Source organism: Neodiprion pinetum, chromosome 6, assembly GCF_021155775.2.
Source record: "Neodiprion pinetum isolate iyNeoPine1 chromosome 6, iyNeoPine1.2, whole genome shotgun sequence".
NCBI classification, from domain to species: Eukaryota; Metazoa; Arthropoda; class Insecta; order Hymenoptera; family Diprionidae; genus Neodiprion; species Neodiprion pinetum.
Genome location: NC_060237.1, coordinates 11513194 through 11566569, shown reverse-complemented (window position 1 = coordinate 11566569; position 53376 = coordinate 11513194). Strand labels below are relative to the sequence as shown.

At 36.8% G+C, this 53376-nt stretch overlaps 5 protein-coding genes across 9 annotated transcripts; 1 reads left to right on the top strand and 4 right to left on the bottom strand.

The window, feature by feature from the left end:
- Window positions 1–5862: 5862 nt before the first annotated feature.
- On the bottom strand, window positions 5863–20876 carry LOC124221551 (zinc finger protein 346). Its single transcript, XM_046631670.2, has 9 exons — window positions 20819–20876; window positions 20144–20670; window positions 12706–13092; window positions 11864–11937; window positions 11613–11768; window positions 11440–11534; window positions 10916–11250; window positions 10729–10797; window positions 5863–10630 (listed from the first exon to the last, which is right to left on the bottom strand). Exons 2-9 carry the CDS (start codon window positions 20187–20189, stop codon window positions 10476–10478), a joined length of 1317 nt encoding a protein of 438 aa, XP_046487626.1. The 5' UTR covers window positions 20190–20670; window positions 20819–20876; the 3' UTR covers window positions 5863–10475.
- Window positions 20877–21568: 692 nt separating this feature from the next.
- Window positions 21569–26500, top strand: LOC124221287 (UPF0415 protein C7orf25 homolog). Of its 2 annotated transcripts, XR_006883784.2 has the most exons (4): window positions 21569–21840; window positions 22300–23310; window positions 23540–23691; window positions 25155–26500. XR_006883784.2 is itself a non-coding variant. In XM_046631155.2 (3 exons), exons 1-3 carry the CDS (start codon window positions 21691–21693, stop codon window positions 23624–23626), a joined length of 1248 nt encoding a protein of 415 aa, XP_046487111.1. In that variant the 5' UTR covers window positions 21569–21690; the 3' UTR covers window positions 23627–23765. The 2 variants fall into 2 exon arrangements, 1 of the variants encoding a protein (XP_046487111.1); XM_046631155.2 differs by lacking the exon at window positions 25155–26500 and having other exon boundaries at window positions 23540–23765.
- Window positions 23683–28659, bottom strand: LOC124221288 (tetratricopeptide repeat protein 12). Its single transcript, XM_046631156.2, has 4 exons — window positions 28153–28659; window positions 27823–28020; window positions 26136–26528; window positions 23683–23921 (listed from the first exon to the last, which is right to left on the bottom strand). The coding sequence occupies exons 1-4, from the start codon at window positions 28247–28249 to the stop codon at window positions 23857–23859; spliced, it is 753 nt and encodes a 250-aa protein (XP_046487112.1). The 5' UTR covers window positions 28250–28659; the 3' UTR covers window positions 23683–23856.
- Window positions 28660–29762: 1103 nt separating this feature from the next.
- Window positions 29763–36522, bottom strand: LOC124221286 (protein tramtrack, alpha isoform). Its single transcript, XM_046631154.2, has 4 exons — window positions 34862–36522; window positions 31563–31798; window positions 31297–31459; window positions 29763–31207 (listed from the first exon to the last, which is right to left on the bottom strand). The coding sequence occupies exons 1-4, from the start codon at window positions 36066–36068 to the stop codon at window positions 30957–30959; spliced, it is 1857 nt and encodes a 618-aa protein (XP_046487110.1). The 5' UTR covers window positions 36069–36522; the 3' UTR covers window positions 29763–30956.
- Window positions 36523–43286: 6764 nt separating this feature from the next.
- Window positions 43287–52808, bottom strand: LOC124221358 (uncharacterized). 4 transcript variants are annotated; one of them, XM_046631293.2, is made up of 6 exons: window positions 49927–52808; window positions 49756–49782; window positions 46610–46734; window positions 46014–46250; window positions 45525–45755; window positions 43287–44526 (listed from the first exon to the last, which is right to left on the bottom strand). In XM_046631293.2, the coding sequence occupies exons 1-6, from the start codon at window positions 51447–51449 to the stop codon at window positions 44432–44434; spliced, it is 2238 nt and encodes a 745-aa protein (XP_046487249.1). In that variant the 5' UTR covers window positions 51450–52808; the 3' UTR covers window positions 43287–44431. The 4 variants fall into 4 exon arrangements, with proteins under 4 accessions (XP_046487249.1, XP_046487251.1, XP_046487252.1 ...); XM_046631295.2 differs by having other exon boundaries at window positions 45529–45755; XM_046631296.2 differs by lacking the exon at window positions 46014–46250.
- Between the last annotated feature and the right edge of the window lie 568 nt (window positions 52809–53376).

Genomic DNA, 53376 nt, shown 5'->3' with positions numbered 1-53376 from the left:
AAAATATTTTAATATCAGCTGCGCGTACAACTATTTGGACGATCGTTCGAGTCGAATTTTTTCAATAGTTACAGGCTACAAAGCGATTAAAAGTAGTTTAAATCGCGACTCCTTGAACAATACAGTGCATATTTAGAATTACTGATACAACCAAACGGCGTCTGTATTTTCATACGAAATGTAAACAAAGAGTAATAGCGCAATCGTCATCAATTCAGGAGTGAAAGCAATTCATTTTGTCAGAATCTCATCATCGTTACAGGTCGTCCATATTATTTGAAATTCAGGAAGACTTTCTAAAGAATCGTTCAGAATATTGAAGACAATAATCGATACTTTTTGATGATTTTTTTACGAGGTGTAGTCGCACATTGAGGACTTATCAAGTTCAAATATTATATATTTGTAAGCTGCGAAGATTTTCTGGAAAATGCGAGCAGAAAAAATACAACAAGTATAAATTATACAACCTACCCTCACGGAAAAAAACCCTCGACTCGAGTGTAAATTCGTACCCTCATCTTTTTTTTTTACGGGGATTTAGCATTATCTATGAGTTGAGGGTACGAATTTACACCAAAGTTGAGGGTTTTTTCCGTGAGGGTAGATATCAACTTTTCATTTCAAATCACTTGAAAATGGTTAAAAATTTATTAGATTCGTTCGAATTCATTACACGACGGCTTATTTTGTCGGAAAGATTATTCTCTACAATCCCAAGATACTTTTTATATCGTCGTTAGTAACGGTAAATAATCAGTTTTTCAAGATTGCAATGATATTAATTTTGATTGGCAAACAGTAGCTAATGTTGAATTTAATGTTGACACAGAAATCTGCTTAAGCGAATTTGTGAATAGCAGTTTCCTTAAAAAAATTAGCAGCCGTGGATTAAAATCGAACGAGTCCACTAGATTTTCAAAATAACAAATTTACTCAAGCGCTTGCTTACAATTTTGATATTTATTTTTCTTCAATTTCCAGGAAAATCATTGCAGCTAAGTACATATTGCATAATTTTGATAAATTCTCGATGTTCGACTATCTCGAAATCAAATTAATAAGAAGTTAAGTTTTGGCTCACCAATCTCCTTAACCCGAGTATACAGTTACCGGCTATTAAGAGTATACATTGCCTCAATTTTCATCTCTGCTTCTAGGACGTCGCAGTTTCAGTATATTTATACAGCTTACAATTAGTGACAGACAAACACGGTGGCAGTAACGTAATAAAATAAACTGAGAATCGATGATTTGAATGCCTGAAATAAATTCCAACTCGTCAATTGAAAATACTAATTTTCCTTCCATAACGCCGTTCGAAGAATAACATAAAAATTCAGTCCCATTCGAGATCCACGACTTGCATAAGCATAAGTTACGCGTATCCGGATACATGGTATGTATATCCTCTCGTGAATCTATCACGTGGACGGGTTGTTGCGGAATGGATGTTCTTTTATCGAAAGAAGTGGGTGTGTGTAGGAATCCAGCCTAAACGTACAAAAGCCGGGTCTATCTATGCGGGTTTATCTTCACCGGAGGCATTTTCAAAGGATCGGCATCGCCTTGTGTGCAGCGATAACGCGGACCCCGGATCCAGAAAAGGATGAGGGAAACCACGCAGCGCTGCTTCTCTGCATCGCCGAGTGACGACGAGTCGTTCCGCGCCTGCTGCAGCCGCTGCATCATCGGCGTCCCGCATGGTCCATGGACGGCACGTGGTGTTAATCATATCGACACGTGGACGGGCCGAGGCTTATTGTCTTCGATTGCAAAATTATTGTCGAGACGGTAGCTCCTGAGTAAGATAGAAACGTCTAGATCGCTGGTCGGATTTCCCGCAATTAATTATTGGATCTAGAGCGCATGCGTACAAGCAAAGTGGCGCATAAACGGCCGGCTTGAATTCTTCAGCCCAAGAAACACGCGGCGCGTATCGCTTGCTGGTCAAAACTTTTCACGGTGAGCGAATACGCGAGTCGACGACTAGTTGGGCAGCCTCAATAAGGCCAAAGCTTTCAGATCTAGCGGGGGGACAATAGTTCATCTTACACTCTTAACCGTTTCGCGTACGTGTATATACGAAAACAATTGTCGATCTCGCTCCCCTGTGCACAACGGAAGGATTTATACGCGATTTGATCTCTATTTGCAGCAGGGTAAACGCTGCCCGGACCTTCTTGCAATATTTTCATTCGCAATATGTGGCTCAAGTGTGCGTACATTTATCTATATATGCCACGGGAGGGTGAAATCTTCCCCAATTATATATATATATATATATGGGGCATTCCATGGCATCTCGATCTACGTCGATGTCTCTGACCGGCTTTAAAATTTTTTGTACGAAATTACGTGACGAAAAACGCGATCGTGATTTTTTCAGAATTTTTTGACCCAGCGTATCCCAAGTATGATTTAAGAACTTGAAAAAAAAGTCCACTTTCTAAGATCTGAAAAAAATCAGAAAAATCTTATAAAATATATAAAAATCTTGACACCTATTGGAAGATGGAGATTTCATACCTTCAAAGGATAAATAAGAAGAATTTAAAAAAAAGTTATTATTATTCGATTGCATTTTGGATATAAGAATGAAAATAAAAACTCATTATAATATGCGCCGAAAAATGTGTATTCAGAAAGATATTGTAATGAAGTTTTATGTTCATTCTTATGTCAAAAATGCAATCCAGTAATAATAATTTAATTATTTTTTTATTTTCCTTATTTATCTGTTGAAGTTATCAAATCGCCATCTTTTAATAGGTGTCAAAAACTTTGTTATATTTTAGAAGATTTTTATGATTTTTTTCAGGTTTTAGAAAGTGGGTTTTTTCAAGTTTTTGAATCATACTTCAGATACGCTGGGTAGAAAAATTCTGAAAAAATTACGATTGCGTTTATCGTCATCTACTTTCATACAAAAAATTTTAAAGCTAACCTGAGATATAGACGTAGAATCTCGATCGAGATACCATGGAATGCCCCATATATTTGTGGGTGTGTGTGTGTGACGCGTTACACAGCATACCGTGAAAATTCGAGAACAGTTACTCTCCGATATTGGCTACGTGATTAAGATATTTAATCGCCGTTGCGTGGGACAGGGACATCAAAAAAACGAGCGTCGCATATTGTGTATCGATTGAAAGGGGGGCCCGGTATTTGAATGACTCCGAACAATAGCCTTGTTTTTATTGACAATGAGACGCGTTTCGTCCAATTCACTTTGGTAATTTAGAAATTCTATTTTCTCACTGTAATTTAATTTTTCGTTAATTATAATTACCTACACTAGTTAGAATATATAATAATACTGCGGTATACAATAAAAATTATTTTCACAAAACCTTGTGGAATTTTTTTTCTTTTAAATTCTATAATTGTGCTAAAAAATCTTGTCGACTTTTGTCTCGAGAACCTCGGAACTTTTTTGCGACTTTGCAAAAACCTGATAGACAAAATTAGAATTTGATCAAACGAAAAGCAGTAAAGAAAAAATTAATGAAACCCGCAAATTTCCTCATTCGCATAATTCAACTACAACTTACTTAGCGTAATTGCATCTAGTAAACTCTCTAGGATAAATAAATGTGGAATAGACTCGATTAAATGCGTTTTCTCGTCGACAAGAATAACTTGAAATTCATACGTCAAGTATTAGAATACTTTTAACGAACAAAATCTAAACAAATCCTTCGTATAAATCGTAGTACGCAGGATTTTTGAATGGTATATGAAAATTTGATATTGTAGGAAATGAGATAAAAGAAGTAAATAAGATAAAGATAATATATTTTAGACTAAAAATAGATGACTCTGAGAAACGTAATAAAGTGAATAAAAATCAATAATCTCGAATCGATGCTCATCTAAATGAAGTCGCAGATACTAAAACAAGCAATGAACAGAAGTTATTGAATATTGAAATTTGTATAAATGAAATGAAATTATTATACCTCCCAGTTCCCTGTACTTGAAGAATTTACGTTATTGGTTTATATTCAATTATCCTGAATAAATTTCATTTAGCCTGAACTTTTATGCATGCGCATCGCTGGTTTTTTCGTGAATACATCGAGGTGTATTTTCTAGAAAGATATACGGATACGTAACTGGGTATCTGTCCCCTGACGCGAAATGGTGATATAGTTAACTCCTGTAGTACTTATATCAGGCCATCTGGACGCTAACAGATGCACATGTACAAAGGAGTATATTTTTCCCCCAAATACTCAATGCTTCGTGTTCGGCAGCCGTGAAATCATATTAACTCTGTAATATTTTGGCATCATAAGAATGGTTGCGTGGCAGAAGTTTCATTGCACGTGACGTCATTGCTTGTGTCGCAGTTCGTCTCGCAGTTTTTTGCGCAATATTTGTAGAACATTTCTTTTCATAATTCCGGCCTACGATTAGGAATTGAATATCGAAATTATTTCATCCGCATTGACATTTAGATCTGGAGCTTTACTGCTACGCCAGTAGGTACAATTTCCAAAGATATCTTTTCAGTGCCTGTCTCAAGATACTCGTTGTCGGAGCAAACTCTCGTACGCTTCAGGATTACAGGCCATAACAAATGCGCGTTTTCCTCTGCATTTTGTTGCTATCGGTTACGAAAGTAGACAACGGAATTACCGTGATGATGACATTGATTGGATGAGTTAGCGTTAATTTAAGGTGTATAAACTAAGCAGATATTTAAATTGAGTGGAGGCATTATACATGTTTCAGCATGGTACGTATATAGCACAGCCTTTCCTGAACTCACTCCTTTATTATTGTACTCGTAGCGGGCGAGAAAAGCTCGCTGCCGCTTTATTTAATTGAAGAACTTCTCAGAAGCGTTGGATTAAACGCGAACCGGCTAACTCTGAATAAAATATTGGAGAAAAAAATTAACATTCCTTTCAACGCCCCATTCCGCTCAATATTTCAAGTACCTACTCGTTTGCCAATTTTGACACACCCCTGCCGGCTAAATTACACCCGTATTTTTACCTCTTTTGCGGGTTTTATATTACAATATGCATATAATATCGTTGATACCATTAATTAATGTATTATGGCGAGGTCACAAGAAAGTATATTATCTACTGTCCACTGAAAATTATATATATATATTATTGAAAATAATACGCTCAAGAGCTTCGTGACTACTTTGTTGTCCACGGGTGCCTACGGGATTAATTGAATAAGACGTGTTTCATATCAAGTAATATAGCGTTCAAATTCCATTTGAAAAAATTCTACGGAATTAAAAGCAAACACTAGAAAAACCCTCAGACATCAATTTTTATTCAACCGGAATAGATGTTGAAATATCACTACTGGAATTTTGAGTCCCATATTTTTAATTTCTCAAATTTTAACCTCCGGTTTTGATTCAGTGACGCCAAAAATCTCACGACACTAATTTTCGCGTACCATCCAGCTCGATTTTTCAAAAAAATCACCTGCGTTTTGAATTTCAGGATTTATAATTTAGATTTGGAATAAGAATCGGGCCCTAAGATCGTATAGGTATCAACGTCAAATTCAACCAACTTTAGCTCGATGTTTTTCAGATGTTTACGACAAGTGCTAATCAAGATAATGTGTGGCCTTTGAGCGTTGAATCAATCCCGTCAACGAGGTATTCTGCAGATACGAGATAATACACATCGAGTATTTGCACCTTGTTCAAAAGCGTGGAACGTTTGGTCAAGGTCGGGGATGGAGACCGAACGAGGTTCTCTTGCGAAACATGTGAATATAATCCAATCAGATCGAGTATTTCTCTATTTCACTGACACGTCTGAATAAGTTTGATTGTATAATTTGAGATTTCGCCTGGTAACAAAATATTTTACATATAAGTAAAACCATTGCTTTTAAATGTACTACAGGGTTCTTACTACTTTTAATTGGTAAAATTCTCCGATTTTTACAAGTTCTCCACATTCAGGATTATAATTTTGCGATACTTTTTGCCTCTTTTAAAATTAAATTGATGGACGGCGAAATATGATCAATCGTTACGTATTATTTTCTATTTGTTTCAAAGACTTCGCATTTCATTTACACTTAAATTTTTCATTCGAACCTGAATCACGCACGAAATTCCTAAACTTTACCATGATTCAACCAGGTAAGAAAAAATCGTTGTCTATTCTCAGGTTTTTCAGATAAAGTGGCAGCCTTGCAGTTCAGTGATATAGTAAAACAATTCTCATCAACCTATTTATATGCCGTTATACAGTCCAATAATTTGGTTTCTATTATTCAGGCATAGAGAATGTTATATTTCTTTGTATATTTTTATAACAATACATGGTGAAAAGTGTAATTAACAACCATGAATACGGGGTCAAAGCAAACAAGGAAAACCTGTTCCCGGAAAAATTCATTTCACTGGTTATGTCCAGTAAAAGTTTCCTACTGACGCTGTAGAGCTGAATCAATTTGTTTCATCATTTCAAGTGTCCTATTTTACGAATAATAATTGACAGAAATTTAATCGGACGGAATTTCAATTATCCAATGTAATCTGACAGCATTGGTAGTAGTCAAGTCGTTTCAAAAAAGTGAGAAAAGTGACAGATCAGAATTAATAATTGCACAGTAATTAAACGAAAAGTGTTACTACAGCGTTATTAATCTCGTAAAAATAGCCCTATTTTCAGTTATGTCACTGTATATGTACAGGCTTTTCTTGTTTTTCACATTTTCTTACTACACGTAATTCATTTTTCAGTAAAAATATTTTGGAAAACCAATAAACGTCACGTTATAAGGATTTTCCTAAAGTCTTGAGAAAAAAAATAATAATTTGATGAGGCACTACTTCATATTGGCTTACATTCCTCGGGTTTCGCGCGAGCTCTTCTTCACTATAAAGCAACAAGAGAAATAAAGAACAGGGAAATGTTTTATTATTTGAAAGTCGAAAACATTAGTTTTTACGAATTTCAACGTAGATTTTTCGATACTAAAGAAAAATTCCACGTATCTAAGGTTTTACAAAAACTTTTGTTTCGTCATTCAAAATATAGCCAACGGTGGATTTAAGATATTTTCATTTTGAAATTCCCGAAAATAGCCTCTTTTCGAAATGTCAACGTCGTTGAGGCATTAATAAAAAATTTACTTCAGCCCAGCCCTTTTACGTGAGCTATTTTTTAGTGAAAACGTGCAAAAATCTCGGAAAAGAGCGAAATCTAAAAAAGGCTCTTTCTGAACCGCCCTGCTGTATACGATAAACGCTGTAAATGAGTTACAAGTGAATAATAATTCTGATTTACGAACTTATTATCCTTTCGAGCAAAATATTTCGATACAGAAATAATGAACCAAATGGCCATAGTTGATTTTCCGAAAATAAACTGAAGCCAAGTTTTCTGCTGAAAATACTATAATACTTAACAAACAGGATCTTGTCTAGTGGAAAAAAAATTGTGCAGCCAAATTTTTTCTGCACGAAACTCAATTACGACCGAAAAAGTATCGTTAAAGAGTATTTCTTGGAAAAAGTAACAAAGAGTGACTGCGTTAAGAAAAAAGTGACCAAAAGTGAGAAAAGTGACTGACTACCAGTTCAGTTAATTCGTGTTCACCTGGATCATTTTCTTCATTACGTAATTTGTTACAATTTCAGATGTATATACCTTTGAAAGACAGAACCGAAGGTTTCGTATTGTCTTTTTGTTCAAAATTCCGTTGCAAATTGAAAAGTTTTCAATGAAAGCACTGCATACACAGGAAAGACGGTAGGTTTATGAATTTATGTTATTTATCACATGGATATCAGTAAAGCAATCATCGGTGGTTGATTACCACAGTTTTGTACTCCGACAAGTATATTGTCACGGTTATTTTCACGCATGAAACAAATCGATCGCTCTTCAATGTCAAAGGCGCAAACACCAGTTCCTTCCTTGTGCGTCGGAGGTGAAAGAATTTGAATTACTATAGTCCCAATTTTTACTTCGTTCTGATCAATTTGTAACGGCAAAGTTCAAATTGCTCCCAATAGAATTTATACACAACGATAATATTCTATCAAGTGCTAATTTTATTGACATTGCACGATTATATTCTGGACTATCAACGATAGATTAATTTAAGTTATAATTTTGAACTGTACTCCAGCACGAGCTTGTCTATTCAAAATACGCATTTCTGAGAGAAACTGTGAACTACTGATGGGTAGATTGATTAAATTCAAAATTCCATGAAAATGAAGGTTCCAACTAATCGTATGGCAAAAATTATTGCTCCGGCTGGTCATTGGAGGTAGCGTAATCTATTGGTGATTGAACGAAGTGAATACGCACAAGCGGCGACGTTTTTCCGCCTTTGGATAACGTTGAAATTGAAATCGTGCTCTGCCGATAAATAATCAGTAATAACACTAATAATAATAATAATAACAATAACAATAAACATTATTTCGAACGCTCCTCAATCCAATAATAGTATAATATTTTAAACAATTCGGATGCCGCACCGGCATTTTGATATAGGATTTAACATAACTTGATTTGTAAACAATTTTGAATGTAGAGCGCGTGACAAAAAGCATGCACTAGAATGTGAATGTGGCATGAAAAAGAAAATTAACTTTGAAAAGAGCATCGACTTGACCCATACATTCGAAAAACAAAAATTGAAAATAGAAAAGGAAGCTGCTGATTATTTTTTTCAAACTGTTTTTTTATTTAGTGAGAAATTTGATGGTGAAACAGACCTGAAATTTCTGTTAGATTTAAATACACGTTTGAGAAATACAGCTACGGTATTAAAATTTATCTCAACCTCTGTGCAAATATTGAGAATTTAAATGATATCTAGATAAAATTTATTATTGAAAACACGGGATTTTTTTATTGTACAGTAGTGATTTTCGAGTCTTACTACACGTATATAGCTATAAGCAATTCAGATCCTCGAAGTGAAGGTCTAGGTAGGCTATAAACTGTTTTTAAGACTTACACTAGTAAATTTTGTTAAATTATAAATAACACAAGTAACTTAGTATGTATCATACTTTGTCATGAGATTGAAAAATAATTAGCTATTATATTACATCACCGTTGCAACGGCTTCAACGATTTTTTTCAACTTTTTATTGAACACTTATTTATTAACTTTTATCGTTCTCGTTTCATCACCATTGATAGTTGTCGTTTGTTTCTACTACTCGTAGATAATAAACCGCAACGATCCAATCCGCACGAAAGCTATTGCACAGGTGTTTACAATGTGAGTGGTAACTCAGCTTGCCGACTAATTACAATAGATCTCAACTAATCATAAATATAAGCCAACTGCATAATATATGAATAACGTAATAGTTTTTCATAAAAATAGTTAGAGATACGAGTGACGTCCAAACAAAATGCGCAGCATTCATGACTGAAACAATATATCTTTTGAAAACTATATTTTGTTGAACGAGTAGTTACAACGGTATGAAATACATCAATTGATTATTAGTTACGCTAATTCGGAGTGACTACCGAGAAAATATCGGAAGCTATAGTTGCCATAATCAACGAGTGACGAAAAGTCAATTGAAATTAAGGTCCCCGACATTTCCCCAACTTTGTAGGTAAAAAAATTCAGCTTTTCCATGAAAATGAAGGTAACAGCTTCACGCTTTAACAGCCAAACATGCAGTATTGATTAAAATAAGACAGTGAGGCTTATATTTACGCTACTGTATTTACACGTTTATATGACATTAGTGTGTTTCAAAAAAAACGACTATTTTTTTTTTTTTCGAAGAACATTGAAAAATCTTCCGAGTGTCCCTCAAAAATGACCTCGGTAAAATATGAGCTCTAAATATTGTTATTTAGAGGTGGCGATTCTCAATTTACTATTTCCCATTTAAATAACATGGGAAAAAATTTTTCAAAAATTTAGAATTTTATTGCTCGAAAACGAATCAGTGTGAAGATATAAACAAAACATATTCTTGTAGGAAATTTTACGCTCTACAAAAAAGATCTGAATAAAGATTTGCGTAAGGTAAGTCGTTTCGGAGTTATCAGGCCTCAAACGTCGAACCGTTTGAAATAATGATGTTATTAATTTACAAATGCTACAAAACTGACTCATATCACTTAAATACACAATACTATTGATTTTAAAATTAAAACTATAGACTTCCAATGAAATGTTAATTAATAAATTTCATTAATCAACGATATGAGTCAGTTTTGTATTTCTATTCAACCATTGAAGTCTGCCACCCAATTTTGGTAATATACTTTTCGCTGCCCGTATTTATTGCGTAACTCCGCAAAATACCTTTGGACTATAGTCTGTCAATGGAGATTTTGCTAAGAAAATTCCCGCAGATATTGAGCGGTCTGCAGCAAAAATGTGCACCGCGTGCATCAAATATAAATCATTTCAGGATGCATAAACTAAGAAAATAAAATGTGGCTATATTAACGATTAAAACGAATGGAAAAGGACTACTTTTTTTTAAACCTTGTTTTTTTTGCAGTATTGGCAGCAGTGGACGGTGATTTTGGGTTTAGCTGGTTCTTGTGCTTTTTACTTTCGACATGTTGTGCAAAACTGCTCTCTGAGTTTAGAGAAACGTTGCAAGGTGCACAGTAGTATTGCCCTGATGGATAAAAGTGGAGGATTACATCTTGGCTCTGAATAAGTACTTATACTTCTAAAAGGACCTTAACGTGAAAATGTTCTCAACTTAAAACTTACCCGATGGGGTTCTATAAATTGAATAATCTAGCGGTCCACTAACAACAGGGACCACTTCAGCTTCAGGTACTGCAAAATAACAAAGTCACCGAGAGATGTAAAAAATTAAAGTCAAAGTCTGTATGACTAGAGTAACGAGTCCATTACAAAAAGACAAATTACTGTTTCTGAAATTGACAGATCTTACCTGTGTCAGGTACTGGAAGCCCATTCATTCTGAGCATCCTGAGATGCCTTGCACCTCGACGATGTGTTTCTAATTGGTCTTTTCGATTTGCCGAAACACCGCAAAGGTCACAGCGCAATAGTGTTTGATAAGATGGAGCCGTATAGAGAGGCGTACTGACTGGTACTGCTGCAGCAATCGTCGGTATCGGTACAGGAGATACAACAGGTACAACGATGGCAGCTTCTGCCGGAATTATTACTGGGGCTGGTGGTTCAGCTTGAAAACCTATCCCTATGCCAAACCGTCCACTCGGATCTATCGGGGCTTGATTCTGATTCTGCTTTTTTGATGTCCTTTAAAAAAATGGTATAATAAGATTACTTTAACATCAAAACTGTGCCTCCACTACGTATGGTATTACATAATATTACAGACATACTATTATTCTCTCTTGTTCAACTGACATTACTCGTATTATGGTTTTTTGAATCACTTGTAAGTGGAAGTGTTTAATTGATTTTTGATGTCGGCTTGTTACTCACCTAACACGTGGGCCACCATTAGCTGCCCTAAGATGTTTCTTGCCAGCATAATGTTGTGTCGCATCGGTTTGCGAGGTGAACCAAGTCTTGCAGATCTGTGAATTACAGTGGCAAATGCTTTATGATTCGTTTTAAGTATTGATACAAGACCTGATTAGGTTCTGGAAATTTACCTCGCAGTAGGTATTCCAATCCGCTTCGGTTGTACTGGAAACTTGACCACTGTCTTCAGTTTTCAATTTTTTCACGCTCTGATTTAGGAACATAGATACCTTCTTTTGATGGGGTTTGCCATCGTAATGTAACTTTGCTTGCAACGTAGAGTTCATCTGTAATTTGATACAGTAATATTAAGTAGGATTCGTAAATGAACCTCTCACAAAGTTGATTATCAAAAATATATTGTAACAATATTTATTCTTACAACTGCATTGCACAAGTCACATTTTAGCGGTTTCATTAGAGCGGAAAGTTCCCTTTGAGCACTTGCAACTTTCTCTGGAATAAGAAGAAAGATGAATTTATCAACATGAATTATCAAATTGCGACAATATTTTCGAAATATGCAACGGTTCTTTCATTCTTTAAGGAGAATAAAAATTTTCTAATTATCCGATTCCTTGACATTCGTAAAATTCCGCGCCTTTCCCTTTTCATCACAAAGATAAAATTCTAGTTGTGGTTGTAATACAGTCCTTAACTATATTAATTTTTTACTATAACTAAAACATATAGTTCTTCATACAAAATGAAAGTCAATTTTGTAGATGGAACCAGAAAATCTAGTATACGTATTCTTTCTGATTATGGTCACTCGTACTATATTTTCTTGTAATTGTTGCAATAATTTGATGATGGTGCAACAATTAATTGTACTGAGACCTTATTTAAGTGTAAAAATATTGTAAACTATACAACCAGATTCCACATTGCAATAACCATAAAATGTAGTACTGAGAACTATAATCGCATCAAATAGTCACTTGTACCACATTTTCTTGTGATTCCAACAATATTTAAACTGTTATTTCCACGATACCCATTTGACAAGAATTTTCTAGTAACTATAACAAACGAAATATTTCTCAGCGTAGCTGCGGCCATCTTGAATTTCCCTAGTGCTGCAAAATAGTCGAGGTGCAATAAAGAAAAACTTTGAGAACATTTGGCTGGTTATCGGACAGTTCGGATGAGTTTGAAAAGAAAATAGGTACATATATATACAATACAAAAGAGTAATAAAATCTAACGAGCGATGTAATTTACCTGCATCTTGAGCGGGGTCAATGAATTCACTCTTGCGTTTGTAATACTTGGATTTAGCTTTGCCGGAAAGGTTAGCTGGAAGAGGAACTTTGTAAGTTGCTTCGTACCATTGCGCGTATTGCGAGTCGTAAAGTTCCGAGGAATCTGCTTCCGTTGGCACCCACCATGGGGTGGGAGAACTTTGCGTTTGCATCGGGGGATGGATATAATAAGGAGAAGTGGCGGCAGTTGGAAATTGACTCGGCGCCAGCACCGTGCCGGTTGTTGCTGAAGCATTTTCTTCGGTTTGCTGAGGAAGCTTGATTTGCGTCGTTACAACGCTCGCTTCTGTCGACGATAACGACCCAGGGAGCGGGGGTGGCCGAGGTGGTAGCAAACATTCTAATCCTGTACAATAATAAAGATGTTCATTAACATTCACAGAAATTAACTTGCTGTCTCTTAATATTCATTTTATACCTGTAGCAATGCTACATCTAACAGCTGCGTCGAATGTGCTTAACGATCAGATAACGTCCGCCAATTTGGGTAATTACGCACTATTCAAAGTGAAATTAACTCGAATTTATTATAGCTGTGATAGAATTGAAGTAACCGAAATAGTTATTTTCGTGGCTAGTGCGCATAAAATACGGATTTCTTGACGAGCGTAAAGTGCCGCACGAGCCGAAGGTGAGCGCGAAACTCACACGAGTCAAGAATTTCTTACATCCACACATAACACAAATAATTTTTCTGCGATACCGCCGTTAATAATCCGACCACTTTGTAGTTTTTATGAGCACTAAGGTTTAAAAGTCGAATTTTAAGCACTAGTGCTTATAAAAACTGCACAGTATTCTCGTTTTTGACACGAGGTAGCACAGAAAATAGAATTTCATACCGCGTAAGAATGCATGCGGATGTAATAAGTATAAACGTTGGATTCACTCCACGATGTCTAGAAGCCACGCGATATACACGGGGAAAGGATTCGTTGAATCTATCAAATATGGCGATGAAATATGGCGAATGGAATATATTTTTGGGTCGAGAGACCGTCATTTGATTCAAGTACAAAGAGATGAAAAAAGTAATTGGAGTTATATATATATCTGGTGGAATGAAAAAAACGTTTCTTTTGCCATATTTAGCAAATTTAACGTTTTTTATGTTTGTTGTACTTAATATGTGAATGACAATGCTTACTGACATCGTAAATGCTTTTCTTGGAAAATAACCTGAATTATCTAGGATGGTTTTATCTTATCAGAGGACGATAAAAACTTCTATAAATCATTGGTGATGGATGATGGTTATAAAATAAGGATACCTGTATTTTGGTGTGCAGATCTAAAGGCCTTAGTTTTTTGCCGACAAGAAAGTCGTTCGAAAAAAAATTCTATAAATTAGATGGAGAGGCAGTCCACCACGGGATGTTGCTTGAACATTTGTATATATAACACTACGCTGTTGAGAATTTTTTCAGATTTTTAAATTGCCTCAATCCAATGTTCGTTGTTAAAAGTTGCAAATAATTAATTACTTTAGAATAATCTAAAAAATATGAAAAATATGATCTGACATATGAAAATTAATGTTTAAGCAGCCACCCATAGTAAACTGACTCATCGATCTAATTCTTTTTTGTGTTTCTTTTGAGAAAATTTCGAAAAAAATAAAAAGGGAACGTCAGACGACTTTGGCTCAAGGCTTGACAATTTTGATATCTGACACATGGTTTTTTAGATTTATTTCAGATTTTTAAATCCTGTTGATCAATATTATCGTTTCAAAAATTGTAACTGATTGACATCGATTCAAAAAATTTCGGAAAATATTAATATTTTCCGGTGTCGAAACAATCACATAAAAGATCGCGAGCCAAATCAGAGAGGTCAAGGATTAGAGACCCAGATCCAGTTGGTATGGAATGCCTCATATATATGATAGTGAAGGGTTGAGGCATAGCGATGATTGGTGTATCCTAAGTAATTATCATCATTATCTTCATTAGAAATCGCATTCGAAAGAAGAGTGTTCCATTGTATTGAAAGTCCCATGCATACGTACACATCTGAAATACTCAAACGACCTGATTTGAAAGCATACGACGTGGAATACTAAAGATACGATCTGAGAGGATGATTAATGATCTCGGAAGGCGTTTTATATTGCAGTAACAGGTGCGATGGGTGCAGCAGTCTATCGCTATAGCCAATCAAACAGTGTTTCAAGCAAATAATTCCACCCGCTTGAAATTTTCTGATGGCTTAAACATCCACTTTTTGCTCATTCCTATCAGATTCTATCGCTTTTTGTACGAAAAAAAGTGTTCCATCGACAAGCAATAGTTGGATCGGTGGATTCTCTATCGGAAACACCTTACAGAAGCGATGATAGCATGAATATATTAACGGATTCATGATTTGTTGCAAAAGGTTATGCACACAGTATTGACATTCTAAATAACTCGACATGAAATTTCAACAATTAAAAATCTATTAAACACCAATATATGATCGTCTATGGCCCGCTTACATGCAACATTATTGAAGTATCTGAAACTTAACTCTTCTCGCGTCGTGTAAAGGTAAATACGAATGTGTTCACACGCATATAAGAGAGGAAAAGGAGATGCTTTGCTGAGCAAGGATTACGGTCAGCTAGTCAGTCGATCATAAAACGTTCTAAAGTAAAGTCTGTAGCTGTCACTCTTGGCCAAGTAATGTATAGAATTGTTACAATACCATTATTCTCATATTCATAATTTTTATATTCAATTCAACTATTGACGAACCCTACTGAAAATCTTAGATATAAATAGAATGTGGCCGACTCAACTACGATACGTCTTGAGCAAAGAAGAGTCCTCAATTTGATTGAGTTGATTTCGATGTAAAAGAATTCTCCTCTGCAATGTGTATCAGGATATATTCAACAGTTGGAAGTTTCATTAATAGTTCATAAGTATTCATTACTTTAGTAAATTAATAAGTTCATTACAGTGGAATAGTCCAAAAATGTACATTAGTACGTTCAAAGAAAGATTTATTGACATACCAATTGCAACGATAAACATGGTTTCAAGTAACAAATACGACTCAATCAATTTCGATTATAATGTTAGGAGTTAAAAATTTCCAAATTCCCAGGTTACAAATATTTAAATTTTATAAAAATCAAACTGTAAAGAACTTACATGTTTGAACATTTTTCGATCGATTGCCGATCAATTGACTGTGACAACAAAATTCGCGTACTGACTATGGCATAGTTATTTAAAAAATTAAGACTGTGCGATTAATCGATTAATCGTAAACTTCGATTCTTTGTTTTTATAATTAATCGATTTTTCACCCTTTTCAATTATTGTTTTTCCATCGAACGTCAAAGGATTCAAAGGAGATTAACAGGTCAATCAGTCGTACATTATTGATTCGATTTACAAGTTTCCAGTCAGTCAAGTAAAGCTTACAAGAATTACCAATAATTCACTAGATTTTATTTAACAAGTCAATAACAATTAATAAATCGAATAATAGTGGTTCGCGGGATTTTCCAATTTTCGGAAGAATAAAATCAAACGATAGCTTTTAATAAAAGATGATAGTTAGCAGAGAAAATTAGACACAGGTCGGTACAAGCGATATAATACAAAAATCTACTTAGAACTATACGTCACTGAGCGACATGATTTTACCCACTTTTCCAAGAACGACGCTACGGTAATTATTAGTCTATTGATTTGCAATAAGAAAGTACGGACTTTAATAGAAATCGGAAGTTGTTGAAATTGACGATAGCCCGGAACGCTCGTGAGTAGTGACAAAAGAATTAGACGTAATTTGCGGTAGATGGTAACTGGCAAGAGACATTGACGTTAATTAATAAGCCTTAAAAATCGGTAGCTTAGATGAGAAATCATCAAATGAAGTAAATTGTGGGGGCCAAGTGACGAAAAAATTATCGATAGATAATTGAACTGATAATTTAAAAATTCAAGAGATAATTCACAGAGTTTTTACATATAATTTACGAAAAATTACAAAACTTGGACAGATGTTGAGAGATTACTAGGGAATACACTGAATACACCTTATTGCGCCAAAATCAAAGATAATAAATGAGACTTGAAGTAACAAAAAAAATATGAAAAATGTGGCGGGTAATAATTAATAAAGGATCATTAACAAGAAAATGGCAAAAGGTACAGTAATATTTAGCGGCTTAATCACGACGCTGAAGTTAGTAACGTTACCGTAACGAAACGTAACAAAAAAGTGTATTAATGTACAAACTTAGGATGACTCTCAAGGAGTTGGCTTTACAAACCGTGAGCATGTTTAGTTTTTTTACGGTTTACTAAAGTTTAGACAGTCCTAAAGTTGCGAAGAAACGATTTTTTCTCAACATGTATGGTTGCAGTAACGTTACTAACTTCAACCTCGTGCTTAATCTTCACTTAGATGTACTCCAACCAACTCGACTTACTCGACAAATTCATGCACAATAGCAAATAAAATACAATAAGCTGTACGGTAAATTAAATATAATAAGCACTACCAGTACAGAAATGAAGAACAAAGAAGGATAAGAGATAGCTCAAAAAAGTACGATAGAAATTACAGAAGCAGTCTAAGAGAAAATTACAAGAACATCAGGGAAATTCAAATATACGGGAGAATTCTTATTCGATAGTTACGAGGTCGCTCAACGATACCAAATTAATTAATCAACGAAATCATGCAGTCACTCGATCGCTCAAAGCACTTCAGATGCATGGACCACTATTCACAACGATACTGGCATCACACAATGCAACGAAAAAAATAAGTAAAATACGAGAAAAGAGAAGGTACGAACAACTTCGTAACGATACGATACTTAACGGCAGAAGCCTTACCTTAGCCGGTGACTCAAGCACACAGACACTGAATTTAATTAAAAATAAACTTGACGGTAGCAAAGAAGGTAAGAAAAAAATGTGAGGGGAAAAGAAAATAAAAAGAAATTTAACGATAATGCAAACGGTAGTAAGAGAAATGTTAGCGATAAAGAAACGTTAGCAAGAAAGAAAAAGGAAAGTAGAATTTAACGAAGGAAATCTCTAGTTGTATCGAGTAGGAACGTGCGGTCGCCTGGCGGGTTGAGCGTAGAATAAACGGAGGTCGGAGGTCGATTCTTTTTTCCTCGCTTCTTTTTGTTGATTCGTCGTTTGTTCCCAATCATAATTGGGTCATCCCATTCGCGTCGAATATCAGTTGTGAATACGCGACGCGTTTACGGAGATTACCGGTAGATGCTGAGTAACGTTCGTCCTGTGACTTCTTCGATTACACTTGCTCGTGCGGAATTACAGCCGAGGCACATTACGACCAGCTGGTTGCCTATCGTTGGGGACCCTCTGGCGAAGATACGCCGAGGAAATTTTCTCCAGGCCAAAGTTTTTCGCCTGGAGAGCGACGGCATAACGCACCTCAGGGCAATGTACATCTGCCCACGATGTAATCGTGATCCTTGCCGACAGGAACGCTGTATCGAGTCCTCTGGATACTCTTGACGGCGATGACAACCAGCGGAACGGTAGTTATTAAGAATCGCTTCAGCGCCTGGCTGAGAAGTTGTAAATGCGCTTCTCGGGCGACCCTGAACTCTCATCTTCACGGCATCCGGGAAAACGGGCGGCTGACTTCTTCGGGAAAAGTGGTGACTTTGCTGTCGGGAGGACTTTTGAATGCTCCTCATAGATGCTTATACGCCGGCAGTCGAAGGGTTTGCACGTCGGGTAGTCGGTAGATGAGGTCATCGGGAGAATGATTCGGAATCATCAGGGATGATGTTGATTCCTCGATGGTCGGGATCGTTCCCGTACTAGTAACTTGTTCGCTTGCGCTGAACCGCGAAATACAGAGTATACAATGAAAAAATTGGTTACTAGTAGTTTATCGTCTAATTTGTATCGAGTTCGCTCGGAGTACCCCGCCAGGGACGCGTTTTTTGGGAATTACAGTCAGTTGTGTGCCCTTGTGACGGGCCGTTCTAAATCGCCACGGTACAATACATGATACGCATACAGGCTGCGCCGTGTATGAATTTGTGACATATAACATGATTGTAGATGCAAACATCAAATTCTGACATTTTTGCATGCGTTATGTATAATGTGCAGAGTATTATATTGTGTTTATAACGGCAATTTACGGTTTCGCAAAAAGTCTCGTACAAATGCGTAGGAGCGGGTAAAAAATCAGAGAAACCCAAGATCGGAATGGTCAGAATTCCGAACACAAATATATCGAAAACTCACAATCACGAAAGAACAAAGTGGTGAATCTGCATTAAGCCAGAAATAATGGAAATAGAATACAAAAGTATCGAAATTTGAAGTCATCAAATTTAGAATACACAACTGATGAAAATTCCGAAAGGCCATTAGCAGAATGAGTCAAATGCGGTTGCTCACAAACACAAATAAATAACCTGCAGATGGATCATAAAGTAGACTTTTTATCTATTCGAATTCATAAATGTGAAGGATCAAGAATCAGAACAGTTAGAACTCCTGGTAGTAATCTTATAGAAGGCTCAGAATATAAGTATATCAGAATCGTCAGAATGAACAATCGCAATATATCAGAAGACAGGCACATCGTTGGCCACACTCTAAAGGGCTATATAACTTAACAGTTTTAATAACTCAAAATTGTCCACTTGCATTGCGTTCTTTCTTCTTTATTAAGTATTGAGTAAAGAATTTCTTTGATTCTGTATATAAAAGATTTTACAAGTCAAAATAGATTAGTTGGATAGACTCGGAATGTGAAATTCTGGTGGTAAGCCATCTATACGGTTACTTTCTTAATACTGATCTTTCTGAATTGTACGATTCTAAATAATGACCGTTAGACATTCTGGATATCTGTTTTCCGCTGTTTCTAGATGATGAAGTTCTAACTTTTATTTTTATAATATTTGGACATTTGAGAATATGAAACTTTCAACAAATTCATTCTCTGGAATATTGACTCTATACATTATTAAATTCTGCATCTCTGAATTCTTGGATTAATGTTTTCTGAAGTAAGTGGGTTCGGATAATAGAGTCCTCTACTAAATACATTTTAGGTAAACTGCAGCTTTTTATCGGGCACCATTCGGGGCGTAATATTTCTGACAGTATCTGTTCGCTCATATTTGTTATTCGAGTTTATTAAATTCGGAATTCTGGCCATTCTGATTTCTTACCCCCACCCCAAATGCGTACGTTTGTGTTTTACGGATACACTTAATAACGCACGCAGCGTAACAGCGAACGCCTAACTATATACAATACTCAACTCAATGCGAAGCTCTTTACCGAGTCGATTAATGCCGGGTACTCAGCTGCCGCTGTGTAGATATCGTTTACAAACTTGTTATGCATACAGCAGGCTTAATTAATTGCGTCACGACTTACCGGGAACTTCTGGATTTTCAATGGTCTTCGTCACTGGCCCTGACATTAGTGCAAAAACGTTTCACATCCAATAACTGAGGGATCGTTTAGCCTTCTGCAGGTACACTGAAAATCCAAGGGTCTTTAATTCAACAACCCCATACTGAATCGGCGGTATATTCCAATCGCTGGAATATCTTCACACGTTTCGTTTTGCCAATTGCTTCATCTAACCCTCTTGAATTTCACGCAGATTTGCGGAGAGTCTCGAGTGATTACCGTCGTCTCGGTGATAGCCCGGCGTCTACTGTTTATCTCTATCAAAAATATTGAGCTGTATGATAGGTTAACAGTGTTTGACAAGCGGCCTGCCGACCGACAGTATCGACTTTAATTGCAAAATGGCCGACCGTTGTTGTTCGACTAGGGTCCCTTTAAATCGGGGCGAGCCAAATTTGAGAGCCAATCAGGTGCCATGAGCCATATAACAAAATCCACCATGTTAAGGCGCGCGACTTTTCAAACGTCAGCTACTGTAACCGCTTGAACTGAAAGATTTTTAAAGTATGATATTATTTAATAACGTCATGTCACGGAATGAAACCTTACATTATAAGACCTAAAGTTTTCGTTAATTCTCATTTCACCCTGAGGTTGTGATTTAAATTAGCATTAAAAAGGATGTTGAATAATTACTCCAGTTTCCAGTGGAAGACTTCGGTCGTTAGAAATGAAGATACAGATCATCTTCATATATCTTCAGTTAATGCAATTATAAACTTATTGATATACTGATTTTTGTTTTTCTTCTCACTCCGGATGAAGTCTACGTAAAAATTCCGTTGTTACCAAACAATTCTCAGCTCGTCAATGAATAGTCAGTGAAGATTTTCACTTTCTTCTTTTCCGTACAAGTTTTTGACCGGCTTAGCCAGTCCATATCTTCGGGGCTGAAATAACATTTATCGTAAAATTTTCTAATTATTTGCACTGAAGATAATTGGTCGAGCCAGTCGAAACATTGTACAGAAAAAAAGAAAGTGAAAATCTTCTATCATTTTTTTTTTGCTCGTAGTTGAATATCTATATGTAACTTATAATCTTTCCAAGAATAAAAAATACAAAAATAAACTATAGAGTTTTGAACATGGGCGAATGTTTTGAATTTTCGACCTATCAAAGTAACGTCGCATGTATTGAGTTATGATATAATTATTACAAACGGAACTTATATGATGTATATTAATATTAATAGAAGTTTCATGGAATATGACTCAAATGACGATAATTTTTTTAACGTTGACACTTCCTCGACATGACTGCTATGTGACATATTTGAAGAACGGAAGTATCCCACGAATAACTGCGACCAATCCGCATAGCGGATCCACTAAACCTATCGGCGAGTCCCGTACTCTTTTTACAAACTACTACGTGCATCGGTACTTGTCTCGATAATTGTTCAGTAGTGAATAGTTGTAACAGTAAACACATGATTATAATCACACTATGCCAAGGTTTTCCCGAACTCTGTCAAAATAGTCCATGCGGATGTGCTGTGTTCTGTCATGGATGAGAATACAGAGTTGCTAAAACAACTTGGAGAAAGAATTCAAGGCGGCAAGCAAATGATAGAAGGTTTGAAGTTACTGGAACATGTCGAAGGGGTTGACAAGTTTGCCAGAAAAATTAATCAGGAAATCCGATTTTTAAAAAAAGTGAGTTTACGCGACTTCGATTTATTACTTTCAGATTTGAAGGTCGGTTTTGTTGCAAAAAAAGCCGCAGTTCCTATTTGATTACAAGAGCTAGATGTACAGTCGGTAATGTAGAACGCTCAGATCGCGCGATTTTTAAACGAGTCAGAGATATGAGTTTCACGTAGTTTGAATGAGAGCAATTTATTGTGTGTATTACTTCTGATTTTTATGAGGTTTCACGTTGGGTCACATGCTTTCAAAAATAAAGCGATCAAACATCTAATAATCTACGCACGGCTATCTTATAGTTCATTCAGAATAGTTCTTCTTAATCTAAGTAACAACCACGAGTCTTGAAAGTATTGAGTGAATTTGGAATTATAGTTACTCTTTAAAGTAGATTTATAAACATAGAAGGAGTTCTTTCTTTTCGCAATGATTGCTCAGGCGTAACAATTTTTATCCGGTTTGAAAAAGGTACAATCGACCGGGAATGTGAAGAAGGATCATTTGCAAAGTACAAATTTAATCCATCTTAGCGCCTTGGTAGATCGTCTACATGCCTCTAAGAATCCGGTGAGTGTTATCAAACCATTCAAGTTTGAACAGTCTCGACTGGAGGTCGACATCGTCGATAACAATGGATCAACCTGGGTAAAAGTCATAGCAAGAAATGCACGAGCTTTGACGCTAATATCCCTTGGCAATGGGGAATATGGACAAAAGTCTGTCCTGCATCAAGCGGCAGCCTATCTGAAATGTGCTGCCCTCCATCCACACATGTACAAAATACCAGAGGTCATTTTTCATTTTGCCTATGGGATAGAAACCCCATTAGCTATCAGATTGAAACATCTAGGAGTTTTGGTCGAGGGGGAAAATATTTCCTGCTCAGAAGTTCCGTCCCTGGATAATTCTTTCTTGATGGACCATACACAACAACTTGATTTCTCAGCTTTAGATATGTATGACTCAGACTGTGAAAATGATCAGGGAGAGCTGAAGGAGGTGGCAATGCTTGACCCAATTAATTCGGTGCACACGAACGAAATAGAGGAGATCAGAATTCTCAATTTGGACGTTTCTACTCTATTGGCGTATGTTACGAACATGGTGAATGGGCATACGCATTTTAAGTATCGTGAACCTCTGTTGACCATGCAAGCAGAGTGGGAAAGAAGCCGTCCTGTAAAACCGATTCTTGATCAAATTTTCCAGGGCAAGACATTAATCGTCTGCCGCACTGCCTATGATAATTTTACAAACATAATTCGTGTTATTGGAGGCCCTAATGAATCTCGGAGAAGTAAGGAATTCATGAGGAAGGTGACGATCGTTCCTGACGATCCTTGTGACAGGATTATGAAGGCGTTACCCCTTGGTGGTAGAATCAAGGATCGGTCAAGGCTCGTTTTTGCAACTGGTGAAAATATGAAGAGTATCACTGTGTCGGCTAATGAAGGGTTCGTCAGAGCAGCCAGGATGCAGGTAATATATCTGGAATTATGCATAGACTTCTCTGTCAAAGGAGCTAAATTTAAAACGCACCTGCTGCTCGATTTTTTATTGAACAGTAGGGGTTATTTTCAAAGCCTAAATAATTTTTTAAGCATAACAACCACGTTTCCACACTTTTTTTTAATGCTAACTTTACTTATGACTGCTTTCTATTAAAATTAGGAAATTCTGAGATATAACTATGCCATTCTGCTTTCAGGGAATTGAATGCTCAGTTTTTCTACATGAACCAAGATCGTTATCTGAAATGAAAGAAATTAATGCCCAGAGATTAAATCTATCGTGACATCCCACATCAACCAGATTGATTAAAATGGGTGCCAATAAAAACAACTCGCAATATTTATACACGTACGTAATTCGTTATTGCATTGTAAAAAATTGTGACATAATAAGTATTTTTGTTACAAATAAATTGTACTATATTTATTGACCACCAAAACTCCAATTAATGCCTTGTGTAATCTCGTTGTTCAGTTGAAACATCGGACATTATTCATCACTTCTGTACAAATATTATTCGTAGCCCACCTCTTGTCTCAGTGGAGCTTTTATCTCATTATCCAAGTTTTCCACGAATTCTGTGAACAAAACCAACATCAGAATTTTCGTAACAAAATACGAAACTGTTGTCGAAAAAAATCATTCTTCCTACCAGTCTTTTATAAACGCTATTGGGAAAGGAAAGGTAAATATCGAGATGCGAGGTTCAACATTGTACTAGTCAGGAAAATACCCACGTATGTGTACATAATTTTCGTGCAAGACGAAAATTTTCTGCATTTTGAGTGTCAGGTTTGAGTGAAAAATAGCTTTCTAGTTACCGTTTCCAATGTCAAACTACATGTCATTGTTTTTTTTTTTTTTTTGCACTTATAGATTTTGACGGATGAATAACCAAAAATTTTTAAGATTACCCATTGCCAGCTTACGAAATTTTATCTCTCAAAAATAACTCGCTTTCGGAAAAAAATTGCAGTCGTATAATGTTAACTTTTACTCGAAAATATCGTCGAATTCCCATGATAAAAATAATTATGGGAGATTTTCGAATTCAAACGCAAAATTGGAGATTTCTGTAATAGGCCATTTTTAATTTTTATCATTTTTCGAAAAAAAGTGAAAGTGACCAAAAACTTTTCACCCTTAAGTCCGCATAGGATAATTTTTCGTGATTTGTTATTCATTTTTTAAGTAATACTTTCTAAGATGAAACTGACTATTTCATACAGAATTTCCCAATGTGGCAGTTGAATTTGCTTTCGTCGATTTGAATTGCACTGTCTGTACTAAATTCAAAAACAATTTTTAAAAAGTTGAAATAAAAATTAATTTAAAAAAATTTATTCCCATTTTTTACTATGTTTGTAAATTTTAGTCCAATTTAGTACAGGTTACAATCAGTGAAAATCAATTTAACTAACATATTTGGAAATTCTGTATGCAATAGTCAGTTTCATTTCATATGGTTATAATAAAAAAATGAATAACAAATCAAAAAATATTTACTCCGTGTTAAGTCAGGAAAACAGTGAAATTGCTCATTTTTGAATTTTCTTCTTCTAAAAACATACATCAAATTCAATATATTATGGAAATTTTCAATTTTTTAAAATTTTTGGTAATTGTTTAGTCAAACTCACTAAGTGAAACAGAAAAAAAATCGCTTTGGGGATATAGTTCAACTTTACAAAAAATAGCTCGAAAAAATGTTTGGGTCAAATCTAAGAATAAAAATTCAGAACCCTTTCTACTTGAGGAAGAATTATTGATATGCACACATATCAAATAAATCAGGATACTTTTGATTTCAGATATGACCATTTGCAAGCCTGAAGGTTAGGCACCACTGCCACAAAAGCACACTGGAATTTTAAATTACGGGGTTACCCTACTGTGAAATTATCAAAATAAAATGATTTATTTTTTCACTTTAAAAAAGGCAGAAGCGTCGAACAAAATCTAGGTTTTTCTTTTGTCATTAAAGAGTAAAAAAGCTTTGCAGCCGATAGCCAATAGAATGTAGTTAACAAGCATTTTTTTTTTTTTGCGTTAGACCAACGATACTTGCGATATCATGCACACCGAGGGATCGTGCACGAAAATCATCGAAACACGCGAAGCGACGTATCTTTCGTCAAATTTTAATTTTTCCGATAAAAATTTTTGAATACGCTTCGTAACGGGTACATGTGTTGATATCAATAAAATATTAATATTGCATGAGTAATTTTTCCGAAATTAATTCCTGAAAATTAGCGTATTTTGTCGTTTGTCACAGTAGGGTATCCCTTAACTCAACGTTTTCGTGCCTTTCTGGTTGGCAGATGTCTGCAAAAATCAATCAGTATCCAAATTCATCATGTTCTTTTATATACCTGGTGACCCAGGATTGTTGTCCCTATAAGCTATCAATGTATTTCTTGTGAAAATCTTCAACAGCAACGTTTCTGATTTCTGATAGAAAATTTATTGTTGGCGACTTACAGCAGTTTGAAAATGAACAATACGGTAGCGTCCGATGGCTCAGGATAGCTGCCAAGTACATGATGGTCAAATGACGATTTGCCCTGTTCTCGTTCTGTTCTGAGTCATCAAATATTAACAGATTGGCCAATTTCAAACGGCTGTGTTTCGCTAAAGACAAATTTCCCATCGAACATAAAAAACGTTCGTTTTAGATTTTCATCAGGAACATATTGATGACTTAAAGCGACACTCCTGGATATATTTTATATTATTCTACTCTTAAGCCATCAATTCGTGATATTATATTCTTAGTCAAAATTTTTTACCATCAATAAAGTCAATCAGATCAGGATTTGATTCTTTAGCTCTGTGAATAAATTCGTCAAATTTTTTGTATTGCCTCAAAAACTTGTAGCACTTGGCGCCATTCAGAAGTGCTTTGATGTTATATTCGTTTACTTTTAGAGCCCAGTCACAGTCGTGCAGAGCTTTTTCATACAGACCCAATTTCATGTAAGAAAGAGCTCTGTTATTCCAAAGCATAGCGGAGTCTTTCTTCTGTTCTACAGCCTTGGTGTAGTAAGTAATAGCCTTTTCATAATTCTGCTCCTTAAATGCTTTGTTGGCGATCCTCTTAAACGTATCTGCTCGTTCATTTCTGATTTTCCTATCCTCTGCCCTTTGTTTTGCATCCTTTTCTACACTCTTCATAAACGCCTCTGAAAATGATAATGGCCTTAAATGTAATTTGCATTTCTTTATGTCACTTGTAATTTTATGATTAATGTATTTAACATAATCAACTGTGAGGTAATAATTTTTAAATTTACCTCAGTAAAAAAAAAGAAGCTAAAAATGCTATACGATTAGATACATTGAAAAATTGAAATATAATATTTTAAATAATAGGTAATAGTGCAGCCTTGAAATGTTGTCGACTTGGGCAGTCATTAAAGATAAACAAAAGGTTAAATTGCAAAACATAGTCATTTTCACCTTTAAATATACGTATATGTAAATATATATCTTGTGTGCGTCGGAAAAACAAATTTTTTTTTGGCCAACATCAAGTAGTACAGTTCAGAAACAGACACAGTAACTTTTTGAATTTCTGGACTCGTATTTTGGGAATACCATGTTTTTCTTAATTCACTAGAAATTATTTTCCAGTGCTCTTACGTGAATACCTCACTAACGATTTTATTTACGTTGAAGCTAGTCGTCCGGGAGCGAGTCGTAATAGTAGCGAAATACTATGTTTCTATCAGAACAGGTGTTCCGACAGAACAGCCTGCGGTTCACAAAAAAGTTCATGTGAGGCACTGCGGAATTTTTGATATTCGTGGTGTCGAAAAAATGAGACTTTTTTCAAAAAACTGCCCCAAGATTTTTGCGATTTTTTCTACGACAAAGAACGATTACACGAGTAACAAAGTTCGTAAGGGTTACCATATTCCTTCAAATCCTGCAATTTCGATATCACGCATCGAACCTTCCGCAGCCTCAGGGTCTCCTATGACAAAATAAACTGTTGAAACGTAAGGAAAAAAATACTACCCAATCCACTATGCGAAGTAAGTCGTTACTTGCTGATTAATTTCGTTTTATTATGCATGAAAAACATTCAATGACAAGAATACCTGGAAAAATAGTTCACTGTTGGTCCTCCAGGTACCCGGCCGACTAGCTAGGTCGATTAAAACCAGTACGGATTGCGATGCATATTTGCATTGTGTTTTTCATAACTGTAACTAGGTGATGAAAAAAATGGTTGATTCTAGTAAGTATACTGAATATTTACTTCAAAAAAGATTCAGTCCGTCGGTAGAAGGAGCCAAAATATTCACAGGATCGCGAGATTGTAATTAGTTTAAAGAACTAAAAAAATATATCTTCACCGCACTCTCACTCTTTACAATCATTTACCAAGAACCAAATTGAACCATAAAATTTACGCTGAATTGCATTAACACATGCGGAGTATGTTACATTGCCCATGAAAAATTTCCACACCTTGTGACATTTTGTTTGGGTCTGATTCCTGTTCGGTCAGCGGTATTTTGTTAATGACCGTTCGGCTGCTCTTGATTTTCAACTCTCCAACATCAGAAATTTCCGTCGTCACTTTCGGGTCCAAGATTTCGTCAGCGAGCATCGTGCCCAACTTCTGTTCCTGAGGATTGTCTGACGCAAGTTTCTTCACGATTTTCTCTGAAATGACAGAATATTATACTTGGCAAAAATGCGGAATACATACAACATAAATATTGATACTTAATCTTATTATGTGAATATGACCAATCTGTAGAATGCCCATGTAAGTGCATGGTTGAAATCACTCACCAACCTGATGTACACGGTGCATGAAATTTTGAAATTCCTCTTCCGTCGCACTCGAATCCCGTATGACACTCTTCACAGATTCCTCATCGACTTCCATTCTATGTTCCTGTCACGGTTTCTGTTTTCGAAAATTAGCTGGAACTTTTGAATATTCGCTTCTTCTTTTGCAACGCAGTAGGTGCAGGTCGCAATATGTTCAGTAAACAACCCTCTTGATCTCCACGGCAACCGATGCTCACTGATCAAAGGCGTTCATCCAGGACACGCTTATGGTTAGAATGACTTCTTATATCTTCGCCGTGGTAGCACGGAAATTTTTTATACATATAAATATAAGTCGACATTGTCGAGTGATCTACGAGTTACGTAAATAATTGCCTATGCACTACAGACATACATATGTAATATAGTATATTCACAAATTTGATTTGGTGATGTTATTACCGCCGTTAACGAGTTAGGAACTTTTTACACGCGTTAGGGCTCACTATAAGCGAGGGCGTTCAGAAATGAGCCTGTTTTCTGTGAATCAGCATGTCGTACTTCGTGTAAAAATAAGCGCCACAACCGCAAACGTGTGTTCCCGCCGAGTGCATCGTGAAGGTATGTTGTCGTAGAGTTGCCGCATCCCTATAAACCCGGTTGCAGATGTCACATGGCCTCGGTTCGTGAAAAGCCAGCTTCCGGTGTTGGCTCTTCACCAAGGTTTTTGCAAAATTCTGATCCGGTAATGCCCCAAGAAAACTGCTGCAAGCACTCTCGGTCAAGGCGCTTTCAGCTGCTGCAACAAAAGTCAATTTTATTTCGAATAAATATAACAAGGTGTAGCAAAGTATTACCTTTGTTTGAGTATTTTGATCCAACATTAAAGATGCAAACAATATTAATAAGCAATATTTTGCCGAAAAGTAAATCGACTCAGCTAAACATCGCAGTTTCAGCTGAATTTTATGAACAGCAATAAGATATAAAATTTCGAGGAAAATATAATTTTTTTACTTCGTATATCAGTAGGATCGCAACGCGTAGATCGATTGGCAATGATGGCTGATTAAACTTTAATTAGAATTTGAAGGTTTAGTTGATAATGTAATTGAGCTTAATTATAAAAATACAATTTCGACTTGACGACTTATAATTAAATCGAAGTCGAATGCAAATTGTGACTGTAATTTGTATTATGTCATTACTCATACGCCTAAGTCTGTTCGGGATTCCTTGATCTTCGTCTGGAAGGATGTAAGAAATCGGTAAGTACAAAAATGACAACCAACAAATTTTGTGATTGGATGTGCAAAATTGTGCAACTTTGAAATACGTCATGTCATTTTTTCTTCTTAACTGAAGCAATAAATTTATAACTCAATGATGTCAATTGTATTGTAAATAATAATAAATAATGATATGGTTCTCCTGCCATGCATGCGATCGCGAGCAGTAAACTGAACATAAAACTGTAAATTAGAATTGAAATAATAAATTTGCAGTATATGGCAACACTTTGAAAAATCCACCGAATCCCAATGAAAACGTTTATTGACCATAATTTTACCGAGCAGGCTTGAGAAGGAATGTGAAAAATAGTAAATAACAAATCCACAGGAAGGAAGTTGAGTGAGGATCAAATCGTATTTAATCGAATCAGAGTCACAATATTAAAGCAACGATGCGGAATTGTCAATACAACGAGAATCACTTAAAAAAGAAACATGTATAATATATGTACATACATTACAGATAAAAAGATAGAACAATGTTACAGAATATGTACAGTTTTATACATACTATCAACTATTTGTGCATAAAAATGTTGTATTTTACAGGGCTTTCGCGTAATGCAATCGTCTATAATTATGTCCGATGGGTATATTGGAAGATCGCAATATAAACATGAACCAAAAATTTGTTCTTCAATTTTATTTCAGGGTAATAATTTGGATTCAGAAAAATCAGATTTCACCAATACTCAAGGATACTTGTTAAATTACTCCTTTAAGGTCTGGGGTATTGCGATCATTGGAGCGTGTCATTGTGATTTTATGAACATATACTAATCCTACGTAACATATATAGTCAGTATATATATAAATATATATATAATTTTTATATTATATTATAATTGATACTTACAAATGGGGCAGAATCAGCAAAATTATGCGCAAATGCATATAATATGTACTTTTGTGTGTTTGTGTGATGGAAAATAATACCTCCATTTCTACAGTGAACCCCATACTTTGTCAAAATTTGTACATGCCTATCATTCGCTAGTACTGAGAATACTTATCTAGTACTATTATTCCTTACAAGTTACAATTTAGAATAATTTCTTCCAAAATTAGTCTGTCTAGGATCAAGTCTCCACGTAAATTCATCTCCGATCTCGTATTGGATTAGTCATTAAAGACGCAAACTTCTCTCTTCCACGTGCTTGTCGATACTTTGATTGTAATCGTAGGCTCAGATCAACCTTCATTGCTTCATATTTTCAGTTATAATTAGTGATGTAAGATCAAATGATTCTGTGAAAAAATGATCCAAATTTGCTACATAATTAGTGAACAGAAAAGTCATGTTTCATAGTAATCTAATCAAATGTAAACTAGGTAATTTGTCTCTCGAGTAAGAGATGCTAAAATATTTGATAATAGACATTCTTTAGTGAACAGACAGTGATCTTCATTGAATTAAAATGTAGTGATGTCACAACATGATAAAAATAAAATGCATTATAAAACGTGAAAGTACGATTTCCAGTAACTTTCACACCCTATATTTTCAGTCTTGAAAATCTAATTTTACTCTTAATCATGTTCAGCATTTCTACTGTCCTGATCACCGAATTCATCAACTTTGGCACCACTTCCCAAATCAATTCTCCCATCGTCTCTATCTCCATTTCCTGTCCGACGAAGTGCAGCACTCTGGTTTTTACGAGCTGAGCGAAATCCATGCCAATCCTTGGCATTGCTTAGACAGCTGGAGAGTGCTTGGTAGTATTCCTTTTCAGTTAGAGGTTCATTTCTTTCTCTGCGATGGTATTGGCAAATGAGAGCTGTAATGAATAAAAATTATGGACTTCTGATTACTATACGGCGGATTTTTGATGGTTTGATTATGAAAGGTAATGACGAAGGATATTACCGAAGAGACAATCGTTAAATTTGGTGCCTTTGAATATCATCTTATCATTTGATCGTCTTATTGCAGTGCAGGATGTTGCCAAGTCTCTACTGACGTAACTTTTCAATATTGATGTTATACTCTTTTGTATTTCTTTTTCAAGAAGGTGTTCCAATGTGGATACCTGTGATCGAAAGTTTTGACAGGGAAGCATTTTGTTACACAGTATATAAATCAATTTTTTCATATACTGGAAATTATTCTGGTAATCATACCGTGGAACTTACAAACTTTGCACAAAAATCACCATCATTTTTTAATCGTAGATCAAAGTCTTTGAACTCTTCAACTGTTTGTAACTGTAAAGATATTCCATACTCCTCGGCGAAACTTCTAACGGTAATTGTGTCGATTTTCAAAAATCCACGACTCTGCAGACAATTACGAAGTTCTTGAATTTCGTAGCTTTGACGCTGCACTTCAAATGTCAGCTCTCTAATTGCGGTGAACAGCTTTTTGGAATCTGCAACAGAAATAAAAAAAACCAGATAGATATTGTGATATAATTTTTTTTAAGTTTTTAAAATAACAAATTGACCATTGATTTATGTACTTTCTATGAGATAATTATTAGATACATCCCTTGGTTTGTTAAATTTATTCCTCCTCTTGTTCATGCCAAGTATTGCATTATGATTGATTTCCAATTATATTAGTCAGTTATGGAGCGCATTTAATACCATGCAAAGTAGGTATCGTACGCAAAGCTGGCGCATTAGATAGATGTAGTACAGTGTATCTGTAATTAATTAGAAGATCGCAAAAAATCTAGTGTTGGAAATTTAAACTACTATAATTTTGTCACTGATACGAATTTAGAAATAGATTTCTAATGATTCTTCATTTACTATTATTTAAACAAATAGATTTTCATAGATTAGTTTATATTTGGAAAGAACAGTGGTATTGGGGGGATTTTCGTTAGCTTGTAAATGAATTTGCACATTTCAATAAGGTAATATAAATTTATTGGAAAAAAATGAATACTCGTAGTGTACGTAAACGAAATCATTTTGAGATTCGAATTTTAAATTTAATAAATTATTCTAAAATTGGTTTTAAGATTCAGGATGACAACTTTACAAGTCTTGAAACTCGTGTTCAGAAGGTTAAGAGTGTTACTCGCAATATTTGATATTTATATTTACTGTAACAGGAAGAAATGATTATGAGAATAGAAAAAAAAAAACAATGAAAAACCAATGTCCAGTATTATTCAATGACACGAATTAGATTTTATTGTTCTTTACTCTTACTTTATTATTTACATTGGCAATACTCGGAATTAGATGTATAGAAAAAGCATATTCGTGAATGTTATCAACAATCATTTTTGTGTTATTTCAATAAAAATAATTTTCTATTCCATTTTTCTCAAGGATCCTCGATTTCAAAATACCTGGGTCAGAAATAAAAATAGTGAATTTCAATTTTACCGCTAAACAACATAGAGTAGATAAAATTGATTGAAGTTGTTTATGGTCAAAATGTACGTTTCCTGGATAGTCAGATTGTCATGAGTTTCATCTGCACTCTATAATTCAAAATTAAATCTATAAGACAGAAAAAAAATGTGGCACACCTGAATCTTTGCTGATCGTAAGTTAATAGTGAACCCCAAATCATACAATAAGATCTTTTTGCCAGTCAGAAATTGATATGTAATCAACTAATACCACGGACTGATTAAACATGTCTGAGAAACTTATTGAAACATATTTTTTTAGATCATTCATTATTCAAAGCATCGTGGCGTCAGTGATTGGATAAACTGTTCTGAAGGGATTTCAATATATCATTCTTGCAGAAATTCTTAATTTTTATTACAACAAAATTACATGGATTTCATTTATTGAATCTGGAGTTTCTATCGATTAAGCTTGATCGTGAAATCATCTTTTCACTTATTCTCAGTTCTCATAATAAATAAATATACGCCAGCATAATATTCATCCTTGAGTTTACCATTTTGTGCTTTTAGATTGCCTAACAAGTTTTATTTACTCTTTGAGATCTTATTATTAAAGTTTTCGGTCAAGCTTGATCAATCGAAATTTCGATACGTTTATTTACTGCTTGATTACGTATGTCCTACTTACTTTTACTGTACTTAGGGCTGATTATTATACTACACTTCCAGCGTGATGATTAGCACTTAGAACTCAGAACTTTGGTACTTGGTAACACTAAAGAACACAGTTATCGCGGAATGAGCGCTAATGCAGGTACGTGCACAAAGCGCTATTTGAATAAAGTGCATTAGCATTTTATTGTATAATAGTAGATTTGGGCAGCAAGGAGGAAAAGTATATAATACGACGAGTATTGGAAATACGAGAGGCGAGGCGAAAAAAAATTTGCGTCCATGGTGCACGCGACATTTTATACAACAAGACTAGGTTTACAATTTTCTTTTTTTAAGCGGATTATAAAAAGAGCAGTTTTAAGTACCATCACGTAAGAGTTCACTTTTACGAACTCTGGTCGTTTTTTTTTGTACTGTCGCTAAAACAATTACATTACGTACAAAACGCCCGCTAACAAAGGAACATACTAGCGTAACATAAAATATACTGTACATAACTTATGCATCTTGTCTTGCCTGTGTTCCGTACTTAAAGTAATCGTTTTGCGACAATATACAAAAAAAGAGCACATTTACATTCTAGTACTGGAAAGTGCTATTTGTTGTACCCCGCGATAAAAGAAAAACTTGTAAACCAAACTTTTGTTACCTAAAGTATCATGCGCTTATTTCTAAAATTCGTCCTTAGCTCTCTCGCCTACGACTCATATTACAAACTTGCGTTTGGCGTAGAAGGACCTGGTTTGCGTCTTTGATGCACAATCTACTACGCTTTACGAGTGTATTTTGGTGACGAACCTATACTAGCTCCTAGAAGTGAAGTTTGATTCTTACATGGTTGCTTCAGACAGGAAAGGAAACATTACTAATTCCACAATTTATGTTGGATTTGGCTTTGATTGGAAACACATTAAAATTATTTCTATTTGAAAATGGTTTTTACTTCTCAACATTAACAGTCTATGCAATGATGCATATTTAATTCGATCATTTCTATTCAAGATTTCTCTACAATTTATCATCAATTAAATCTCAACCTTTATTCTCGGATGATGATCCTAAAATTGGAAATCATCTCAGAATCAGATAAGTAGGATGAGATCGAAGTTTGTAACGTTAACTTGACAAAACGCGCACTACCGATTCAGATACTTTAATAATCAAAGGCTTCGAGGATGGCAAAAAAAAAAATTAATAAATGGCTACTAAAATGAACAAATTGAGTGGGAATTTTTTTTATTCTGTAAATTGTCGATGGTTGCAGTAGTGGCTAAATATTTCCCGTATATATTTATTCCCTCAAAATAAAAATTTTAAGAGCATTATCCTTATAGACAAAGCACTACTACTCCAACTATACTCTGCATACTATCATATGATGCTCGCTCTTCAGTCACAGCTAAGATGAAAAAATGTGTACACTGTACATACGTTACTCACCTTTCCTTTTATTCGCAACAGCCTTAAGCAGCTCTGCAGCCAGCATGCTTGACCCAAAACGATCAGTGTTGTTTACGAGCAAGTTGTCTGCTGGTGAATTATCCAGATCGACATCTGATGCTGTACTGCAATCGGTGGCAACATCAACTTCATCTTTTATAAAGACACAGTTTTGCAAAAGGTCTTCGGCATCAGCTGAGCGACCTGGAAGGGTTTCTCGCACTGTGGACAGTCGCCCGGCTATTTCAGCCTTCGGTTCTAGCTCTGAAGTATTCAGAGTATTAGGTGTCATATTAGATTTTTTAGCCGGAGGTTCGGTGACACCGTTGTCAAAATCCAACGATCTCTTTTGACCCTCCCAAGCTTCTTTGGATGCTTCCGACGACTTGTGATGATTCACATTTTCTAACAGTTTGGCCATTTCCTGAAGTTTCTGACTTGAACTTTTGAATTCCAATCTATCCAAATCTCTGTTCTGAGATATTTTTACTTTCTTATTATCGCAGTCACTTGGTATTTCCTGTATCCTTGTCCCATTACCGTTTTGCGCCTGCTGTAAGAACGACCAGCTTCCGACGCTCCTTGAACATTTCTCAAACTTCTGTGCCATCTCTTGCAATTTTTTACTTGAACTTTCGAACGGTTGAAGAGAAGATTCTGAATTGTTTTTCTGACCAAGGCTAGAGACATATTTAAGAAGATTTGACGCAGGCTTGCCACTCGAACTATTTAGATTACCTTCGTAGTCCATATTGCTTTTAGAAGCTTCAGTTCGATTGATCTCAGCATTTGAACCAAGATAATTTTTTACACCGAAGCGAACGGCAGGACTATCCAGTTCTTGAATTTGCTGTAATCCCGTGATTTCTAAAGTATCAGCTATTTCTAACAGTTTTTTGAGATCGTTTTGAAATACTTGAACCTCCCCGCAGTACATAAAAGTCATCAAACTCCTGAGATCGTCAGCGTCAATGTTATGCAAGACGATCATTGGGTGTGGATGTTCATTTTCAGTCAACAAACGTCGAAAAAACTTGCTAGTGTTGGCGAGTATCATTTTGTGACCTTTAATCACCTCCCCATCCTTGCATACCAACGATACATCCACAAACTGTTGGGACTCGTAACAAGAGTCGAAGGAAAGCGCCAAGTGAGATGAAAAGTTGTCCCACTTCAGGTTCAGCTGAACCTCTTCCGTTTCATTCATCTTTTCGATGAATCTTTATTAAACGCCAATGTGAGGCCACAATAGCAGTAGAATTGTTTTTTGTTTTGTACTCCAAAAAGACCTCGAAAGCTACAAAATACTGGATGTTTTCTTTTGACGCTCGTTGCGTCTGACGGGCGGCGCTAGCTGTCACAGAACTGTCACTTTTGCCAAATGTAACGCAGTCACCATAATCGTGGTAAGTTACAAGGGTTCGAAGTGATTAGTCGTGTGTTCACCACTTGCATAGTTGCATCGAATATCGATACAGTTGAAAATTACATTTCAACGCGCGTATGCATTCACATGTCGCACACAGAGTGCATTTCGATTTACACTTATTGCTTCGGTTATTCACCGTACCGAAAATTTTTTCCTATTTCGCCGAAATTTAGGCACCGCGACAATCGTTTAGCAGCAAATGAAGTACAAGCAAGTATCTTGCTCGTTTACCTTGCCGGCCCGAGGATTGAATCGTGGTTAAACTAGCACCACCCGTCGTTGACCCCTTAACCTCTTGACTTTTTTTGGTTCGGCTTTGGCCTCGTTTTGCGGCGATCGGACGAGGCGAACGCCAGCGAAGTACACACATCATACATCATACCATAGCTATCATACAAGCTTACAAGTCGATAGCATTTCCGAAAATCCGTCGATAGATGGCTGCACGTGTCGACGATGTGCGAGGAACCATAGTTACGATTAAAAACAGTTGCACAAATTCAGTTATAATTGAAATTTCGAGAGAAAAGAAGGCAGATTACTAAAAGTTCTGTTATTGTCTATTATTGCTTAGTGTTGTTCATTTAACTTGAAACCCAGCACGAATTAAAGCTGCAGACGTAAATACACTTCCCGCTTTTTCGTCCACTGATCCGAAGACTGGTTAGTGTGCGTAGGGTAGTCTATGATAAGGCACCCGCCGATATGATGTCTTGCAATGTTTTCGTAGTATGATGCATTCTCAGAAGGTACCTATCGGGGAATTTGAATATGCGAATACCCTCTGTTATTAGCATATTGCTTTTCTACTGATGTGCAAACAACATGGCCACAATAACTTATAAATCTGTCAAGTCTGGCACAAAGCTAGTATTGAACTAAAATACCACCGTTAAATGTTTAAAATGAATTGATTGGTCGGATCGTTGATTATTTTTTTCATCACTTGGAATATTCCACGAGATTCGTTTCATGATGAAACAAATTTGGGATATTCTTTTTTTAACTAATTCACAAAATTTTGAAATGACAAACCGATGGTTAACCTAACCTGAAATGATCACAGCACACAATGAAATTATTTAGAACTTTTAAGAAATTTAGAGAAAGTGGAATTTCGAGAATATTTAAACATTGAAAACTTCAAAACTAGTAGATGAAAAAATTAGATAAAAATAACTTAGGGATTCTAGAGATGCTATTCACAGCTGAAAAAGTTTCAACAAAATTGAGAATAGTGAAGATCAATATTAGATGATTTGGCATGAAATGCTCTATAATAAATACTAATTGTATGGAAATAGAATTGGCATGGTCGAATCTATGAATAATTGATCGGAACTAGTAGATCTTAATTAGATTTAATTTTCATCCGATAGCATTCTAATACATGTTCAGATACCCTGTACACAGTATCGAATGTTTCAAAAAATATTTGAACTCAAATGTGTTGAAGAACATTAAAACAATATGTTATTGGAAATGAGTGTTTTCCAATGGTTTACGCCAATTAAATTTTTGTTTCCAATTTACAGTCCAGATTGCAATTTTTATCACAAACTGTCTACAAGACGTGGTGTAGATTCATCTTAGATACGAAAAGAATTTAGCTCATTATTAGGTGTTACATAAAATTATCGAAGAATTCGGAATCGTAGGTGCCTGAGATCACAGTTTCTTAAACGTATCCTGAAACATAACTAACTTCGATTAGTCACAAATAATAAAATCTTTCGCCTCGCAATAACTACCCCGTATATATGACATTGAGACCTAGGTATGCCTATAGGTATTTGGCCGAGCTGATACGACTATATGTCACGGAATACATACCTAAATAGATATATCTCTTCCCTTGGTTATTTATAGTATTCGAATATTGAGATTAGCCAGAAGTCGAGTACCTTCAAAGTTACTCTATACTTATACATTTCCCGACAAAGTCAAGTGTCTACCTATCCGGTAAATGACTTATGCATGAGACAAAGATATCCTTGTGGCTCCACGTGCCAAGTAAACACGTCTACAGCGCAGGTACGCGTATTATATTTACCATCGTTCGTACACCTATTCAGTTTCCGTCCTTCTGCGTTTCACACTATTCGCCTGATCCCATACGACGCAAAATATTTCAAAAACATTGAGAGGATGCTTTTATATTGCGCTCACATACCCAATATTTCAGATGGATCATCACAGGAACATCGTCATTAGTATAAATATGGTATCGTAACATTTCGTGACTATAACATTATTACAATACTGTTGCAGTATACCGGTGATAATAACCGATCAACGTTTAGCGTCGAACAAAATCTTGCTGATATATATCCCACAATATAATTTCCATTTTGTGAATTACAAGGTAAAGCTATACTTCTAAAACATTTTTGCAACATTATTGTATCATGCGGGATATTAAATATATTACATCTTAGTAAATATATATTATACCTCTTGCTGTGTTATAAAGAGAAATATACACGCGTGTCTAATATCTCACAATTTAAGGACAACTCCCAGTTACCCGCATGAAAAACATTTAGATTACTCCAATATGCCTTTTTGAAATACAACAAGATGTCTAACCGTCGACTATAAGTTCTGTCGAAAAGTCATCTCCGAACTACCCTACAGGCAAGAAAAAGGCAACATATAGATGGACATTCTTCGACTTTACATTGCCTACAAGTTGTCGATTTGGCTCGCAAAATGGCAACTATCGTCTACGACTGTCATCTGACAGACAACCACCTGATGACATCGCGTTTACTGGGAGCTTTTTCGCCAGAAAGTGCAATCTCCATAAAGTGGACGAAAGTGTTCTCGTACATCTTGAGATAGCGCTGCACCGCTTGCTGGAACTAATTATTTTGCGTCATAGTAGGCCGAGAACGGGATTTTACGCCCGCGCTCGGATCGTAAAATTCTATTTATTCCCGACTCAAACTTAAAGTTAATTTTATTGACCTCAAAAGCGGGACGAATGTGGCATGTTTTTCCCGCAGATCCAAATCAGCGGGAAATATGAGCCCAATTTAAAAGCCCTAATTTTCAAATAAATATTGAGGCCAGAGTTGAGTTGGAAATAAAGTCCCATATGTAACACAGGAATAAAAGTCGACTTTATTCCCTTGTTACATGATGTACTATTTACGTCTACGTAGGACGAAGAGATAGCCACGTTCGCCCGCTTCGGAATTGGCCTGAAACACCCTACTTTGCGTTTGCTTTACATGTATGAAATCACGCGTCATCAAAGGGGTCTGGCATAAAGCATTTACGACTAATTTTGAACGTAAGTATGACAGAAATTCCGCTAATGTTGCCAATGTACCTAGTTTGAAAATATGCATGGAATCCTCTTGAATAGGAAGTATGACGATGAGATTTTTATTTGTACCTCTTCATTGGAAAAGGTTAATAAATATAGTGATTATTACATTTGAAAAACTGTGACTGAAAATTGATTATGAGCGAGCTGTCAGACGATTACACCTGTATATACCAATCGTATCATAGTGTAACTGGTGTAATTATTCCATTTTAACGCCGATTAATTTAGAATTATCCCGAAATAGTGCTTTTAGACACTGATACCAATATTTATCGTTGAATAGCACGCTAGTTAAAATAATTTAAAGCAAAAACTTATTATATTGAAACCAAAAAAATTTTCGAGCATCCCCCCAAAATTAGGTGTATACTAGAGAGCTCACAACTTGCTCATAATTGGATAATATATGTGAAAGCATCTCACACATTGTGAATTGTCTGAATAATATAAGGTGGATACATGATTAATTTGTTTAGGATTTTTCACTCGCGAATTCGTCCCACCACAACTTTGTTAATACACATTTTTCCAACCAAAACTTCAACAAAGCAAAATATGTCACTACCGTTGCACTGTTTTGATATAAAATTTATTTTCCTGCAATGTTTATCATTGTACATACATTGCTCCAAAACATGACGCATTTGTCAAAATTCAAGTGAAATATTTCATGAGTTTCATTACATCTCTAGAACTATGCGCTAATTTAAAAAAAAAAAAAACCATTGACTGGGATGTAGAGAATTGGATTCCCAACAGCAAAATTAATTTAAAACTTTATTATACGTCGACGTATATTTACAGAACCAGAAAAATCGTAAACCATTGAATACTTTCAGGAATTCAATCAATTATCTTGATCAGTTTAGACTGATTTCCCATGATTTTTCCCAAAAGAAAGGATTACATTGGAAAAATTCAGGGTTCATTCATTTGTCACGTATTTCAATGAGCAGACAGACTCAGATACTAATTAGTACGCGATGAAATTAAAAATGTGGTACTTAATAAGAATAGCACTATATAAGATAAAAGTTTTGTATCGTCTATTCCCGCCAACAGATAATTCGAAACTTCGGAACGGCTAAAGAGTGCAAATGAAACTCGTAACGTTATTCCATTACGAGTTATATTCAAATTACTAATTAAATTAGCTTCGGTAATCTTTAGAACAGGTCTCCGAGTTTTTAAGAAAATTTTAGCGTTTGGCGACGAGACAGACCGCAAAAAAATAACTCGCTTATTAACCTGTCGGTGGTGATAGCTGACGTCACCATTTTCTTCACTGACAAGCAACTAATAATTAAACGCCGAAGACTTTGGGCTTTCGAAAAATTTCCAACTTTCAGTGTACCTCGTTTTTGGACAGAGATATCGAGTCCTAAAGCAACGCTCCTAAACGTGAGTGACCACGATAAGGTGGCCACTCCCTGCCAGCAGTCAGTCACGAGGTGTTTTAAAAAAGTTTTAGCATGATTTTGAAGTGAAATGCGATGAACTTTTCAGTAGCGATGATGTATTTTGTTTCAAAGCAACCGGTTTTTCGCGGGGAATTTTTTTTTTCGATTTTGTGGTTTAAAATACGTTTCAAAATTTACTTCTAAAAATTCGAAACTTATCGAGTTCGGATACTTAAAATATTCAGAGATTCGTTGAACAGATCACACCAACATGAATCTCAAGATTCGAATTAATCGCTGAAAATTTAGCATTGATTGGCACAATAGATTGAACTGGAACATTTGAGAAGGAAACAGCGCCAACTTCACTCGATGACATGTTAAAAAACGGATGTATAAATACAATGCTCAATGGGTTTAGTTGAGCTGACTTTCTCACTTTGCAAGTACCTAGATAATAGCAAGATTAGGAGCTACACAATTGTGACAAAAGTTACAAATCCAATAATAAGAGTAACAAAAACAGTAGTAAGAGTCGCAATTGATATATATTTGACTACAAATAAGTGCTGTCCGTATATGAGGCATTCTCCACCAATTCAGCCATTTTTTTTTTATCCTCTGGATATGTTCCATAATTGGTTATACAGTAGTACTACTTAAAGTTACTTTCTGTGAATTTTTTAGATTTTTTAATTTACTCGTTACGGAAATATATTTTTTTAACCCCGTGTATCATGGAAGATTAAACTATTTAATGCCATATATGTTATATTTTGATCAAAATTATCTGAATTAATGTTTTCCATGAACTATGTAATGCGATATATGTTATATTTTGAACAAAATTATAATATATATCGTATTAAATAGTTGATGGAAAAACACGACATTTTGTGTTAAAATTAATTTATTTTATTAAAGAAATCTGAAAAAATTCACAGAGAGTATCCTTAAGTAGTAATACTATATAGTCAATTATGGAACAGATCCGAGAGGATGAAAAAAAAGTGGCTGAGTTGGTGGAGAACGCCTTATTTACCACAGGAGATGTAAAATCTACATTACATTAATATCGGTGTAGCTGTAAAGTCCTAACAAAAATGTCCGTATTCCTATCGGAAGCTCTTGAATTTTTGAAGCGACAAACGTGCTCCTCGCCTCATATTTCAATATTCTTTTCCCTAATATCCTGTATCTAAAAATGGGAAACATTTTTTCCCGGCTATAGAGCTAGCTTACGTTTGTACCTTTGAAAATTTTTCAGAATGCGGTACGCTTGTTTGGAATCGAATAGCTATGAGACGGCAACCCCGCCCTCCGTGTGTTTTTACGCCCAACAAACATTCACTATGGAAAATAATCATTAATTCAACCCATTCTGTTAAAGCGCAACTTTATCGATCGAGGCATTTCACTCTTATTTTACATAAAAACTGCGAAAAAATAAGAAAATTAATATAATCGCCCCAAATTACGACGGTGAATTGCTGGTTCATCGCAAAGCCCGAGAAAATTATTTACATTCAGAAAACGGCAAAATAAATTTGTTTCCAACAACGTGTAATTATTTTCGTATTTATTGTTAGTTGTACGCACGCCATGCCTCAGCGGGCTCGATATGCAGATATTTTCGAGTTATAACTAATCTTGCTGTGGAGTGAGAAAGTCAAAACAATTAAACTCATTAAGCATTTTATTTACATATTAGCTTCCTCAAAACGGGTACTCGGCTGAAATTGATGCTGATCAGTTTTTAGATATTTCAATTCCACCTTTTCCAGTATTAAATTTTCGATGGATGGATTGAACTTTAAGATTTAGTTTTGCGTGATTGGTTTGACGAATCTCTGGCAATTTTACGTATTTGATCTCAGGAAATTTTTAATTATCGACAAAAAATATTGGAACCTATTGTGAACATGAATTCTAAAATTAAATCCCTACACAAAACCGGTTGTCTTGAGAAAAAAATCCGACTTCGTTATTGAAAAATTACTCGCACTTCATTTTAATATCATACAAAAAGTTTTTTCAAAAATCGCGTGACCGCCTTGTCGTGTTTACCCTTGATATATAATATCTAAAGTCTGAAATACACTGCAATATTTTTTAATTACAAAGAAATAAAAATGGTAACCCTGAAAATCTGCTTGATAATTGTCGGAATTACCGCATGTCGAAAATGAACACAACCTGATACGTAATGAGACATAGATTGGATACATTGCATGTCGCAATTAAATTTATCCGCATAAATATTGGTAAAATATTTATTGATAGGCACAAATAAAAATATACATTATATACAATGATTCATCTGAGCTGTGTATACTTTCAAAAAGTGACTTCTGTCATTTCTTCGTTTTCCTTACGTTTTTCAGATTCAATTTAACGGTAATTATAAATAGTTGTTTAAGAATTTGGGCACAAGGCTATAAAAATAGCGTTGTAATCGTAAGCGTATAGTAATTATTAAGGCCTTATGTCTCTGACGATTAAAATTAACGATACATGTGTTTATAATATTATTGAAAATAAGTAATAAAGTACATAAAAGTTGTATTTCATATGCGATTAACTAAGTATTCGTGTACCTATGTAAAGAAATCGGGATCCTAATCTAAATTTTTAAGGTGAAAACATAACGATAATAGTCGCGATGACAGTAAACATATCAACGTTAACACTGCCATAGTAATAGTCATGACAATGTTATTAATAGTAAAAATCGTAATGGTAATATACATTCAGTAATAACGACAATAATATTTTCACTACGTTGAAACTACATGTATGTTGCTACCGCTATATGTACAATATTCGGAACCACCGTCACGTCTGTTCTAAAATTAGAATGTAAAATTAAATAAGTAATATACATATCGTGTGTGTGTGTGTGTGTGTGCGTCTGTGTGTGTATGTACGCACGCCGCGCACGCGTGTATGTAATATGAAATCTATAATCTATAGTCTAAATCTAGACACTGTTAATTTTTTTAAACACATTTTTATAATTAAGTTATTGTTAATAACAGTCTGTACGTTGCACCAACTGAATCTATACGAAGCACGTACGTATTCATATATTATTATTCGATATTTCTTCTTTGAGCTACAGCGAAGGATATTATTTTTACATTGCTAAGATTTTTAAGAGATTCTTTCCCCGATGATTTGCGCTGATAATTCGCTCTTCACTTCGTCGTTTATGTTCACAATACGTGTGATATATATATATATACTATACTATATATATATACTATATATACTATATATATATATATATATATAGTTGGTCCGTAATTTCCTTGACGTGAATTCATAAGAAATGCTTAAATTTGGCTGTTTCATCCTTAGTACTGTATGACCATCTCCTCATTTGACGGTTCGCTGTCGTTGTATTACGGACCAAAATCTTCGTAGGTGACAATCTCGCCGTCTACGAAACGAACGTAACGAGTACAGGCTGCAACGAAGAGTGCAGGGACTCGTTGATCTGTTTCAAAATGAGAAAAATCAAATATTGAACATTTGTTGTATCAGGAATTGATTTGAACAGACAATTCGAGAAACTGTTATAGGTATATTGAAATGTAGGTGTTAAAATAAATTATCACACTTTTAGTAATATGTGAAATTATTATATATTATGATGTCAGTAACGTGTGAGTATGCGTGGTAGTCGTAAAAATTACACAGCAAACTGAATAATACCAGCACTTAAACTTCCCTGGGGAAACTTTTTCATGCAAAACTCCTTTTGTCGAAAATTGATCGAAGATTACAAAACTATTCGGACTAGTTGGATTGATTTCTCTTGCAGTTTCTCTGCTTTCGTTGAAAATTCTTACAATTTACAATATTTTCTGCTAGTTTTTTTTTCTATGATTTTCTTTAAAAATTGAAAAATTTACTTCAAATAATTTTTACACGCAGTTCATTGATAAAATGTCGGGTTTGTAAATTTATCCAAAATTTTGTTTAGTCGACAGTAAAAATACTGAGTATACTCTACAAATTTATGAATTTCTTGCGAATCTCTCCCAATTTTTAAACGAACAAACAAAGCATTTAATTGATTCCAGAAATCTTCTGCAATGGAAGGAAGCTCGAGTCAAATCTATTCAATTCATTTGGACGAATTTATTCCGTATGGACTCGGTTAGTTATTTTCTTCCGCGGACAAAAATAACTGTAGGTCAGCCTCGGACTACCTTGAATATTTTGAATGGTAGATAAAAATAAATTATAGCCGTTCGGGAAATTTTGCAGCTTGGAAATTTAAAAACCCATGGAAACTTTGCTGATTCGTTTGAAAGTAAAAATCGAGTTATTTTGAGAAATGCAGAGTAATGAAGGCGTTTTTTTTTTTTTTTGCAAGAATGAAATACACCGCTCATTGGAGCAATCCGGAAATTCGCAGAGAATTTCTTTGCAGTTCCCGCGACTGGCTGGACGATACCGACAGTTAGTATTGTTAGGTCACACACTCACATGCCTTATCATCTTGCTGGTTCGAATCCGTCGAGTTTTGGCAATTCGGTGTTTCTATGTAGCGGCTCGGCTGCAGTGGGCGTCCATCCTGGTCCTCGACCTGGACGAGAATTCCGTGGTTGTGTGAGCTGTGACTGCGCCAAAATCTCAATCCCTGTTTAGCGTCTAGAGCTAGATGTTCCCCGGTCGCCGTCAGCGAAATCATCTTCGAATCCATCAAAACTTTCTTGGCTGGAAATTCGGTAAAATAAGATCAAACTTTCAGTATAACCGAACAAAATATGAACTTCGGTCCACTGTACACAGCAATGACCAAACGGAGCCTTTAGCTAAAATATTTTACAGTTATACCATCCATTTTCATAACGAATATAACTAAATTATAATTTCAGCCCGTTCTACAATAAAAACGGGTGTGGCAAATTTTTTCAATGATACAACTTGAATGACGCGCAGGGCAACGAAGTAGGAAATGTGAGCGATACTAACAGCGATGTTTTTTCAGGGATCTCGTGTAGTAAAAGACCGATATTCTGATCTTCTTCTCGTCATCTTCGGCGCCGTCGAGGCTCGTCGCTGCTGTAGTTACGTTGACTTGGGGCAATTTAAAGAGTCGCAATTTAGCCGCCACGACATGCTGGTCCGTTGTCAGGTTCAAATGGAACTCCATGTTTATGGAGTACGGGTCTCGCCACGTCTCGACATCGGTGTTGTGAGGTACTTGACCTGGGAAAATCCAGTGCAAATTTACGAGATGTTATCCAAAGAAATGTGGCCATATCTCAAGAAGTTTTTCTTTTCTGGCGTTGGGTCGGAAATAGTTGTATCGGGATGAAGATGGTTTGCTCATCTCTTTTTGGATCGCCAGTATATAACTGTGACTGAAACTTCTTGATCCAACCGCGTTATAACCGCATTAAAAGTTAATCTTTTTGTTAATGGGGCTCGATTGCAATTGTTTAGTAAAGCACTTATTTTACTTTATACGGAAAATATGTGGACATACATTGAGCTGAGAAACCACACAATCGTGTACGGTGTAAATCGTGACAACTGATGAGGAGATACGTGAAGGATTTACTCACAAGTAGGAGAGAACATTGCCATCTTTGCTTTCCGCGGTCGAGCAGTTCCCATCTCCGTGGCATTCTGACGTCCAGTGATCCACAAGACTCTCTTTATAATTTCTTCTATGGTTTTTTGCTTCTGGCTGTAAAGAACACGACGCAAATCTTCAATTTTTCATCTTGGAATCACTTACGATTAGTTTAAGCTCAGCGTTAGCTGTTAAGCTATTCACACTCTGCTGTGTAAGACGTGAAAATTAACATTCGAAATTTCGTGCAATGTTTACCACACAGGATAGTCAGGATGATATTTTGGTCAATACTGGTTCAAGATTTCATTAGAAAACACTTCGAAACGAAATTTCCTTGTTTCTTTTTTTTTTTTTTTTTATGTAATAACAAGATGGTTCTCCGAAAATTTATACCTCAAGTTATTTCTGTCAAATTCGGTTCCCAGACAAAAATAAGCCTGCACGAACATATTACCATCTAAATTTATGATATTGTTCACGGAACTTTTTTACCGCTGAAAAAAATATTTCTTATTATCCAAGCACGATTGAAAAGTTTTTTCCAAAAACTTTCGAAGTATACATATAATTGAAACAGCAGAAAAACTGTCAATCAAATTACTGTTAAAGACAAGTTAAATTCACTTGAAACCGTGAAGCGGAAATCAACACCTTTTGATCGCAACTATGAGAAACGAAAAAAAGCATTAAGAAAAGATAATTGCAATTCGGATTAAAACTAATCCTAACTTAAGCTGGCATGCCGAAAATGCGTTGCAATTAAACTGCTGCCAAATATCGGCGGATGGAAAGAAGAATCTGGTGTATACGTGCGGGTGGGCTAACGTATCCTGGCTGATACGTTACATAGTTCCAACACATCGCAGGCGTGTTACATCAGCGAGTGAACGTGCCGCACGACGGGGATCACGTATAATGTTTTACATACTGGTAATTGGTAAAATGTCGCAGAGTTCGCATGCAGGGCGTTCAGACGATATGACCATTCGTCGTGCATGCGATTATAACGACGTAATACGTGCGTTACGTGTCAGGCGAGGCGGAAGAGGTCTCAGGGAGGATCTGCTCACGGTTTGATACGCATCGTTCGACAGATTGATTAGCATAATTGATTGCGGACCGTCTACCCGAACGAACGGCCGTCTCTCGCCCGCTGTTGAGGGAAGTAACCCCGCACACCTTTCTCTCTTGCCTAGCATTTAACAGATTATTGTACCGGCATTTCCCCCCTGTCTAGCAAGCGTCTGGGGCAAACAGCTGCCCCCTACTACCTCTCAAGGCATGAGATTGGAGTCACTGACCACAGCCGGCGCGTCGCGTCGCCCGTAAGCCAAGGTGAGTTGCCTCTTTTACCTAACTATCTTGCCGGAGTAAGACATACTTGCGTGGCGTGAAGCCGGTCGGAGAGGAGGAGAGGCCGCGATTTCTTTAAATTTCAACCACCCGAGTACAATTCTAGACATGTCTCTCTGCGCCTAGGTGCGCCCAACTCACGTTCCTAGACGCTTCTTACCTGTTCACGTCTCCTCTTCTCCTCTCTCACACACACGCACACACACACACGTTTTCTGTTTGCCCGTCTGTCTGATCGCTCCAGGAAAGTGTGCCTGCAGGTAACGTACGATTGGCGTCATTGTAACATGATCAGAGTATACGCACTGCACTCGAGGTGTACGACAGTGTGCGAAAGAATGTTCAGATATGTCGCCGAACGCGTAATTGCGGATTTGATTTAAATTTTTCTTTGAAGCCCTCTGAATTTTCATTTCACGATCCGATTCCCATACCCTTTCCATACTTCGAGTCAAGTGTCGTATACGTGCACCTACGTTACCATGTGTCGTATGCATATAGGAAGACGCGTAGACAAGGTCGGAGCGTTTGATTAAAATGTATTACATAACCAGATACAATATCGGGCTAACCGCACTCGGCGACTAGACACTGGTCATTACAGGGGTGGTCAACATTTATTGTCAGTTGATTGCTCAGCTGTGTTTGATAGAGACCGGGGAGCGCGGAGGCGAGGAGCGAATATACAGCTGCGCCGGGGATAATCGCTGAGCCCTGGAACCTCTGGTATTATTCAAATACTACGCCTATGCGCATCAGAGCGACTCGAATGCATATAGTACACAAACGTCTAGACTTAATAAAATAAAAGAAATTGCTACCGTTGCCACGAGGCGATGGGGGATTATTTGAAAAAAAAAAACACACACACACTCACGCGCGCACACGCACGCACACACACGCTCCTACACACAAGTTACGTTCACTCGCAGAGCGACACACGGATGGTTCCCGGCGATCATCGCGCCTCAAACTTGTGAGCGTGCACGTGTACCCGAACCACCTTTGCCACGTGTGTACCGTGTGTTGCCCACTAACGCATAATACGTTGTGCGTAAAATAATGTAGTAATTATAGCTGGTTGGAAAATAAAAGTGAGAATACAAAAAGACCGGGTGTCGATCGGACGTGGAACCGTTTTTCCCGGCACGAATCCGTGTCCCGTTTGACAGTCGTTATCACGGTGGTTTGACTGCGACGTGCAAAACGGAGAAGCGGTATAACCAGGTACGAAGAAAAGGCTTGTACTTGGCGAGTAAAGATAGGGGTGATCGCGATTCTGGGAATTGGTTGCAAGATTTTAGACTTTCCGCACACCGCGTTATACCAGGAATACGATTCGTGGTTGGAACCGCGGAACACGTATATACGCGGAATTGTTTTTGGCAAGCATGCCTCTCCTCGAGTTATAGCATGCAGAGGAGAGGAGCGTTGGTTTATAATCAACGCCCGGAGAGATCGAGACGCGGTGTGCGATGCGAAGCGTGCACGAAAATATATCCCCGAGTAAAATATAACCGGGGTAATAACTCGAGCATACATAGGTATTAAATTTATAGGTTTTAAATTGTGGGTGTAATATTTATATATATGTGTGTGCGTAAGATGAGCACTGTGCGTGCAGCATATTTTATATCTAAGTTTAAAAAAAACCACTCGCGTGCTCTCAAACGGTTAACAAACTCATGCACATATCAACGCCTCGAATTCCGTTCTCACATACAATATGAGCTTACCAATTATTGGTACATGTCATCTCGATCGAAGGAGTAGGCTTACCTGTCGATGGAGGCCGACATATTTCCACTGGAATAATTAAACAGCTGAATACAGGACGGATCGATTTGCTACGGGATCGAGAATGTCGAGGCAGTAAGAAGGGTGGATCATTTTTAGGCAGAGTTCAGGGGGAGAGACGCAGAAATACATTAACAACAAACATATGCTTACGCTTGGCGTTCGGTCAGGGTTCTCGGCCGCTCGGAGGACAAATTTTCCAAGTTCTGCGTCAAGCCGTTGGATTCGGATCCGACGAGGTGCACGGACTCGGTCGCGTCGTTTTCCATGCCTTCGTCCGTGCTCGTCTGGTTCTTCGAGGCGGGTTCGTCGAGGTTCTGGTAGACTGCGTCTTCGATAGGCGCGGTCGAAGTCTCGTTTTCCGCGTTCTCCGACTCAGCGAAGTCGATGTACTCGGGAATCACTTGATACACGTCGTCCTGGATCCACTTCAGGCCCTTGTAAATACGATGACTCCCGTTCGAAGCTGCGGTACGATTTTCGTTCGAACCGCTCGTCGCAGCTTCCGGGGTACTAATTGTCATTTCGGTAGTCGAGGTGAGGGCTGGAACGTCGAACGAGGCGTTTCGGTTTCGTAAATCGGTAGCACTCTCGTTACGGAAAATTGGATCGGGCAGGTGAAGACGGTCGAGCGGCGCCTCGAGAGCTTTTGTCTGGTTCCTTGACGGGACAACGTGCTGTTTGTCAACCTCGTTGTTCTCCTCCGGTGCCCGTGTGCTGCTGAAATAATTGGTCGTGAAGTTGTAGAGCTCCCTGCTCGTATATATCTGATAGTCTACAGGAGCAGAAGAAGAGTTAACGGAAGTAACAGCTGTGGGAAAGTTATTTCCGGTCCCGTTTATCGTCGTCTGACGATTTACCTCGCGAGACGGCATCGGGTTCTCTTCGGGACGCGGGTCGAACGCGGAGTCGTTGTAACGCAATCTGAATACGACCCGCGGTTCCGTTATCGAGTGCCCGTTGTATTCGTCTGACTTTGTTTCGGTGCTGCTCTTCGTTTCGTCTTCGTAGTCGGTCAGGGAATCGTTCCTTCTGATCAACGCTTCGTTAAAGGAAGCCGAATTCTCATACTCGTCGACCGCTTGATTGTTGTACGCGTCGTAATCGATTCTCGGCACCCCCAACGAATCTTCCTCCTTCTCCAGCTTCTCGATGTCAGCGTCGATGCGATTCCGTAGATTTCTCTTCTCGTCGATCGCCCCCACGTCATTTTCCCTCTTCTTGAACTCCTCTTCCCTTATTTTGCGTACCATTTCCGCGTCGTAGTTCAAGCTCTTCAGCAGCATCATGTCGGCAGTGGTGAGTTCGCCCATGATTATCTTTAAGATCGCTTGTTGCAAGATTGTCCCGATCTTTTGGGCGCTCATCGGCTGTTTCAACTTGCGTTCGTCGTCGGGCACCGCGGTTGTTCTGCCTTCGGTTTTCACGTCGACGGAAGCGGGTTTGTTCTCCCGAAGCACCTTTTCCAGTGGAAAATCAGTCGCCGCATTCGCCTTTTTCTGCGTTTCCATTCCCCCGCCGCTGCCTGCACCGTCCCGAGTCCCAACTTTCTCCGTGTTCTTGAAATTCGAAAACTGATCCTGAGCAACATCCCTTAGATCCTGGCGGTAAATGCGACGGCACAATACACTGCTCGAAGAGATCAGGAGGACCAACAGTATTCCCAGTAAATTCATTTTGACCAAAACTCCCGTATTTCGCTTTTCTCTTGTTTTAATTATCCTTTTCAACAACGCGTATTTTTCGTCAACCAATCGAACGAACTTTCAAAATAACAAAGGAACGATACACAGCCGGTTAAATGAACGTAAATGTCTCACAAAAAACGATCAATTTAATACATAAACGTTATGGTTTAATATTTTAGATTAGTGTCTTTTTTCTCCCCGCGATATTGTCCGTTATTATATACAAAATGGAATAAAGATCGTTTTTATCCAATCAAAGGTTACATACGTTTGTATAATGTGTATATTGTGCGTATATATCTGAAGCGCCGCGATGTCACGTGTGTTTTAAACAGGCGCGCGTTCTAATTAGCGATGTGTGATTTAGCGTCGTAAGAATCTCAGAGTCAGTATATATAACGCAGAACCAGGCAGCAGAGAGTTGTGTAACTAATAAACGGAGACGCGGTCGGCGAACTTTGAAAGGGTTGAATCGCGGTTTGACGGCTGGTATATGCAATTAAAAGTGATACTCTCTTATCAAATACGGTAATTCGTGTTTATAATCTGACGGTGCTCGTGCGTGTACTCTACGAAGATTCCTGTGCGTGTGCTCGGCCTGAGGCGTTCGTCTCAACTGAGGCGAGCAGAGACACCACAGACATAATTCTGTCTACTCAGTAATTCCCAGCCACAACTATACTGGCAACTGTACAACGAAATTTTCTATCCTCTCAAACGGCTAGATTTTGCTGATATCTGCAGTTTCGAGAGCGTCTTTCGTATTCCCGTATATTTCTTTTTTTTTCCTTTATTTTTTTTTACGTATACTTTTACTTTTTACCACAACTCTGCGGATCTCTTCGCTTCACGGAGGAAAAGAATCGAAATCACTCAACCATTCGCGTCTGTGCAACTTCTTCTTTTCTTTTTTTAGGCAAATATATTCTTCGACCACGGTAGGAACGAGCCTGTAGCCAGCCAATTCTACGGTTTTTGCTTGAATTGAAACTGATTTATTTAGCACCGCCGCAAGTGCGATATTATAAACTCGGGGATGTACAAAATTTTAAGACCACTCTGTACCAAAGCTATTTCTAGCCGGATTTACGTACGTTGTACGTGCGTACCGTTCGACCGGATTTCTTGGTTTAGTGGCGAAATTTCGGATATTCTTCGAACGCGGACAGAGCGTTTCTCGGTGTCGAGCGCTGTGCGATAACCGGTGGTCGGAACACCCGGATCGATCTAACGTGTTTTTAATTCTTTTTTGCAATATTTTTCAAACAAAACGAGAAGGGCGACAATTCGCTGGTAAAGAAACGATATACGAGCGTATATGGAAGTACACACGCCGAGTGTGATCTGGACTTGATGTGACTACAGGTTCAGATGTCTCTCAGGGGGCTGAGATCAAGGCTTATATAGGTATCTCCCACTCCAATGCGTCTAGACGAATCGAAAGATATAATCTTTGAATCATAATGTATTGATTTCGATATATCAGTCTCCCCTCGGCGTTATATACACATATCGGCGCGCGTGTCACCACACAGCCCCAAAACCGCGATACATTGTCTCTCGATCAGACGAAGGTCTCTCCTGCGACCGCCGAAGAAGCACGTTGCCGGAACTTACGGCCGTTTGTACGGACCCCTCTTCCCCTTTCCTCACCGCGTAGAATTGTCCTCGATTCCTCGGCGAACGCGCCAGACGATCGTACTTAATTTACAAATATTTGTGAATTTGAAACGAGTCCGTCACTCCGACGTCGCGCGTGCCGTGCCCCCTGTTCCCTTTTTCTCCCTCCGCTATCCGTCCGTCTGGCGGGCGTTCCGAACAATGTTATCGGCTAGCTGGTTACGCGGAATTAAGGATAGGAGACGGATGGCCGGACGGGGAATTTGACAAAGACGGATAATCCGACTTGAGAGGG

Coding starts and splice junctions, on each gene's coding strand:
- LOC124221551 (XM_046631670.2), bottom strand. CDS start 20,189: ATGTCAGGGCCAGTGACGAAGACCATTGAAAATCCAGAAGTTCCCG. Junction 11,535..11,612: donor ATTGGAATACCTACTGCGAG/GTAAATTTCCAG, acceptor TGTAATTCACAG/ATCTGCAAGACTTGGTTCAC. Junction 10,798..10,915: donor GCTTCCAGTACCTGACACAG/GTAAGATCTGTC, acceptor GTTATTTTGCAG/TACCTGAAGCTGAAGTGGTC.
- LOC124221287 (XM_046631155.2), top strand. CDS start 21,691: ATGGATGAGAATACAGAGTTGCTAAAACAACTTGGAGAAAGAATTCAA. Junction 21,841..22,299: donor AAATCCGATTTTTAAAAAAA/GTGAGTTTACGC, acceptor GGTTTGAAAAAG/GTACAATCGACCGGGAATGT. Junction 23,311..23,539: donor TCAGAGCAGCCAGGATGCAG/GTAATATATCTG, acceptor TTCTGCTTTCAG/GGAATTGAATGCTCAGTTTT.
- LOC124221288 (XM_046631156.2), bottom strand. CDS start 28,249: ATGGAAGTCGATGAGGAATCTGTGAAGAGTGTCATACGGGATTCGAGT. Junction 28,021..28,152: donor GCACCGTGTACATCAGGTTG/GTGAGTGATTTC, acceptor CTGTCATTTCAG/AGAAAATCGTGAAGAAACTT. Junction 23,922..26,135: donor TCTGATTGACTTTATTGATG/GTAAAAAATTTT, acceptor TTTTGTTCACAG/AATTCGTGGAAAACTTGGAT.
- LOC124221286 (XM_046631154.2), bottom strand. CDS start 36,068: ATGAATGAAACGGAAGAGGTTCAGCTGAACCTGAAGTGGGACAACTTT. Junction 31,799..34,861: donor TGTTGCGAATAAAAGGAAAG/GTGAGTAACGTA, acceptor TTTCTGTTGCAG/ATTCCAAAAAGCTGTTCACC. Junction 31,208..31,296: donor ATTTAACGATTGTCTCTTCG/GTAATATCCTTC, acceptor TATTCATTACAG/CTCTCATTTGCCAATACCAT.
- LOC124221358 (XM_046631293.2), bottom strand. CDS start 51,449: ATGAATTTACTGGGAATACTGTTGGTCCTCCTGATCTCTTCGAGCAGT. Junction 46,735..49,755: donor ATGTCGGCCTCCATCGACAG/GTAAGCCTACTC, acceptor TGTTCTTTACAG/CCAGAAGCAAAAAACCATAG. Junction 45,756..46,013: donor ATCCCTGAAAAAACATCGCT/GTTAGTATCGCT, acceptor CCGAATTTCCAG/CCAAGAAAGTTTTGATGGAT.